The 70,153-nt window shown below is 41.0% G+C and overlaps 2 protein-coding genes and 1 pseudogene across 2 annotated transcripts; 1 reads left to right on the forward strand and 2 right to left on the reverse strand.

Annotated features, from left to right (window-relative positions):
- Positions 1 to 17,238: 17,238 nt before the first annotated feature.
- On the reverse strand, positions 17,239 to 20,420 carry Tchhl1 (trichohyalin like 1). Its single transcript, XM_028784911.1, has 3 exons — positions 20,372 to 20,420; positions 19,566 to 19,745; positions 17,239 to 19,061 (listed from the first exon to the last, which is right to left on the reverse strand). The coding sequence occupies exons 2-3, from the start codon at positions 19,704 to 19,706 to the stop codon at positions 17,313 to 17,315; spliced, it is 1,890 nt and encodes a 629-aa protein (XP_028640744.1). The 5' UTR covers positions 19,707 to 19,745; positions 20,372 to 20,420; the 3' UTR covers positions 17,239 to 17,312.
- Positions 20,421 to 39,730: 19,310 nt separating this feature from the next.
- Positions 39,731 to 45,524, reverse strand: Tchh (trichohyalin). The gene is made up of 2 exons (XM_028784915.1): positions 45,387 to 45,524; positions 39,731 to 44,449 (listed from the first exon to the last, which is right to left on the reverse strand). The coding sequence occupies exons 1-2, from the start codon at positions 45,522 to 45,524 to the stop codon at positions 39,731 to 39,733; spliced, it is 4,857 nt and encodes a 1,618-aa protein (XP_028640748.1).
- A 17,819-nt stretch (positions 45,525 to 63,343) lies between these two features.
- Positions 63,344 to 63,783, forward strand: LOC114636812 (annotated as a pseudogene).
- Positions 63,784 to 70,153: the final 6,370 nt, after the last annotated feature.

Below are 70,153 nucleotides of genomic sequence, written 5' to 3' on the forward strand. Positions count from 1 at the left end.
TATAAATCAAGCTCTATGGGTATATAAGAACTTTTATTTGTAGGGTATTTTTTTACACACTAAGTACCTGTTACCACTTCTCAGACTTTTAGTTAAAAATGAAGTGTGAAAACTCCATATTACTAAACTTTTGATACTCTTTTAGACAGTCCTTCAGTTATCCTAAGAAGCAACATTGTATTTTTGCCTCTCTATTTAATTTGTGTATCTATTTTCTTTGTTTTCCCATTCTTTCTGCCTTAGTGTGAAATCCTGTGGGCCTGAGACATACTCACATGGGCCTCCTTCACCAGACTTTCTCCCACCTGCTTCCAACTGGTGTTTTATCCCCTTTTCTTTCTATTTTATGATGTCCGTTCTCTCTGTTCTCTCTGCACAGATCTTTCTGTCTCTTGATTTCCTTAGTAATCATCACTAGGCTCGAACCTGAGCCATGCCACTGCATGTTGCTTAAAAGGTGCTGTGTAAACACTGGTGTAACACTAGGCTCTAATCTGAGCCAAACATAGCTTGCTCTTGGGAGGTACTCTGTAAACACTGGTGGAAAGCTGTTTTACTGCTAACCATGATGTCATTAATTTTAGGCAGGTTTTCTTTTCTAAAATTTTGAATAAAAAATAATGTATAACATGCATTTTAAAAATCCCCCATCTCCACAGAGTTGGTCCTCCAGGCTTTCTCTTCTATAAAGTTTAGGATGAGCTGGATAAGTGATCTCCTTTACAAAACAGGGGACAAGGTGTCTCATTGGCCTGGATCTCACTGAATAGGCTAGGATGGCTGTCCAGTGAGCCTCAACAATCGCTCTGTCTTCACTTCTCAGTGCCAGGGTTACAAGTATGTGCCATGCCTGGGTCATTATTCTTCTCTTTACGCAGATTCTGGAGTTTGAACTCCGGTCCTCATACTGGAGTGGGACTCACTTTATCTGCTGAGTGACTTCCCAGCCAGTGGAACATTCTGCATGTTCTCTGACTGGCTTAAATAGCAATTAAACTATTCTTCTTTATGTGTGATCATGCTCACCTATGAAGCATACCTGTCTGAAACTTTCTTTCTGCTTTCTTGATTGGAGACAGAGTGTCACTATGTAGCCCAGGCTGGCTTGGAACTTCTGCTTCAGCTCCATGGTGCCTGGCTCTGAGATGGAGTTATTTAGTAACATTTTCAGTTTGATCTAGGAACAGTCATCCTTGGAATTAGTTTTTCTAGAGACATCATCTCTTCTTTTCTTTTGTTTTTTAAATCTCCAGAATTTCTCTTTATTTCTTTTAAAGAATATAGTTACTATACGCTTACTAATCTGTAGCTAAGTATTTCTGATATTTTATCTGTCATCAGTTTACCCATTTTGTTGGTCTTGTTTTAATTATTTATCAAATGTCTTGAACACTTTTGCCTATTATTTGCACTTTATATCTTTTATTTTGCTTATTATGATTATTTTGGTTTTCTAGATTGGCCAGCCTTGAACTTGCCATGGAGCTGGGAATGGTCTTGAACTTCTGATCTTCCCAGTTCTACCTGAGCTTACGGTTCTGCCCTACCCCTTCTTGATTCTGTAGCACCAGGGATTGAATCTAAGGTTTCCTGTGAACTAGACAAGCCTCTACCAAGTGAGTTACATCTTTATCCAAGACTCTCAGCCTAAGAATTATTCTTTTAAACTGACAGCACATAAAACTGCACACATTTAGTGCACACATCTGGGCGAGTGTAGACATCTGTGTTTACTGTGACACCACCACAACAAACAGGTGCTGGACATATCCATCACCCCCAAATTTTCCTTGTGTTATTTTGTGATTTAGTTTTGTCATGAATGCTTCACATTCCATTTATCTCTCAATGTGTTCTAAAGTACCGTATTGCTTTTTGTTTATTCTTGTTTTTGAGACAGGGTTTCTCCATATTATAGCCTTAACTGTCCTGGAACTAGATTTGTAGACCAGGCTGGCCTTGAACTCACAGAGGTACACCCTCCTCTGCCTCCTGAGTGCTGGCATTAAAGGAGTGTGCCACCACTACTGGCCTCAACACTGTATTGTTAACTATTGGCATTATGCTGTCCCTGTGTCACCAGAATGTGTTTATCTTGTGTTACAGTAACTTCAGAGTCATTTGAAAACAGTTCTCTGATCCTTTCTCTTCCCAGCTTTTGTAACTGATTCTATTCTTTGAGTTTGATTTTACCTCACGTGAGTGGGGCTGTTTCGATGTTTGGCCTCCTGTGAAGGGCTCTCACTTTCTTTGGCCTCTGCTTTCCAGCCATGTTGTCTGGCTCAACCTGCCCATGCAGAGTTGCTTTGCTTTGCAGTTGAGTACATTTTAACTTTTCTACCTACCTTAGATTTGTTTCTTTTTTTTTTCTTATTGAATACTTAGTTTATTTCATATTTATGCTTCCCTGATTAGTTTAAAGCTTCACCTAGAGATTTAATATTTTAGTTACTGTCATTGTTACCTAAAAATGTTGCTTCAATTGCATTTTATTTTTGTATGTTTTTAAGAGATATCTATATAAGTTTTCAATATGTTTATCTATTATTAATTGTAGTTTTATTCCATTATCCCTGAAATATATGACCTGTATTATTTATGCTTTTTGTTATTTATCAAAGTTTTCGTTGTGTTCTGGTTAGTTTTCTTTTATAACTCTTTTGTTGCTTAGAGATAAATATCATCTAAAGTACAGAGTTTGTGTATATATCAAAAATATTAGAAAAACTATAATAAATATGTGTGTGTGTGTGTGTGTGTGTGTGTATGCCACACATGTGCAGGTGCCCACAGAAATCAGAACAGGGGATAGGGTTCCCTAGAATGGCGTTATAGGTGGCTATGAGTTGGGTGTTGGGAACTTAACTGTTCTTTTCTGGAAGAACAGCAAGTAGTCTCAACAGCTCAGCCATCTCTCCAGCCTTCTCATTGTTAACTTTTAAAGGAAAAGGTTTGTCTTAGAGTTATTGTTGACAGTATCATACAGCATGAATTGCTTTTTATTTTTTAGGGGAGAGGGTGAATGAACAGAACTCCAGTATAAGAATGTATATGAATATTACTGATTGAACGTGTAGAAGTATATCTATTCTATTAGTAAAAGGCAATCCTGTTTTAGAGGCTTATGACTATGATGCTTCACCTCAATTTTGAGTCTGAGTAGGGAGTACACTTTAAGATACTGGCACAGGTAAGAACTTTCTGAGCAAGATTTCAACTCCTCTAGAAATTGACTGATAATCAATAATTGGGATCTCATGAAATTAAAAAGCTTCTGTACATCAAGGGATGTTCAGCCACAGACCCCAACAACCAGTAATGATAGGAGTCATGGATGACCAAAGAGAGAGCTAAGCACTGAGTTAGAAGACACTGGAAGCTAGTTTGACCTGTTCTGAGTCTTGGTATTAGTCATCAGCCATTGCAAAAAGCAGCTTCTCTGACCAAGGCTGAGAATAGCACTAGCCTATTGGTATAAACACAGACACTCAGAAGGCTGTTTTACTCTATGTATATCCGTTTAGCCAAACACCTGTAGAGTGCTCCCCATGGCAGGATGACTCTTCAGCCACAGTACCAGGTTTACAGTACCAGGCATTGAAGTCCCTACTATAGAGCAAGCCTCAAGTAAAGCAGAGAAGTACTCTATTCCTGTCCCTGGGATTTTCCTTTTAAAAAGCTAGGCATGGTGATGCATTCCTTTAATCTCAGAACTTGAGGGGCAGAAGCCGGAGGATCCCTGAGTTTGAGGTCAGCCTGGTCTACATAGTGAGTTCCAGGACAGCCACGACTACATTGACCATGTTTTTAAAAACAACAACAACAAAATGAAACAAAACAACAACAGTAACAAAAATTCCCAAACCAATGCCAAACCAAAGTCATGGCTTCTGCAAGAATCCGATCATAAAAGGCACCTGTGTTCAAATTCTTCTAAAATTCTACTTTCCAGTTAACTTATAAAGTATTAGGTTTCTATATGGCCTTTTCACTTATCCTTGGCTTTTGTTAACTCTTCTCTTCACTCTCACCTCTCCTTATCCCCACCTCCATCCTCATTTTGAACTCCCTCCACTCTCTCTTCATGTCACACGTTTTTACTATCCTTCCCAGCTTTAGTATTTCCCCTCCTTGACTTGGTGGGTTTTTTGTTTGTTTGCTTGCTTGCTTTTGGGTTTTTTTTTCCTTCCTGGCCTCTGTAAACACTTTCTCCAATGTAAACACAGAAATCTAAAAACTTGAATGGAGGGTCTGCACATGAATGAGAACAGAGTGTTCATGTTTCCAGAAGTGTAGAATACTTTCCATTCCCATCCGTTTTCTTTTTGGAGTCATGATTATATTTTTACTTATTCTTTGACATCTCATACATGTATGCAGAGCCTATCCACTCTCAAGCCTACTCTTCCCCAGACATTCCCCAGCACATCCTCCCTGCTCCTCTCTCTGTAACCCAAAGTCCAGTTAGTGTTCCTGCTGGAAAGTTGACTGGGTTGCTGCAATGGCCTTGTGCAGGTTAGTATATACAGTGAGTCCATGAGTCCAACAGCCATGTCCTGTCCAGAAGAAAACATTTTCCAGCACTTCTCCCCATCTTCCGACTCTCATGTTCTTCCTGTCCCCTCTTGCACCAAAAGCGAGATGAGAAGGCAAGGGTTTATTTGGCTTACACCTCTACACATCACCCCCATCTATCACTAGGTAAGACAGTGCCTTTCAGCCAGATGCTAGGGAGGCGTCTTTCTCAGTGCCTTTCAGCCAGATGCTAAGGAGGCGTCTTTCTCAGTTGAACTTCCCTCCTGTTAGATAACGCTAGCACAGGCCTCTGAGTCTTTTTTTTGGTGGGGGGATTAGTTGGGTTTATGGTTTTTCAAGACAGGGTTTCTCTGTGTAGTCCTGGCTGCTCTGGAAATCACTCGGTAAACCAGGGTGGCCTCGAACTCTGAGACTTGCCTGCCTCTGCCTCCCAAGTGCTGGGATTAAAGTCATGAGACCCACCTCACACACCCCCAACTCATTCTCAGCACTTTAACCCCTTCAGAGAGAAGATTTTTTTTGGTCTTTCATTTACAGTTAGCATTCATTGTGTTCATGGGTCCATCTTTTCCTTGTTGCATATTTGTTATATATGGTGAGTAGAAGATAACAACTCACTTTCAAAAGTACTTTAAGATTGTGCTTAGGTCCTGTGGCAGTGAAACAGAAAACTCTGGGCAGACTGCTGAGCTAGCTAATCCCTCAAGCTCTGGTAGTTCAGTATTCACCAAGAGACCAGTGGAAACAAAACCTAGCTGGCATAAAGCTCGCTCCATTCTTGTTACTCAGCCAGTGGAAGGGAACAGGACCCACACTGAGGTGAGAAAAACCTGACTTCTGTTCTCGGTCAGCTCACCTTAGTGGGCTTTGCAAAACTGCAAAATATACTATGTTCATTCTCTCCAACTCCAGTGCTATTAATAAGTGGGACTCACAAGGCATGATGGTACACGCCTTTAATCCTAGCGCTCAGGAGGCAGAGATAGGTTTTTAGATTTCTGAAGTAAGGCTGACCAGCAGGAATAAGAGTCAAGAATGACAAGGTGTCGAGTGGGAGGACTAGCCAGTCTGGCTCCCCACACAGTGCTGTTGGTTGCCTCAGGTTGAAGATCACTCGATGGGTGAGTTCTGTCCGTGGTGGTTTACACATCAAGTTTCCACATCACTTTCCGAAAGCACGAATATGGAAGCTGAAATCTGGCCCCCATTCATTTTCTTGCAAACCTCCTAACTTCATTGTTACATATTGCTGAGTAAAACTCAGCACATAAGTATCATGGTATAAATTGGTACTGACACTATGAAAGACAGTGTGGAGGGTTCTGAAAGCTAAAACTACAACTACCACCTGAGACAGTTCTATCACTACTTGTCCTATACCCAAAAGACTCCACATTCTACCACAGAGACATTTGCATATCATATCCACTACTGTTTTATTGACAATTACTAGGAAATGGAATCAGCCGAGGTCAGCTTAGGAATTTACAATTTACATTCTCCACACATTCTCAACATCTGTTGTCATTTTTTTTTCCTTTACGATAACCATTCTGACTAGGATGAGATGGAATCCACAGTAGTTTTAATTTGCATTCCTACAATGACTAATGATGTTGAACACTTTTAAAAATGTTTCTTAGCCATTTGAAAACTCCCTGTTCAGTTCCGTAGCCCCCTTTCCCTTCGCGTTTAGATGTTTTAGTTCTTTGCCTAGTAGTTTTGCACATGGATTGTTCTTGTTTTTCTGAGGCCTTACAGTACATCGTTAAGTAATATAGTTGATATCTCTATGAGTTTGTAATATAGGTACATAGAGCTGTAATAAATGTCCTTCTTAGTTAGCTTTGCCTACATTTTTATCACTTATGTTTTTAACATGTAGTCTTTTGATTGTTATTTAATTCTAGGACATCTAAATATTTTTTCTTTCTTAATTTTAGTTCTCAGTTTACTGTCCTAGTCATTATGCTTCCCGATCATGATGCTGATGACAGATTCTTATTCCTCTGGGACTGTAAGCTCAAATAAAACCTTCTTTCTATAAGCTGTCTTGATCATTTTATCACAGGAATAGCAGAGTGGCTAATATAGGAGCCTTTCCTATTTGGTTCTAATGATTTTATCATAAGCCCAGAAGGTAGATTTTTATTTTATTATTAAAAATTGCTACAGAGCTATGGAACAGAAAAGTGCTTACTGACTTAAAATATACAGAACTACACTCAGCATGGTAGTGGAACCTTTAATTCCAGAACTTGAGAGGCAGAGGCAGGCAGATCTCTGTGAGTTTGAAGTAAGTCTGCTTTACACAAAGAGTGATCAGTCTGTCAGATATACACAGTAAAACCCTGTGTTGAAGAAAAAGAATCCCAGAACCCGTGTAAAAACAAAACAAAACAAAACAAAACAAAACAAAATAAAACATGCCCCCTAAGCAGTGTGGTGGTGCAATTTTGTAATTTCAGCTCTGGGGAGGCAGAGACAGTTCCCAGAGTCTTATCAGCCAGCCTAGTCTGATCAGTGAGCCCTATGCCAATGAAAGCCCCTGTCTTAACACAATGTGACTGGATCCTGAGGAATACCATCCAAGGTTGATCTCTGGTCTTCACATGCAGATATACCTACACATCTACACATGTATGAACCCACATGAACACATGTATATACACATACACACAAAATACACTTCTTACATTTCAGTCATTATGTCTCTATAAGTTATTTCTCATTTTCTAATGAAACTATCTATGTACAGATGATGCACTACCATAGAATCATTTATACAATAAGAATTTCCACTCAGTCTTGCTGCAGAAATTTTAGGTGTTTTTAGAGATAGCTACTCCTCCAGTGTTACTTTGGCCATTAGTTAATGACCTTGTTAGATGCAATGGGTTGGTAAAGACTGTAAAATCATTGAAGTGAATACTGCAGATTTATTTCTGAGGAGCTTGATAACTTTTGCTTGACATGCTGATTCTGAGATTTCCCCACAAGTAACCTATTTCATCTCCATTCCTTATGTAGGGACACTGAGACCGGGAGCTTGGCATTCCCAAAGTCACATAGACCTGGACCTTATATCTTTTGGCCACCAATTTTGCTTGCTTGATTGCTTGTTTTGTGGTTTCTTCCACAAGCTCCAATTTTGTGTATAGAAAAGACACCTGCAATTTTCTTCTGGTGTTTGGTATGAAAACATAAACTAGTTTCTCTCCTGAGCAGCTCTATTGCACTGGGCAGGTAATTTTCTCAGAATTCACCAACGAAAACAGCCTCTGTAAGGAGTTACTTCTAGTGTTATATACTCAACAATACTTCATTATTGATAAATTTACTACTGTTGGCAAGAGAAAGCCATAAGGACCAATTCATGGCACCCAAAAGAGTTAGGAAGTGTGGCCTTGTTGGAGAAATGTATCACTGGAGGTAGGCTTTGAGGTTCTAAAAGGTTTGTAATTTCCAGTATGAGCTTCCCCCTTCTGCTTATGGTTGTGGATGATTAAGTTGAGAGCTCTCAGATGTTTCTTGCTCTGTCAACATAGACTTTAAACCACTGAGACCATAAGCCAAATTAAATTCTTTCTTTTGTAAGTTTTCTTGGTCATGGTGTTTGGCCACAACAACAGAAAAGTAACCAACGTGATGCCTCCATTCATCTCATTCCTGTACACTCACTCTCCCTCCCCTAAAGGTCTTTATTACCCCTTATACTGACAATGACAATACTCCAGCACATGAGCTTCTGGGGATGCAGTCAAGCAGTATCCAGTGCAAAACAACGTGTCACTTGGAGGAGTCTTGGTAGTCTGATCTCATCTTCTACTGCCTCTGTCATTGCTCATCCAGTTCTTGGCATGAGACTTGTCTTGAAGATGCTAGTACAATGTCCTTAGAGCCTTAGCATATGCTGTTCCCTTTAATGGAATGTGTTCTTTTTTGGAAACTTCATAAGGTTTCTTTCCTCATCTGCTGCAGGTGTCAACACACACACACACACACACGCACACACGCACACACGCACACACGCACACACGCACATTGAACACTCTGCTGTCTCTGACTGGCTTCCTTTCTTCTCATTCTTTTATTTGCCCTAATGTGTATTTCCATCTGGCACTCTATAGATCTGTTCTTTAAATCTGTACATTTTCTATTTTCTGCATGAGGGCATAGCTCAGGAGAAAAAGGTTCTCTCTATGCTGTTTATTTTTTTAATCTCAACACCCACTGGTAGACTCACAGTAGTTATCAACTGAACAAAGAAATGGGTGACTTTAATCATCTTAATATTCTGAACTGCTTATCAATGCCATGCTCAGCTGGGTCTGAACTGAGGTCCTGATACTTGCTCATTCCTACATCCCTTAAATGCACTTTCTCTAACTAGTTAAAGTACACAGAATAAATGCAAGCACAGAGGCAGGTAAAAATAGTGTAAGTGTGATAAGACACTCCAACAGAAGAACAGTTAAAAAAAAAAAAGAGAGAATTGGAAGTAATACAGAGTTGAACTGACCAACCAAGAGTAAGTGTAATTGCTGTCCTTGCACCCAGTCTTGGGTCAGAGATTTCAGGTATCAGTTTACAGGAGGAAACACGAGCATCCCTTTGGTCACAAGGTAAGAAAGTATTAGAACTTTAATCCTTTTTGTGGAGAAAGAGGAATGTTTAATATTGAAATTTGAAATAGTATATCTCATATAAAACATCATAAAGGTGGGTCTCAATAGTGCTTTGCCATCCAAGGCAGTGGTTATTGTCATGTGTCCTGAATATTGTTGGTTTAATTGAGTTCTATTCAGTGAGCATAAAAACTGAGGATGTAACTTTAATATGTAATACAGGATGGCAATTCTGGAACATGCGGATCAATATAATTCCTCTTATGGCTGCATTAAGATTTAACTCCAAACTAGCTTGGTAATACATGTAATGCCAGCACTCAGGATGATGAGGCAAGAGGATTGAAAGTCTAGAATACTCTGGGCTATTGATGAGTTTAGGGCCAGTCTAGAGTACATAGCAAGACCCTGTCTTACAAAACAAAACAGAATTCCAGCTCTGGATAGAATTTAGGATACTTCACATACAAATGCCTATAAAAATGGTTGTCCCAGCTGGGTCACATTATGGTGTTTGGTGAGAACATAGTGTGCTGGTTTTCTAGGTTTTGTGTTGGGGAGTTGACTTTTATATTCCCAAATTCAGAAGAACAGGTGTCAGGCAAGATGCTATGAAACTGGAGATGCTATAGCAGTCTTCTTTCCTGGACAGACGACAGCCACATTTCTTCAGGGAGATGGGCAAGGTCAAATTTCTGTCTATTAGAATCCCCGACTTCCTGCACTTGTGAGTAAGAGCATCAGGAATGACTCTACTCCAAGTGCCGTAAACTTTTATGAGGATCAGTGGGTAAGCAGAAGAGGTATTAGGTGCAATTATGAGGTGGTGCTGATGACCTCTGGGAAACTGGCCATCACCTGGTCTATTGGAGGCTTTGATCAGGGGGTAGTATTCAGGACATTGGCATCTTCAACAGGCTTGTCAAAATCCCAGGAGTCATTAGTGCTGTTACTGACTGCAAAATCTCTTCTGAGGAAAGCTGGGCTAGAAGGAAAGGCAGAAGTACCCTTTGCCATTAGAGTAATCTTCCATTTAGATGTATGGATTCAGAAACTGAATGTCCCTCAGCAATGAAGCAGTGAAGGAATATGCTGGGTTATCCCCTGCCTAGGGAGGCAAATCTAAGAAACTGAAGGAGATGGACTGGAGGTTAGGCAGCCTATGGACAAGTCTTGGCTCTTCCTGCAAATTTCTAAGTGGCCATGAGAAGTTACCTAACTTCTCTAGAATTCATACCATCTTTCAACAGACGTGATATGAGGTTTAGTCATCCCTAAAACCAGATTTCTTAGGTAATGTTCAGGGCTACTTAGTGAACTTGAGTTTTTATGCAACCTTTTTTACATCTATTTTATTTTATGTGTATGAATGTTTTGCCTGCATGTATGCATGTGCACCCTGTGTATGGCTGGTGTGGTGCCCTTGAAAGTCAGAAGAGGGCTTTGGGTTCTCTGGAACAAAAGTTACAGATGTGAGTCACCACGTGGGCCTCTGAAAGGAACAAGTGTTCTTAACCACTGAGATATCTCTCCATCCCCTTTATGCAACATTTTAAAACAGATGCACAAAATAAAGCACAGAGACGGTAAGGGAGTTGCCCAAGGACATACTGCATCCAGACAGACCTACAGCTAACTGTACCCTGGGCACAGCCTGGATCCAGAGTCTGTGTTCCTTGTCACTACTTTATTCCTCATTTACTCTGTTATTAGATACTTGCATCCAGACATTTTGGAGGAAGGAGCTATGAATTTTTATTCTGCATTAGTATAATAGCTGGTGGGAGTCACATACTTTAAATGCTATAGAAATGCCACATGGTTTGCTGGGCAATCTCACATATATCATTTATTTAAGCAACTATTCTTATTAAAGCATAATATCCAAATCACAAGTGTACGCTTTAATGAATTATTACAAAGTTGACACTCACATGTTATCACCGTCCAGATTAACAAATAGAATGTCATCTATATACCCATTAAGTCCCCATACTGCAAACATTCTTCCCTGTCCCTGCTTCCTAGTGATGGTGTTATCCTTATTTCTAGCACTATAGCTTAGTGTTTCCTCTCACTGTAAATCTTATGCAAATGTAGTCATTCAGCATGAAGGGTTTTGTGTCTGGCTCTATTTCATTCAGCATCATGCTTGTGAAAGTCTGTTAATGTGCACAGGTTTAATTCTTATTGTTTCGTTGTTGTACAACCATTCACTGTATGTATATAACAAACATATTTTTTATTTTTTTCAGTTGGTGGACCTTTGGATTGTTTTCTCTTTTGAGCTGTTGTAAATCATGCTGGCATGATTTTTTTTTTTTTTGAGATAGACTCTTGCTATGTTGCCCAAGCTGAACTCATAATCCCCTTTCTCCATTTCCTGAGTGTTTGGGTTAAAAGCATTTGGGAATGAGTCCATTTCTGCAGTAGAATTGTGTAAGCATATGACTTGCCATATGTAGTTATTGCCACATATGTGTTCAAAGGATTATTGTATGCATATGCTCCTATTTACAGGATGAGAATTCTAGTTGCTTTACATCTGTGCTCCCACATATTACCATGGCTACTTTCAGACATGTGTCAGGTTGACTAGGTCTGTGTGGTTTGATTTGCATTCACCTGACCTCTATCTAATAGGACTGAATAAATTTTCACTAGTTTTTTGATTTTTCATGTGTTTTAAATACATTTTTTCATTTTCTGTTTTTTTTAATTTTTTTCAAAAGTTTTAAATCCCATTTCTGAATTCTATAAGCTTTTTTGTCTATTCTAGATACTATTTCTGTTTCTTCCAGATTTTCAGGATCACCATGTGGATTAGTGCCAGTTTGTGTACTGGATGCTATCCGTAGAAATCCAGAGCAGCCAAAGAGTTACGCTCTTCGAAGGCAAGGATGTGTCAGATTAAGGCAAGCTGCAGGATCTCTTCCCCAGCCACTGCTGGTCCCCATTTGGTAAGGTGCAATGGAACTCTAGCAGTGGGTGAAGCTCAGGAGGTGGCTAGGAGTTCCAAGGTCAGGGCCACAGATTGGGAAGTGACTGCAGTGGGCTTGAGCAGGTTCCAGCTTCAAAAGCTTTGGGAGAGAACTCTCTTCCCAAAGTGTTACAGCTCTATAAGACAGATGGTCCTTGATGAAATAACTCATGTGTGTTTTATTCCTTGTGGACAGGGTCTTATATAGATTTTAGGGTGGGTTAGTGTCTAAAAGCAGTTGCTTTCTATTGGCTTGGTCTGAGATGTTAGGGACGCCTCATCTACATGTGGAGGGGCTTTGGGCACTGTCCCTACATGACTGATTGTCATAGACCTCTCCATGGGGTGTTGTGGTTACATGTTCCAGGACAGGAACCTGGTTGGGAGTAGGTGAAACTCCTACCATCCTCAGGTATGAGAGTACTGGGGTTTCTGAATCCACTAGACCTTACCAAGTTTTTGTTTGTTGGCATGGTTCCACTGCCCCACAGATTAGATGACACTTATACAGGTGGTAGTATTGTAAGAGAAGTTAAGGAAGCACCTGGGGACACTTGAGGTGTTAAAGTAGTACAATGATTCATTTTTCTAAAGTGCTTATAGTCTGTGTATCTGTGGAAATAATATTTAGAGAACAATGAATAAGAAATATTACACAGTAAGTATTAAGCTGAGTGATATAAGCTGCGAGAGGATCAGTGTGAGATTATTAAAGGAAATGTGACTTAGTCCAGGGCTTTAATGACAAACTACAGTTGCAAGTAGAGAGGAAGTAGCATTATTGCTAACTTCTGGTTGGCTCTCTGCAGGACTTTCCAATTGTGTCATGCAGGGCTTGCATCCTTTATGAGAGTGAGGACCAATACCTTTTTATTCATTTGAGCATGCCCATATCTACTACAGTGCCTGCCATAGAACCAGTGTTTGATAAATATACTTAAATGCATTCAATCCCATTAATGTCCCTATAAACTTAGTAGGATAGAATCAAAGTAGTGGTTAGAGATAATTAGATGAGCAAGCTGATGTTCTCAGAAAGCTTTCTGCAGGAAGTCATGGTCAGTTGTAATTAGAGGGATATAATAGAGGGAGTCTGGTCAATTTAGGCTTGATGTGGCACATGGGAAAGTATAAGTTGTTGCTGAGAGTTCCTACATAGAGGAAGATAAAGAGACAAAGACAGTCTCTTGCAAAATTCAAGAGTGATTGAATGGAAATGGATGCAGTGGGAACCTAGCAAAGACGATGTTGAAATTATGCAGCCACTCATTTGCTTGCTCAACAAACACCTACTGCAACCATAATAGATATCTGAGGTCAAACTCTAGGGTCAGGAAGGAGAGTAAGATGCTCACATTGTGAATCTTGCCACCAAAGACTCTATACACTGAGAGGGATGCTACAGCAAGCACACCCATAATTAAAACTCAGGAGAAAGTTAAAAGTAGAAGCATAAGTGAGAACTATGGACTGCAGGAAGATTAGATCTGATGGGTAGGAGGAACCTCAAAGGGTCAAAGGGTTAAAGTAGTGCTTCTGACATCTCCCTCCTCACCGCCCCCACGCCCATCCTCTTTATCACTATGCTATCTGGAGATCTCTTGCTTATTTCTCTTTCTACTATTGTTTGACCCTACCTTCCCTCACCACACTGTAAGCTCCAAGGTGAAGAGTTCTTATTTGCCCTAGTTTCAGTTATAACCTTAACAATACACCTAGTATCTCTCACTACCACCTTTTTAAAAAAAAGATTTCTTTTTAGTCATGTGTAGATGTCTGTATCTGCATGTGGATATACACCTGTGTTACCAGATCTGAGGGGGCCAGTGTCATTGGACCTTCTGGAGCTGGAGTTACAGACAGTTGTAAGCTACATAATGAGTGCTGGGAATTGAACTTGGGTCTTCTAAAAGAGAAGCAAGTGCTCTTAACCACTGAGTCATCTTTCTAACCCTGTACTCTGCATTTTAAAGAAATAAAACATTTTAGAACGAATAAAGCGTCATTGGGTTAGATCCCATAGGATAGGCAGCATTTAGACATTTGGTAAAATGGGAGGGAGACGCACTAATTTAGACATGTGAAGTCTTATATGTAATGAAGAAGATCTATCAATAAAACAGATGTACAAAAAAACTTTTCAAAAGATACTGTGGTGGATTAGAAAGAAGGAATTAAAAAGAAGGAAAGTGATGATTTCAGTATTTGTGTCTTTGAAATCTGACAGAATGAGGATTGAGGGAATGGCAGAGGAAAGGAAATGGAGAGGACAACGGTAGAGTATGGGGCAATGGCTAGCAAATCTCAGATGTGACAACTGTGAGCATCTGTAAGGTGGCTTCATCATGGAGAGTCAGATCTGAACAAGGCAGACTGAAAGTATTGGTGCAGAAAAGGTGCTAGCAACATACAAGGAGAGGGGTATAAAGGGGCAAGCTGAGAGAGAGAAGGGTCCACAGTGTTAGAAACCGGAGGTGATAGAGTCACAAGGGACATGGAGGAAGAGCATAAAGAGAACATTTGTGGATAGGTGGTTGTCATTTCCTGGTGCTGCAATCTCCAAAGCTATGGAGGTTACAGGTATTTAGCTGTGTCAGGTGGAGGGCGATAGATTACACGTATATAAATAAACATAATACATACATATATGATATATTCCTTGACATGGTACCCAAAAAAATAGAGAGGAATACGTGTGTGTGTGTGTGTGTGTGTGTGTGTGTGTGTGTATTGCATTTAGGAATATGTATAGTCCTTCCTTAGTATCAAAATAAAATCTCCTCATAATGTCTGAGTTTCCATCATTTCACAGTATCTAGAAAACACAAATTAGCCATTTCCACAATGATAAGCATTTAGGCTACATCTACTCATTGCTATTTTTAAATATATGACAGAATAGAGTATCTTGTCCTGTCCAGCAGGACATTAAACAGGGGTCCGAGGAGGTCACCTGAAAGAGAGCAGAGGGAGCAGGCAAAGACGCAAGGAAGTCACAACCTGTCTATAATCTGATCAGATCGTAATTTTTACTTTTGCACACACAGGTTATATACACAAAAAGGCAGGATGTGGGGAAGGGAATGACCCTGGAGTGTGGGTGTTCAGAGGGAGTACAGATATCCTCCAGAACAGAGTGTCAGCTGGGTGAAGGTTCAGGGGACAGACCACTATGACTCTGCCTATGATTCACTTGTCTTTATCTAAGTTGGCGGATAATATCCACAAAGGTTACCTATCTACAAGGCCTTATGACTAGCCAGGCTTGGCAGCCTTCCACCAAAGCTGTCTGTTTACAATAACTCCCAGCTATCTGTTTCAGTGTTTTTCCACAGAGACCCAAGACTTGGTGCTAGCAGGCATGTATGTCAGGCCTATTGCTGATTTTAGGCCTTCAGTGTATACACAGGGCTGCTCCCGACAGTATCTTTGTAGAAAATTCTCAATCTATAACCCCAGTTATTTCTTTGTGCTGCTACCTGAAAATGTTTAAATACATGGTACATGCCATTGCAATTGCTTTCCTAGAAGATAGCACTAACTTATACTCCTACTAACTCAATTTGACAGTTTCTGTTTTCCCACACTTTCAACCTTACTGCTAGGGTATTAAAAACAAGTAAGAAAATTATTTTTACTAAATCAATAAATTAAAAGAAAAAGCAGGAGATTTGTTCGCTAATTAAAAGTACTGGCTGTTTTGTTCCCAGCACCTATAGTGTGTGGCCTACAACCACTTGTAACTTCAGTTCCAGGCCCTCAACCTCCTCTTCTGGTCTTCAAGGGTACCCTCACACATGTAACAGACACAGTCACACACAGATGCATATACATAAAAAATTTTTAAATAATAAAATTATTTAATGTGCTTTTCCATGAAGATTTCATATGTGTGAGTCTACTTATAATTATTGTAACAAATGACTTATGGAAAAGGTTTCTTTTGGCTTATAATTTTCAAAGTATCAGTACATGACCAGATGGTGTTTTGCCTCTGGGCCTGAGCACTGCAATACATCACAGCGAGCACCTACATCAGGGCAAAGTGCTCTCAGAATAGGATCTGAAAGGCAAAGAGAGGGGAGACCCGAGTCCCATATCTCCTTGAAGAGCGATCTTTCAGGCACATATGACCTCCCATCAGGTCCTATCTCCTGAAGCTTCCATTACTTCCAAATAATATCACAGGCCAGGTACCAAGCTTTTACAATGTAGCACTTGGAGGAACATTCCAGATCTAAACTGTAGCAAATGGATATTAGCCATCAGTATAGTCTCTCTCATGAATTTATTTTGATAAAGTTGCTGATAAGCTTATGCTCTTGTGTGTGTGTGTGACTGTGTGTTTTGGGGGAGCGTGTTATCTCTTGTCATTTAAGATTATTTTTATCAGGAAGGGGTAATCTTTATGTGTAAAGGTAGAATGTGAAGAACTGAGAGCCTGCTCAGTTGTTCCAGTGCTTGCCATACAAGCATGAGGACTAGAGCTCAGATCCCCAGTACCCATGTGCAAAGCCAGAGCTGGTGGCTTACCTGTAATTCCAGTAACTAAAGAATAAAGATAGGAGGATCCCTGGGGACTGATGGCCAGACAGTCTAGCTGAACTGATGAATTTCAAGTTCAGTCAGAGCCCTTGACCTCCCAAAATAAGGAGAACAATTAAAGAACACATCCTATCTCTATCTGATCTCCATATATTTCTATATACATCCTTACCTCCCTCCTCTCCAAAAAAAAAAAAAAAAACAAAGCAAAAACAAAACAAACAAGCAAAACAAAAACCCAGAAAGAGCCAAAAATGGAAAGAGGTAGAGAAGGCATATTCTTGAATTTTAAGTTTTCTAAAATATAGTCTAAGAGGTATAAATTAAATTGAAAAAAATATTAGGGCAGAATGTCTAGAGAAGGGGGCTTCAGAAAACATCATAACTCTTCCTGGGCCATTGCTAAGATCAAGTGCATCTTTCTCTAATTATAGTATTCAGAAGAAAACAAAAAACAAAACCCACAATTAACTGATTGTGTTTGTTTCTGTTCAGTGTTTCCAAGGTAATATGGAGAATGAAGGAAGAAATGAGCCAACAAAAGAAATTGATCATCAAGTTATTTAATTATCAACTTGAATCCAAAGTCTCCATCAAGCCAAATAGATCAACATTTGGCAGACTCACTGGGCCTCTGAACCCTCTGCCTCTGGGGATTTTCTATTTTCATTCCCTGCTGTGGCTTCCTGTACCTCCCCTCCTTCACTGGACTCCACACCTGCCCCTGGGCCTCTTTTGGTCCTTGAACTCAGGTCAAGCTGCTCTCTGGCAGACTGATCCTGTTCCTCTGGGAGCTGTCCATCATCTTGGATTGACAGCACTACCGCCTCCTGCTCTTGGCTGCTCTCACCTGGTGCTCCCTGCTTCAGGGGATCTGGGTTGTTATTGTAACTTTCTTGCTTAGCATCTCCATGGTGGTCTGCCCGACTCTGTGAATCCCCTGCTACATGTGGCTCAGCTGTCTCTGAGCTGCTCTTACCTACCTCCGGAGCCAGGCTGTTGGGAGTTTCATAAAAGCCCTCATCACTCTGTGTAACTGATACCTCAGGATCTTCTCCCTCACTGTGATCCTCCTTCCTGACTGGCTTGTCATGAGTCCTGACAGCTTTATACTCTTTTCCTTGAGATTGCTTCTCAAGTGGTGCCAGCTCTTGAGACTTTTCTCTTGTTCCCAGTGTTTCTTCAGCTGTAGGGCTGTTTTTGTTGTTTGCAAATGCATCTACTGTGTCTTCCTCACTGTGTCTTGTCTCCTTTCCTGAGATAGATTCTTCCTTAATTTCAGGGAGATTCTGATTTCCTTCTTCAGAACTTGAATCTAGCGTGACAGAGTCCTTTTCAGCATGGTTTTCCCTCAACGATGCTGGGAATTCTTGACACTTCTCATCCTGTGTTTCAGCTTCTGGTCCTGGGGATCTGGTTTCTTTCTGCTCCTCCTCCCATTCACTGCTACTAAATGTTTTTGAAACATTTCCGCTCTGGCTTTGGACAGACTGGTCGCCTGTTTCGTGCTCTCTTTCTTGTGCTGGCAACCCACAGCTCTCAGATGCTCTAGCGTCAGCCTTGGGCTCCTCTAAATTTGTGGTTTCAGATGGTATTCTGCCAGCATCCTTTCCAGTTTCTTGAGTCTCAGATAGTCTAGAATCATCCGTAGGCTCAAAAAATTCCTGTGTCTGAGATGATTTCCCGGTAGCAGCTACTACTGGCAAATCAGTGGGCGCTGACTCAGCGGCTTTGTCTTCTTTCTGAAGGAATGGCTCTGGTGTTGTAGAAGCCTGTTCCTCATCTTCAGTTGGACTCTGTGTCAAATGGTCACTTATCATGGTGTCACTTTGCCTCCTGGATGGTTTACTTCTTTCTCTTGGGATCTCCTGTGTTGGACTGGTGGTCTGTTTGGATACTTCTACTGCTGTATTTCTCTTAAATTGGACTCTATCGTATTCCGTTGCTGGTACATTTTGCTCGACTTCCTGAACATCTTTTGGCTGTTGTTTGTCAAGGTCATTTGGCTCAGACACATTTCTTGGCAGGCTGTGGGTCTTAATGTCTTCCCAAGGGCTCACTATAGGCTCATCACCTGCCTCACGTTCTTCATTGCTGATCTGATCTGATGATGCCATTTCTGATGGAAGTATGAGCCTTTCTTGAGTTGACCTAACCCCTTCTACCCACTGAGTGCCTTTAGTGATTGCTCCAAAATCTACAGCATCCATCTTCTCTGATTTAGACATCAGTCTTGGTTCTGAATTTATGTCAAAATGAGAAGGATTCAGTAAGCTGAAGATTGCAAGAAGAAATTCCTCAAAACTGATGGTACAATCTCTGTCAAAATCCAGAAGATTCAACTTTCTTTCCACAGCATGAAAGATATGTGGCTGCATGCAAACACAAAGAAAACTAAGTTTATTCACAGGGAGTCATGTGTTCTGAATATCTTCATGTCTCCTGAGAATATTTTTAAAAAAGGGTTTTTTTAACCTTACTCCTTTTAACAGTGAAATACCCTTAAACAGTGAGAACCCATCAATTCTGGATCCATTTTCTCATCTCAGCACTAAGCCCAGCACTAGCAATTACATCACATGTACGCTGAGTTAGAAGCATAATAGGGTTGTGACTCTGCAGAGGTATGCCTCAACAAAGCAACAGTTGCACAATGGAAACCTCCCTTTCTTTATATGACTGACTAAGCACTTGCATAGAAGAGGCAGCTGAGACTAAAAAGGAAAAAAAACAAAACAACAACAACAAAAAAAAAACATGTTCAAAGGTCAGTGAAAGCAGAGAGCTGGTCAGCCAAGTGTAAACAGCCAGAGAGCTCTGGCACTCATTCTGCTTGGGTTACAAAGTGGCAAATGGAGGAAGAGTGAGCTCCTCACCTGAAGGAAGTTCCCAATTTCTCCCTCAAGGAGCTGGTTCAGCTCTCTGCGGGTGAGTGTTGCCTGGTTGTTGCCATCCTCACCGGCATATTTGTGGAATATCTCAATGACACAGAAGATACCTCGCAGAAGCCTCGACATCTTTACAAACTCAGAAGAGGCTGCAAGAAAGAACAGGGGCTGGTAGGTATTAGAACAGACACCTTATTCTGTGCTGTGATAAACAGCAACACTCATGTGCGGTAGGAAAGCTTTATGCCAAGAACAGAGGAAAAGAAAAGAATTCAAACCTAAGTATTGACACACACAGATGAAGCTAGCAGAGGGGGGTTAAACCTCTGAAACCCTCTGAGAGTGTCCATCTTTTTTCTTCTCACCTTGGCCCAGTCTAGCCTCATCTGCTAAGAAAGAGAATATAGCTATCAAGTTAATAAAGCTTTTGGAACAAAGAGAGGTCATGTTCAGAAAAACCAACCCTTGTGTAACACATTTTGACCAAATGACATTGTTCCAGAGAACTCAGTGATAATAAAAGTCCTGACCCTACCTCATTAGTCAGCATTTAAATTAATCTATCTTTCCATCTTAATATAAATCTGAGTTCTATGCGTTATTAAGTAGAATTTATTGTATAGACTTTATATTCTTTGGAAGACTGCATCTTGGATGGCAGGACTCCCAGCATAACATTCTGAAAAGGGATTGGCTTTTCTCTGAGCCACCAACACAGTCTCCACAAGTTGCATGTATAAGCAAGGCAAGCAGCAGCAGCAGAGCCCAGGCATGCTCAAGTGTATGAGACTTACCTTGTTCAGGAGTGAGAGCAAGCGGAATGTGGGGCAGTGTGGGACAGAGGGCTGTGAGCCACTCAGGCACTGGGACCTTTTTATTGAGTCTCTAATTGCTTAGTTAGAAGGAGACACCCTCTGGGTGTAATGATCTGATTCATCATCACCAAACCCAGTTCCCCTCCTTCTCTTCCTTCAGTTCTCCCTGTGGTGATTCCTTCTTTAGGTTGCTTCAGTTCAGCCTTATCAGGTTCATTAAAAAGAAGAGGAAAGATCTCTGTTCCATGTACTGATTTTTGTAGCTTATAATTTTGAAGTATTTCCAGGGCTTCAGGGTGGCAAAAGAGACTTGTTTTTCTTCTAGTCTTTCTGTTCTTAACCCCAGGACATAATTATATTTCTGGTTGACAAATCACAAGGCTGGCAGGGACCTCTGAAGTCATCTGATTCCTCCCTCTGCCTGGAGTCTGGCCTCTGTTTGACCTGACCTTGAGGAAGGGGTATCAATCATGTATTTAAAATGAAGCCCTGCTTAATCATGGGACAAGTTTGAAGAAACTGTTTGATTCAGCTGTTTTCATGTTCTGCTCTCCTTGCCCAAAGGCCAAGTTAGAAAAAAAGCAATCTATTGTTAGATATACAAAACCTTGCTTCCACAAGACGATGCTATTTTTAGAATATGACTGACATCTGCTTTTTTTTTTTTTTTTTTTTGGTTTTTCGAGACAGGGTTTCTCTGTGTAGCCCTGGCTGTCCTGGAACTCACTCTGTAGACCAGACTGGCCTCGAACTCAGAAATCCGCCTGCCTCTGCCTCCCAAGTGCTGGGATTAAAGGCGTGTGCCACCACCACTCGGCGACATCTGCTTTTAAAAGGCATTTTTTTATCATAGGAGATCAGACATGGGCATCTACATTGCTGCCTTTTTTCTGTAATGGGGACAGAGAGTTACAGAAGCTGAGGTAGGACAAAAATGAGTCTAAGATGCTCATTGGGTAGAATGTTTTTATTACCATACAGCTTTTGACCCTTTTTAGAAATACACAATTCTTTCATCTTCTTGGGTGCTTTAAAAGAGAATGGTGTGTGTTTTGAGACATCCTTGCCTCTTTTTCAAAGGACATAGAAGCAGATAGATCCATAGAAAGAAGAGTAAAGGGCAAACAAAGATGAAGTCAATGAAAAGATGAAGATGAGAAGTTAGGCGAGGCAGCAGAGGCTAAAGGAGGAGTTGTTATTTAACAAGACCATTGTTCGGAGTTTCCTGGCAAGGTAAGTACAAGTTAACTAAGGGTTGGGGAAAGTCCCCTCTGGTAGTTCGTATCATCAAGCAGTTTCTCAGCACCCTTCTCCTCACAGTGAAACACTGCTAACATCTGCATGAGATCAGTTTGGTCTTGATTAGTTAACATTCTATCTATACAAACTATTTTTCAAACAGGTTGTCAGATGCTGGTTTATTTAGCATAGACTGTGTTGTGTGTTCTTTCTTGCCTTGGAATGTGAAGGCCAGTCTCGTGAGAAGTGGTTGAAGGAACCTGTGTATGTGTCTCAGTTGGAAAAAAAAAAAAAGACTGGGTGGGGGTTACAAATAACTGTCTTCTAATAGCAGCCAAGTCCATGGGTGTGGAAGAGAAAGGAATGTTCATGACATATCAGGTGCTTTGCACAGGCTATTTTAAGCCTGAGAGTACTTGTGCATAGTTATTATCCTCTTAATAGACGGAGAAGTTAAGCTCTTAATTGTTGAGCAACTTGTGTTTAGATGGGTGACCAGTAAATAGAAGTGTCAAGATTCAGAATCTAAATGTCTCCAGAACAGGTTTCCAAGACCATAGACTTCCTATTAACTCAAAGCTCCATGATCTGTGTAATACAGGGACTAATTTCAGCTAAAAGATTACAGCTTCCACAGCTGGAACTTTCTAGAAGCCAGACTTGAGTTTTTCTTAAGAACCTTCTAATAAATAGAGTTCCCTGACACTAGTAGTACCTCTCCTAAAGGATGAGTTCATGTTCCTGGGTCTCTTCACATAGAGGCTGAATCGTTAGGTTTTAGAGGGAGTCCTGCCATGTTAAGTAGTTCATGAGAAACACAAAACACCCACAGTCAGCATTCAGCAAATTTAGTTAGCTCTGGGACAATACCAACAGCAGCCTCCTGTTAATGAGGTGTCAGATTCCAAAGACTAAATTGTTTACTGTTGCATGACATTGTGCCTTGCTTGGCCAAATATCTTTTATTTATTTACTTTAACACTTATATGTTTGTATGCACAAATATGCATGGTCCTTGGTTCCCTTAGAGCTGCAGTTCTGAACTGCCTAATATGGGTGGTGGGTGTTGGAACTGAGCTTTGCTCCTCTGCCAGAGCCGCAAGCTCTCTTAACCCCTCTAGCTTTCCAGCTCTTCAGCATTAAATATGTATGGTTTTATATTCTAGTTCCTACTCAGAAAGGCAAGGTTTCCTTTTGCCTTATTTCAGAACACTGTAAGAGAAGGCCCTTTATTTATACAGACCCTTTATTGTTCCAGTATTTACTGAAAACCATGCTATTAATACTCATACTATGAATGAGAAGTGACTTAGAGAGTGAGGTCAAAGCAGTAAGGTGATTGCTCTGTCTTGAGTTTAAAAGTCTTTAGACTGTAGCACAATAGTCCAAAGGTACCTCTACCACGACCAAAAAGAAGATCCTGGTTTCCCTTTTTTTTTTTTTTTTGTCTTAAATAGATCTTTGGAATCATTCCTGGATAACGTTCTCACCCCTCTAATTTTGTTTAAGTATGGCATAGAAATGAGAAGGGGTGAGGGAGAGGAGAGGGAGATTAAAGGGGGGAAGAGCAGGCAGAGGAAGAGAGGATAAAGCCCAAGAACTATTTCTCCTGAAAGATCACAGCCAGAGCTTGGATAAAAGCACCAAGTAAAACGTATATATGATAGCTACTTTGGAGAGAACAGCCAATAAATGATTATAATAATGAAAAGTTTGGCAATAAGTGAAGGTTTCAGTTTCTTTTCCCAATCTTATTTTAGCTATTCAAAATGTAATGAAGGTTTATTTCAGATTATGGTAGACACAGAATTGGGAGACAAGGTAGACGCAAATGAAATGCATGGCTGTAAACAGGTTTGTGCAAGGGACGTGTCTAAGTGGTCGTTCTCCATCTTCTTCCTCCATTACATTTTATTTTATTTTATTATTTTGTGGAAGAGTGTAAAATATATTAAATGCATATTTGTAAGTTTTACCAAGAAGTGATATTTTGGGTTTTTGTTTGTTTGTTTTTCAGATTTCATATATGGCACCTTTCCCCTTCTCCTCCATTTTTAACCACATACCACAGACATGTGGGTGTTTACTATCTAACCTCCTTAGTAAAGATTTTTTCCTAGTAAAGTATTAACTGAATCCTCCCACAAGGAATTTAAAATCTTTTATAAATTTTAGATATGAGATTCATGAGACTAGAGATGAGAGACGGACTCTGCCTAGGTAGATGAGAACCGGAAATACGGTGCTCTGTCAGTTTGTGTTGACCAACTTCTAGACTGACTGAGAGCCAGAATACCTAGTATAGACATGAGATTTCTGGGAAAACATGCTCCACTGTGACATTTGTGTGTGTGGAGGGACTCTGCAGTCAGCCACTTAACACCTGTATATTGCAAACTTTTATTCAACCCTGTCACAAATTTTGTGAAAACTAGACTATGAATGCACACTAAGAGAAATCTATCATCATTTTATTGATGTAAATGGGAAAATAACAATATTTGCATATAGGAATGCCAGTAGCATGAAAGATGAAGACCATGATAGAAAGACCAATCCTAGAGAAAAACAGATATAATTCAGAAAACGGAAAAGAAGTTTAAAAACTTCCAGTTAAGGATTGACTGCTCAATCATTGGCAAGATGGCTCAGTAGATAAATGTCCATCTGCTACTTTAGATATAATTCAAAATAGTTAATTTTTACTCTGAGAGGCTACTGTGTGAAAAATAAGAACAAAAAGAGACGTTTGGGCTGGGAAGATCGTGAAGCATCTTGCTATACAAGTATAAAACATGGCTTTTAACCACCAGAACCCACAAAAAGCTGAGTGGAGTGGCGTGTGTCTATAATGGTAGTGCTTCTGTGGTTATTTGAGAGGTGGAGACAGGGGGAGTCTCAGAAGCTCAAGAGCCAATTAGCCTGCCGTCTGCTGTGACAAACAACAAAGAGGCTGTGTCTCAAACAAGGTGGAAGTTGAGAACTGATAGCTGAAGTTCTATGAACTTCATGCACAGAATGGTACATGTATACACACACACACACACACACACAGAGAGAGAGAGAGACAGAGACAGAGACAGAGAGAGGGTTAGACAGACAGACAGGGACAGAGAGAGAAACAGAAAGAAACAGAGACAAGAGACAGACAGAGACAGAGACTCAGCATTTTACCAAAGAATAGGCCTAGTGTGGAGCAGAACATTTATTTCATTCACTGTTTAATAAGATTTTTACTACTGTGTTATATGTTGTCATCTACATTCCGAACTGATTTGATGAAGTGACTTGCAATGTTAGGAATGTTTAATTACAGAACATACAGGTAAACTAAGATTTATCAGCTCTCCTCCTAAGTGTTTTGTGTGCATCAAGTGGCTCTTCCCAGCTGCATTTGAATCGACTGGAAGAGGAGCTTAGTTACATATACTTATGGTGATGAGTCCTTCTTGATTGTTGGGAAGGAAAGCCCATTTCGGTTAGAACGAGACAGACTGGATTAAACAGCAGCCTCTAGAACTTCCCGTTCACTCATCATTAGTGTTTACATTTTATTCTATGTGTTTCTTCTTCTTTTCCAGTTTATCAAACATTTTTAAAAATGTTCAGGTATGTATGCAGTACTCTGCCATATGAATGGATGTATGATAGCATATATAATTACCTACTTGTAGATACTTTGTTTCTAGGCTTTTATTATTATTAGCTATGACATAATGCCTATCTTGTGGGTCAATATTTGTGCACATCATGCTCACACTTTTAAAGTCTTTGGCTCCTCCAAATTACCACTTAACAAGCCATTCTTATCAAGAACAATTTTGTAAATGAAATGGTTGATGTTTGTTAGAGCTAACACATTCAAATAGAAAAATGTTTGTGTGGGTTATGCAAGCTCTTAATAGTATATATGCTAGTATACATGTATATATACATATATGTGTATAATCAGTGTGTATAGTATAGTTAATTTTAAGCTCACACTCCATGAGTTTATCAGATGACTAAGGAATGACTTTGAATAAACAAATGAGAACTCTGTGGGTTCCAACTTTGAAATTAATTTGTTATCTCACCTTCAGTAAATTTCTACAGTGTATGAGTTTGATTACCTTAGCCAGAAATGAGGAAAGTAGGGTAAATTATCTGGAATCACAGGACTTTAGTGGAAAAGACCCATGTTTTACAAAACAATTGTCTTCTAGTGTTTTCTGTTGAACTAACACCTCAGTCATGGTTGGCTTGATCACTGTTGTGTGCCAGGCCAGCTCACTGTCTGGAGCACAGTTGTGTTTAGCAAGTGTTTACTAAGGAAGAATATGGAAGAGGACTGAGCTGATTCCTAACGAGGCTTATTTTCTTGTAGATTTCTCATATGGTCATGACTACTGAACTAGACAGTGGAATTCCCCTTATTCAAGGATTATCCATCCTATGCTTTGAACAGGTTGTTTTTAATTTTCATGATTCCAAAGGCTAGGGTTATTATAAGGATACTGAAATGGAAGAGATTATATAAATTGTTTCATGTTACATGGACAAATTTGGATTTTTTTTAAATAAATAACATTTTAATTTATTTAGTTAGTCTCTCTCATGTGTGTGTGTGTGTGTGTGTGCGTGTATGAACATGAATGCATAACCATGCCACAACGTTCATGTGTAAGTCAGAGAACCACTTGTAGAGTCCATTCTTTGCTTTTACCATGCAAGTCCCAAGGACGAAACTCAGGTCATCAGACATGGTGGAAGTGCCTATACCACTTAGCCATCTTGCCTACCCATAAATCTGGATCTCCATTCATCTAAAACCTAAGTTTGTCTGTTCAACTTTGCCACCACCTCTTTCTAGGATTTGTGAGATGAAGCTACTACCATAACAAAGTACTGTACTGTAGACTTATAAATTTATAAAGTACCGTGGCTTATAAACAACAGAAATCTATCTCTCATAGGTTGAGACTTTGAAGCCCTGAAATCAGGTTTTCATATGATCAGATTCTGGCAGAGCCCCCCTTTCTGGTTCATCAATGGCATCTTTCTCTATCTTTACATTATATTGGTACTAGTTCCACTCATAAGTACTGTATCTGTGCTGGCTAGTTTTATATGAACTTGATACAAGCAAAAGTCATTTGAAGAGGGAATCTCAATTAAGAAAATTACTCCAAAAGACCAGGGCTATAGCCAAGCCTGTAGGGTATTTTCTTAACTAGTGATTTATGGGGGAGGGTCCAGTTCATTGCAAGTGGTACCATCCATGGCCTAGTGAACCTGGGCACTACAAGAACACAAGCTGAGCAAGCCATGAAGAGAAAGCCAGTAAGCAGCATTTCTCAATGGGTTTTGCATTGGCTCCTGCTTCCCAGTTCCTGCCATGCTTGAGTTCCTGTTCTGACTTCCTTCAGGATGAGCAGCGATGTGAAGTGTAATTCTTTCCTCCCCAAGTTGCCTTTGGTCACGGTGTTTTATTATAGCAATAGTAATTCTAATTAGGGCAGTGCCTTTGGGCTTTAATCACTTTCTAAGGGCCTTTCTATTACCATTGATTGGAGAGTTAAGAATGAATTTTGAGGGAACACATCCTCTCAAAACTGTGAAGTTACTTAAGTCTATTCTACTTTGCATCAACTACAAAGGTATTTTGAGAACCAATTGGTGTTTTAAACTTTAAAGAAGTACCTGAGGGTAGTAGTTCATACTTGTAATCTCAGCATGTGGGAAGTTGAGGCAGGAGGATTTCAAATTTTAGGATAATCTGGACTGCATAGTAAGACTGATTCAAAAAATAATAAATACAATAAAACTATAAAAATCTCAACAGAATGTGCAAAAAAAAAAGCCAGCAGGGAAAAATTAGTCTAGTAATTGTATAGAGAATAATTATTTTGGAATGTGTTACCCTGGTAATCTTTACTAGAAGTACCCCAATCTTGCCTGTAGTTGGGGGAGAGAGCTTAGCTTAACAAAGTGCTAGCCTTGCACACAGGAGGACTTAGGTACAAGTCCCAGAAGCCACATAAAATAAAAGCTAGGCAAGGTGGTTGGCAATTGTAATCCCAGTGCTACGGTGGTTGAGATGCGCAGATCTTTGGATTTGTTGGCCAGCTTGGCATATTAGGCAAGCTATAGGTCAATGAGAGGCCCTGACTTTTAAAAAGACCACAGCACCAAAGGAACGACACATGAGGTTGTTCTTTGGCCTTCATGCACACACACACACACACACACACACACACACACACATTTTCAGAGTAAAATTCATTAGACAAGAATCCATTAACTTTCTTCCATCAGATTACAAACGTACTGCCATCCATTTATATTTATATTTATATTATTTATTTATATTTATGTTCCACCCAAAAAGGTACTGATCTAAGCCTAGTTTTCCCTTTCTCTGTGGATGCTGTTCTGCCTTCTGACAAAACTTGCTGTATAGAGATTAGTGTGGTAGCACATTTCTATAATCTCAGCACTTGGAGACAGACCAGTTTGAGGTCAGACAAATGTCCTGTAGCAACAGAAAAGGATACAGAATAAGCAGAACAAAGCAAAGAAAAAAAGGAGGGAAAGAAGGAAGAAAGGTATTTCAGTTTGTTTTCTAGATTATTTCTTCTTCTTCCCACTTCATCCTCTTTTTGTTAGTTATTTCTCATCAAAGCATTAAAGCAAACTCAAGTATCTCATTTTGCAAAGTCCCATCATGGATCTCAAACCCACCTAACCTCCTTGCTGCCTGTGATAGTTCACATTCTTTTGAGACTTGTCTTCCCACTTCCCACGCTTCTGTATATTTTCCTTGGACCCCACCCTGCTCCATTGTCTACTAAAATAAGCACTTCTTAGCTTTATCTCACTTGGTTTCTCAGAAGTGTTTAGTAACTATCTTGTTTGTTTGTTTGTTTTAATTATTTACATTCCAGCTGTTGCTTCCTGTTCCCAGTCTCCCCTCCCACAGTTCTTTATCACATTCCTTTCCTGAGCTTGCCTCCAAGAGAGTGCTCCCCACATCCCACCCCAGCAGGCTTCCCTCTTCCCTGGGGCCTCAAGTCTCTCCAGGATTAAGTACATTGTCTCCCAGTGAGGCCAGACCAGGCAGTCCTTTCTATATATGTGCTAGGGAGGGTGACGGTGGTTGAACCAGCCTGTGAATGCTGCCTGGATGGTGGCTCAGTCTCTGGGAGCTCCCTGGGGTCCAGATTAGTTGAGACTGCTGGTCTGCCTATGAAGTTGACCTCCCCTTCAACGTCTTCAATCCTTCCCCTAATTCAACCATAGGGGACCCCAACTTCAGTCCAATGGTTAGATGTCTGTCTGTCTGTCTCAGTCAGCTGCTGATAGGGCCTCTTAGAGGACAGCCATGCCAGGCTCCTGTCTGTAAGCACATCATGGCATTAGTAATAGTGTCAGTAATAGTGTCCTCCACCTCCATGAGATGGATCCTAAGTTGGGCCTTCTCCATTTTTGTCCCTGCAGTTTTTTTAGACGGGAACAATTCTGTGTCAGAATTGTTTTGACTGTGGGTTAGTAACCCTGTCCCTCCGCTTGAGGCCCTGTTTATCTACTGGAGGTGGACTTTTCAAGTTCCCCGTCTCCATTGTTGGGTGTTTTTGCTAAGGTCACCTCCATTGAGTCCTCAGAGTCTCTCACCTCCCGGGTCTCTGGTACTTTCTAGAGCTCCCCCCCCCCACTCCTTGCCCCTAAGGCTGCTTATTTCCATTCATTCCCCTGGCCCTCTGGGCTTCTCTCCTGTCTTCTCCTTCTGAATACAGCAGATCCTGTTCTCCTTTTCTCCTCTTCCTCCCCTCTCCCACCTAGGTCCCTCCCTCCCTCTGCCTCCCTTGATTATTTTCTTCCCCCTTTTAAGTGGGATTGAAGCATCTTCACTTGGATCTTTCTGTTTGTTACACTTCTTACAGTCTGCGTGTTGTATCCTAGGTTTTCTGTACTTTTTAGTTAATAGCCATTTATCAGTGAGTACATATCATACATGTCCTTTGGGTCTAGGTTATCTCATTCAGGACTATATTTTCTAGTTCCATCCATTTGCCTTCAAAATTCATGATGTCCTCATTTTTAATAGATGAATAGTATTCCATTGTGTAAATGAATCACATTTTCTGTATCCATTCTTCAGTTCAGGAACATCTAGGTTGTTTCCAGCTTCTGGCTATTACAAATAAGGCAGCTATGAACATAGTGGAGCACATGTCCTTATGGTGTGGTGAGGCATCCTTTGGGTATATGCCAAAGAGTGATATATCTGGGTCCTCGGGTAGAACTATTTCCAGTTCGCTGAGGAACCTCCAGATTGATTTCTAGAGTGGTTGTACCAGTTTGCAATGGAGGAGTGTTCCTCTTATTCCACATCCTTAACAGCATCTGCTGTCACTTTAGGTTTTGATATTAGCCATTCTGACTGGTATGAGGTGAAATCTCAGGGTCGTTTTTATTTTCATTTCTCTGATGACTGAGGACTTCGAACATTTTTTAAAGTACTTCTCAGTCATTTGAGATTCCTCTGTTATGAATTCTCTGTTTAGGTCTGTACCCCATTTTTAATTTTTTTTTTGAGGTTAACTTCTTTGAGTTCTTTATACATTTTGGATATTAGCCCTCTATTGCATGTGGGGTTAGTGAAGATTTGTTTTCCCAATCTATAAGTTGCCAATTTGTCCTATTTTTGTTCTATTATTTGTCTTACAGAAGCTTTTCAGTTTCATGAGGTCTCATTTATCAATTGTTGATCTTAGAGCCTGGGCCATTGGTGTTCTGTTCAGGAAATTTCTCCCTGTCCCAATGAGTTTGAGGCTCTTTCACACTTTCTCTTCTATAAGATTTAGTACACTTGGTTTTATGTTGAGGTCCTTGATCCACTTGGACTTTAGCTTTGTGCAAGGTGATAAATACAGATCTCTTTTCATTCTTTTACATATAAACCTCCAGGTAGACCAGCACCATTTTTTTGAAGATTCTTTTTTTCTACTGTATGTTTTTGGCTTCTTTGTCAAAGATCAAGTATTCATAAGTGTGTGGGTTTATTTATGTGTCTTCAATTCTATTCCATTGAGCAACCTGTCTATCTCTGTACCAATACTATGTGGTTTCTATCACTGTTGCTCTGTAATACAACTTGAGGTCAGAGGTGGTGATTCCCTCAGAAGATCTTTTATTGTTGAGAATTGTTTTGGCTATCCCGGAGTTTTTGTTTTTCCATATGAAATTGAGAATTGTTTTTTCTATGTCTGTGAAGAATTGTGCTGGAATTGTGATGGAGATTTCATAGAATCTATAGATTGCTTTTGCTAAGATGGCCATTTTCACTATGTTAATCCTACCAATCAGTGAGCATGGGAGATCTTCCCATCTTCTGAGGTCTTTAATTTCTTTCTCCAGGGTAAGTTCTTGCCATACAGACCTTTTACTTGCCTGGTAAGAGTTACACCAAGATATTTTATACTATTTGTGGCTATTCTGATGAGTATTGTTTCCCTAGTTTCTTTTTTCAGCCTGTTTATCACTTGTATAAAGGAAAGCTATTGATTTGTTTGACAAAATATAACACCCCTTCATGTTAAAAGTCTTGGAGAGATCAGGAATTCATGGCACATACCTAAACATAGAAGCAATATGGAGTAAACCAACAGCCAACATCAAATTAAATGGAGAGAAACTAGAAGCAATGCCATTAAAATCAGGGACATGACAAGGTTGCCCATTCTCTCCCTACTTATTTGGTATAATACTAAAAGCTCTAGCTAGACAAGTAGACAACAAAAGGTGATCAAGAGGATACAAATTGGAAAGGAAGAAATCAAAGTATCACTATTTACAGATGATATGATAGCATACATAAGCAACTGCCAAAATTCTACCAGAGAACTCCTACAACTGATAAACAACTTCAGCAAAGCGGTGGGATATAGAGTTAAAAATTTTTTTTTTTTACAGCCTGTTCTATTCTAGTTTTTGTGACACCAGGATGGCGTGAAACTCACCTCTTCTTCTACTCTTCCACTTTTGCCAGGTGTATAAAGTTAAGAAATGGTTTATCATAATTAGAGACTTTTCAAACCCCAGCCTAAAGTTTTAAATATGCTATTTTTTTTTCTAGTGAGAGAGTTCATATATTTTCTCAGAACTTCAAAGAGTTATGTAGCTTATTGTTCTTAATAGAAAAAACAAACAGAAATTTAAAAGGCCAAAATGATTGAAGTCTTATAACAATCTAGTTAGGAATATGAAACAAGTATAAAGCCAACTAAGACAGAATATTGTGATCAATTAATGGATGGTAAAAATAATATATCTTTTTTGTTTGCTTTGTTTTGTTTTGTTTTTTTAAAACAGGGTCTCACTATGTAGCTCTAACTGTCCTGGAACTCACTATGTAGACTAGGCTGGTTTTGAATTCACAGAAATCCACCTGCCTCTGCCTCTCCAGTCCTGAAAATAAAGATGTGTGCCACCATACCCAACTGAAAATAACATATCTTAGACTGTCAATGAAGAGAAATATTAAATGTCAAAGTGATTAACACAGATTTTAAGGAGGAAGTAGAATTCAATCTGGGTCTTTCAAGTTATGTATAAATTTTCCTTGGATATAGGAGAGAAGGAGGAATTCCATGCAGATACAATTAGGAATTCCATGCAGATTCACCACAAGTCCATGAAGCAAGGACAATCAATGTTGTCCTAATGATTAGGTTTGAGCACATAGTTGGTGCTAAGGAGATCCATATTGATAAGGTGATGGACATTAGATTGTGTCTATCACAGACAGGCATTAAATTAAAAATTCAAGATCTACATTTTATCTTGCTAAAAATGTGACACATTTCTTCAAAGGAAGTAATTAAAATCAAATTCTAAAAGGTTTTGTAATTGATGTGCTTGTCGTTAGCAGCCTGAGGGTTCAAAAACTGATAAGTGATTAGGATCTTTTGGACTAGCTTGAGATTATCACATGTGACTCTCAGCTCTTTACTAACAAGGGAATGTGCTTATTATATGTTACATAGTATATAGATTATAATCTCCAGAAAATTACAGGTTCAAGACACTTGCTCAAAAAACAATTATCAAGACTGAGTGGATATATTAGCCATGTGTAATTAGTATAGAAGATGAAGCAGAAATGGGCCTCATGTTGAATACTAATGGCTATTGAAGTTTTGTTTGAATGGAATTAAATTCTAAGATTAAAGTTGTCCCTTAAGGAATAAATGAGAATCAAATGCACGTATGAAGATGGTAAAACAAAAGGGTCATTATCTTTGGTAGTAAGTGGATTAAAACAATGAAGTCAGTTTAAAATATTCTCTCTCCTCTCTCTCTCTCTCTCTCTCTCTCTCTCTCTCTCTCTCTCTCTCTCTCTCTCTCTCTCTCTCTCTCTGTGTGTGTGTGTGTGTGTGTGTGTGTGTGTGTGTGTGTGAGAGAGAGAGAGAGAGAGAGAGAGAGAGAGAGAGAGAGGAGAGAGAGAGAGAGAGAGGACTTGCTTTATAGACCAGGCTGGACTCAAGCTCACAAAGATCCGTCTACCTCTGTCTCCTGAGCGCTGGGATTAAAGCTGGGTACCACCGTGCCTGGCCAAAATGTTCTCTCTTAACTAATACACATGGATGATAAGAAGGAGCTCTGGGCAGGATTTTCAGAGACAGATAGAGGGAAATTCAGGGATGTTTGGCTAAGAAAACAAAATATTTAAAGCTAAAATAGGTTCTTATAAACACTGTAGTCAATTAAGTTTTTCTCCTGTTTTCTGTTAGCTAAATGTAAGAGTTAGGGTGGGATTCATTAGAGTCACTTTGAAATACACATTGGAAAAAGTTGAGTGTTCCAGTCAGAACTCTCTTTTGAGTCAGGGGCTCTTTTTGTAGACTAGGTTGGCCTGGGTACCATTATATGCCTCAGTTGACCTCAAGCTCATGATCCATCTGCCCCTACCTCTCAGTAGAATGTAAACATTTTCAGCCCTGAAGATAATGTTGTTGATAGATATTTTAACCTATTGGTCGAATATAATTCAATGGAAACCTAAGAAGCTCAAGAAGCTTATATAAGATCTCAAGAGAGTTGGCTGTGATCATCCGCATCTGTACTGGTCAGGCTCTGGCAGAGTCTCTGAAGACAGCTATACCAGGCATCAGCAATAGTATCTGGATTTGGTGTCTGCAGATGGGATGGATCCATAGGTGGGACAGTCTCTGGATGGCCTTTCCTTCAGTCTCTAGTCTACTCTTTATCCCTAAATTTCCTTTAGAACAGGAACCATTCTGAGCTAATGTTTTTTGAGATGGGTGAGTGGCCCCATCTCTCAACTGGGGGCCGTGCCTATCCACTGGATATGGTCTCTACAGGTTCTATCTCACCTTTGTTGGGTATTTGGCTAATGTCATCCCCGTTGGGTCCTGGGAACCTCTTGCTTCCCTGGCAACTGGGACTTTCTAGTGGCTACTCCCAGTTCCCCACCCCCCACTACTACATATTTCTATTCAATTTCCTCACTCTGTACTTCTCCCTGTCTCCTCCCACACCTGATCCTGCCTCCTTCTCCCCTCCCCTTCCTCTCTCACTTTCAGGTTCCTCCTTCCCTCTACCTCTCATGATTATTTTCCCCTTTCTAAGTAGGACTAAAGCATCCACACTTTGGTCTTCCTTCTTCTTGAGCTTCATATGGTCTGTGAGTTGTATCATGAGTATTCTGAGCTTTTTTCATATATATATATACATTATACAATATATGTATATTGTTTGTTTGTTTTTGTTTTTCGGTGTAGTGGTGTAGCCCTGGCTGTCCTGGAACTCACTCTGTAGACCAGACTGGCCTCGAACTCAGAAATCCACCTGCCTCTGCCTCCCAAGTGCTGGGATTAAAGGCATGTGCCACCACTTCCCGGCCTGAGCTTTTTTCTTAATATCCACTTATCAGGAAGTACATACCATGTGTGTTCTTTTGTGACTGGGTTACCTCACTCGGGATGATATTTTCTAATTCCATCCATTTGCCTGCGAATTTCTTAAAGTCATTGTTTTTAATAGCTGAGTAGTACTCCATTGTGTAAATAAATGTACCACATTTTCTGTATCCATTCCATTGTTGAGGGACATCTGGGTTGTTTCCAGCTTCTAAGCATGGGGACCTCAATGGAAGAGTTAGGGGAAAGACTGAAGGAGCTGAAAGGGTTTGCAACCCCACAGGAAGAACAATATCAACTAACCGGAACCCACAGAGCTCCCAGGGACTAAACCACCAACCAAAGAGTACACATGAAGGGACCCATGGGTCCAGCTGCATATGTAGCAGAGGAAGAAGGTCTTATCTGGCATCAACGGGAGGGGAGGCCCTTGGTCCTGTGAAGGCTCGGTGCCCCAGTGTAGGGGAATGCTAGGGTGGTGAAGGGGGAATGGGTGGGTGGGTAGGGGAGTACCCTCATATAAGTAGGGTGAGGGGGGATGGGAAAGGGTGTTTGCAGAGGAGAAACCGGAAAGGGGGACAGCATTTGAAATGTAAATAAATAAAATAACCAATAAAAATTTTTTAAAAATCTCAAGAGAATAAAGTTAAGGAAGAGCTCAGAATTACTACTTCACCCCTGCATATGAATTGCCTGGAACAAAGTTTTGCAAAGATCCTGAGCTCAGTAAATATTTATTGACTGAATAGTGAATGAAGAAACCTTAGATTCTTGTTTCCTTATAGGATTATTTTCATTATACCACAAAACTCCTCTGAATTCTAAAGTTTGAGAAATATTTTATTTTGCTTCATTATATTTTATAAGTATAAAAATATAATGCCAAATTCTAATTTTCCAACTAAATCTTACTCTTAACAGATATTTCTTCCAATTCTAGACTTATGTCATACAGATTTTTTTTTCTGTAGAAGTTTCTCCCCTGCATTATTTGAAGGCTGTAAATATCAGCCTGATGGAGAAAACTGTGATAATTATGCAACAAAAAGTGAAAATCAAAGCAACCAAGCAAGACCTGTTTGCACAATGCTAAGGATAAGATGATAATACATTTGTTTACCTACCAACAGATCACAGTTCTATTTTATGTACTGTATTAGTTGTTCAGGCCTGTCATAACAAAGTGCCACAGACTACTGGCTTGAATAAATTTACTTCTCACATTCTATAATGCTTGAAGTCAAAGACCAAAGTGTTAGCTTGACTGGCTACTAAGGGTTATAAGGAAAGATATGTTCCATACTTTTATCCTTGGCTTATAGGTAATGATCTTCTTTTTGCATTTTCATATCTCCCTACTTCTGTTTGTGTCTGTGCTCAATTTTCTTATTATAAGGATAACAGCTATAGCAGATTAGGACCCAAACTAACAACTTAATGTTAAATACTTCTTTAAATATTACATCTCCAAGTAAGAATACATTCAAAGTTACTCAAGGCTACAACATATAAACCAGTTTATGTATCTGTCTTCTCTGTCTCTGTCTCTCTCTCTCGCTCTGCTTGTGTCTGTGTCTGTCTGCCTGGCTGCCTGCCTGCCTGCCTGTCTGTCTGTCTGTCTGTGTCTGTCTGTGTCTCTGTATGTATTCAATGCTCAACACTTGGAAGACTTTTGAGGGCAATAGTATAAAAGGGAATGTATTCTTCCAGTAGTATAAAAAGGAGTAAAGACTTGTTGAAGGACAGAGATTCTGACCAACAGAACTTCAGAGAAGGGATTATTGGACTGTGAAGCCACAGACAAGCTGTGTTGAGAGTTTCAGAGTTGTAGCTTTTGTGAGTCTTTACCCATGTTGGGAAGGTGAGTTTTCAATGATGTAGCTGCTTTTGAGTCATCTCTCTACTCCTACTAAGTTAACCCTCACCCGTACTCCTGTTAGTAACCTAAAAACTCACTGGTTCACCAAGTTGGATGTTGATGCAACTGTTTCTTTGGTCTGTCATGAGCTCTAGTTCTGGGGTTGTGCCTTACCAGGAAAGTTTGTCACAAAACAATTCTCCATCCTATTTCTTAGTAACAGTTGAAGTAATGCTACTAGAACTTCTAGTTTGAAGTTAAAGATGCAATTGCGCAATAACATCAAGATCCTCCCCTGATACGTACATCATATAGCTGTAAAAAAAAGATGGTTGGCCTCCAAGTTTTCCTGCCACTGTGCTATGAGCAGCTAGGGCTTTACTGATACACTTGTCAAAAAAGGGTATTATTAAAATTGATAAAACAATCTGTAGAAACTGATGTTTTCCTCATTTGTAAGGTGCTATAAGAAGTCTGAATGGCTTTCATCACTACTGTTGAACTGTAGCATAACTGGTAAGTATAACGTCCTGGAGCTGGGGATTTTTTTTTGATGTTTTATTTACATTTCATATGTTGTCCCCTTACCCCATCCCTCACCCACCCAGGAACCCCCTATCCCCTCACCCCTCCTCCTTCTTCTCTGTGGATGTAACCCCTACCTACCCCCCCACTCCCACCTTCCCACTCTCAAAATTCCCACCCCCTGGGGTGTCCAGCCAAGCTGGGGATTTATAAGGAGAATCTTTTATGAGGATCCCGGGGAAAATATTGAATTTCTTTCAGGGCTTCTGTGGAGAAGTTAAAAGAAGAAAATATATATATGGAGGAAAAATGGTTTTATAGTTTGGAAAAGCAAAAGGGTTTCTTAGCTTTGCTTTTTTTCTTTCTTTCTTTCTTTCTTTTTTTTTTCTCTTCTTTTTTTAATTTAAATTTTTTTGCTAGTAACTTTTTTTAAAAAAAATGTTAATCAAAGGCTTTATAAGTTTGGTAATGCTCAATAACAAGATACCCATAAAATCAAAAGTGTAACCCAATACCCAACCTAGATATACCAACTTTTAGCTTTGCTTTTGATGAACGTCTCACATTTGTGTTAAAGTGTGAGAAGGCCTACACCCTTTGCAATTAAGTGTCTCCTTATTCAACCAAAATGATACTCAGGAGCTGTATTGTTATCCTTTGACTGAAATGTCAACTACAATTTTAGGGCATTTTCCATGATTTTTCACAAATAAAAATACTAATTTTCTTTTCTCTTCTCTTCCCTCTCTCTGTGTCTCTTTTCTAAGGTAGGCTTTTTTTTTGTATGTATTTCTGGGTTTCTTGGAACTTGCTCCATAGATCAGGCTGGACTTTAACTCAAAGACACATCTGTCTTTGCTTTTGAGTGCTGAGATTAAAGGAATGTGCCACTACACATGGCCTAAAATAGTGATAATCTTAATAAGGTCTTTTTGAGAATCTTCCCTAGTTACTCAATTAAATAATAGAATTCAGTACAATGATAATAGAGTGGCATGGAGGTGTCTGCATTGTGGGATAGTAATGTAACATTTGGACTAATTACTATTTAGCATTTTTTCTGATTCAGGCACCTCATGGACTATGTTGTTTAAATCACTGGGTCATTAATTATGTCTATAGGGCTGCTCCTAAATTTTAGGTCATGTTCTATCACTGGCTTAAGCACAAAGTAGCTACTCCATTTAAGAAGGAAATAGCAACATTGGGAGTGCAGTATGTCGTGACCAGTGTGAATCACTGCAAGAAAGGATACAGAAAGCAGTAGCATTGAGAACAAAACACTTAGAGAGTCTATGTGGTACTGGAAATAATATAAGGGACTCCTTAACTTCATCCAACACTCATTGAAAACCTTTTGGCCCCCTAACAAGACAGATATTTACAGAGTCTTGAGTAGGTTCCCACTAAAGTGAAATATATAAAAGTAGTAATAGTCTCAAACCCAACAAAACTTGGGGAAATGAAATAGCAGTTTTAAATTTGAATTATTTGAGCAATACCTTGCTTTTGCTTTTTTGAATTTTAAGTGGTGCTAAGTATAGAAATATAATGTCAAATTCTAATTTGTTATCTAAGTCTTACTCTTAAATAATATAGGAGTCACCTTAATTGGGAAAATTTGTAGGAAAAAACTCAAAGATTCTTTTCTTCCTTTCATATTTGGACAGAGCTAATAGCAAAAATACTGTAAGATATTAGAAATATATGATTTTCCAAATTCAATATGAGAAGTGATAGGCACATAATTAAAACAGACAAGAAAAATTATTTGCCAAACATTTATTGATTTTTTAAACAGTCCAATTATTTGAACAAGAATGTCTTCCAGGTAGTATAAGGCCTCAAAGGATTGTAAGCTGCTAAGTATAATCAAGAGACCTCTAGAAATTTATCCTCTGTTCATACATTTTCCCCTTTCCTTCTTCCATCACTTTATGAACTCTTATTGGACCCAAACAAGACAAATGTTTACAGAATCTTGAGTAGGTTCCCTCTAAACCAAAATGTACAAAAGTAGAAAAGTTCTCGAACCCGACAAAACTTGGGGAAATGGAACAGAGTGCTACAATTACAGTTTTAAATTTGAGTTGTTTGAGAAACACCTTGCTTTTGCTTCATAGGATTTTTAAGTGGTATTAAATATAAAAATATAATGCCAAATTATAATTGTCTGTCAAGCATTTCTTTTAACAGAGATTTGTTCCAGTTATGAACTGATTTCATATGGTATTTTCTGCATAAATTCTCCTCCTGCTGCATTATTTGAGGGCTGTAAAATTTCAGGCTGCTGATAGAATCTGTCACAATTATGCAACAAAACCTGAGAAAACCATTTGGAGGTAAAGACAAATAAAATTTAGGCCAAAGAAAATGTCAACTTGAACTCGTAAAATGAAGGCTCTAGACAAAATGATCCACCACTAAAATAGTGACCCAATTACTTTGAATATCAGATTGCCACATTATTCTTGTTATTTACGAAGACAATAAATCAATGTGTTCCTCAAACAAAATTCGTTCGAAATATTAAATGACTTATTTTTAAGTGCACATCATATCTGCACTAAAGAACAATGACATTTTGAAAAAAAACTACCTGAGGAAGAATGAAAGACAGGAATTGAAAGAAATTAAATGAGTATAGTAAAAGATTCTGTAAGAAAAGACACATTCTAAGATCAGAGAGTTTTCCCACAACCAGAAACACGTGAGTTATCTCTGGATAACCCAGTGTTTGTCATTTTCTTTTGCTTGAAGCTTTGGTTGGTGCCAGGATGTTGGCAGCATCTTTTAAGCGCGGTATTGAGACCTCTGCTCTTGGATGTACTCATAGAGAGGGCTGGATCGCACTGGTACATTGGCAAACTGGCGTGTGCCAGGCTCCAGGATTTGGCGGCGCCTCTGCTCCTCTTGCCTACGACGGATCTGCTCTTCTTGTAATTTTCTCTCCCGCTCTTGGCGACGTCTTTCTTCCTCTTCTTGACGTACTTCTTGCTCCTGGCGACGAATCTTATCCCTGGCAAACTGCTCCTCAGCTGGGTACTGACCATCTCGCTTCTCCCTCCGCAACTGCTGTTCCTCGCGCAGGTGTTTCTCTTCCCGGAATTCCCTGTCACGCTCCTGGCGGCGTCGCTGCTCTTCTTCCTGGCGAAGCTCTTCTACCTCTCGGAATTTTCTGTCACGCTCTTGGCGCTCTTGGCGAAGCTGTTGCTCCCGTTCCTGGAAACGCAGCTGCTGCTCTTCCCTTTCTTGCCTGAGCTCTACTTCCCTGCGGAATCTTCTGTTGTCCCTTTCCTGGAGACGACGCTGCTGTTCCTCTCTTTCCTGGCGGAGTCGCTCCTCTTCTTGGAACTTCCTGTCACCCAACTCGCGGCGCAGCAGCTCCTCCCTTTCCTGAAGAAGCTCTTCTTCCTCACGGACTCTCCTGTCCCGCTCCTGTCTTAACTGTTGCTCGCGTTCCTGGCGGCGCCGCTGTTGCTCCTCAAAGCGAAGTTGTTCCTCCTCGCGCTCCCTGCGGAGCTGCTGCTCTTCCTCGCGCTCCCGGCGGAACTTTCTGTCTCGGAGCTCCTCTTCCTCCAGTTCCTGGCGGAGTTCTTGGTCCCGACGGATCTTTCTGTCCCTCAGCCGCTCTTCCTCGCGCTCCTTGCGGAGCTCTTGTTCCCGGCGGAGCTCTTGCTCCCGGCGGAACTTTCTGTCCCTCAGCTGCTCTTCCTCCAGTTCTTGGCGGAGCTCTTGTTCCTCACGGGATTTTCTGTCACGTTCCTGGCGCCTTAGCTCCTCTTCCTGGAGTTCCTGGCGGATCTTTCTGTCCCTCAGCCGCTCTTCCTCCAGGTCCTGACGGAGCTCTTGTTCTCGGCGGGATCTTCTGTCACGTTCCTGGCGCCTTAGTTGCTGTCCCTCCAGTTCCTGGCGGTGCTCTTCTTCCTCACGGAATTTTCTGTCGCGTCTGAGCTCTTGTTCCCTGCGGATCTTTCTGTCCCTCAGCTGCTCTTCCTCGAGTTCCTGGCGGAGCTCTTGTTCTTCACGGAGTGTTTTGTCACGTTCCTGGCGCCTCCTCTGCTCTTCTTCGCGTTCCTGGCGGAGCTCTTGTTCCCGGCGGAATCTTCTGTCGGGTTCCTGGCGTCTTAGCTGCTCTTCCTCCAGTTCCTGGCGGAGCTCCTCTTCCCGGCGGAACTTTCTGTCACGCTGCTGGCGGCGCTCCTCTTCCTCGCGCTCCTGGCGGAGCTCTTGTTCCCGGCGGAATCTTCTGTCGGGTTCCTGGTGGCTCAACTGCCTTTCCTCCAGTTCCTGGCGCCGCTCTTCTTCTTCACGGAATTTTCTGTCGCGTCTGAGCTCTTGTTCCCGACGGAATTTTCTGTCCCTCAGCTGCTCTTCCTCAAGTTCCTGGCGGAGCTCTTGTTCCTCATGGGATTTTCTCTCACGTTCCTGGCGCCGCCTCTGCTCTTCCTCAAGTTCCTGGCGGAGCTCTTGTTCCCGGCGTGATTTTCTGTCACATTCCTGGCGGCGGCGCTGCGCTTCCTCCACCCTCAAACGGTCTCGCTCTTGGCCACGCAGCTGCCTTTCCTCCAGTTCCTGGCGGCGCTCTTCTTCTTCACGTAATTTTCTGTCGCGTCTGAGCTCTTGTTCCCGACGGAATTTTCTGTCCCTCAGCTGCTCTTCCTCGAGTTCCTGGCGGAGCTCTTGTTCCTCACGGGATTTTCTCTCACGTTCCTGGCGCCTCCTCTGCTCTTCCTCAAGTTCCTGGTGGAGCTCTTGTTCCCGGCGTGATTTTCTGTCACATTCCTGGCGGCGGCGCTGCGCTTCCTCCACCCTCAAACTGTCTCGCTCTTGGCCACGCAGCTGCTCTTCCTCCAGTTCCTGGCGGCGCTCTTCTTCCACACGGAATTTTCTGTCGCGTCTGAGCTCTTGTTCCCGGCGGAACTTTCTGTCCCTCAGCTGCTCTTCCTCGAGTTCCTGGCGGAGCTCTTGTTCCTCACGGGATTTTCTCTCACGTTCCTGGCGCCTCCTCTGCTCTTCTTCGCGTTCCTGACGGAGCTCTTGTTCCCGGCGGAAACTTCTGTCGCGCTCCTGGCGGGGTTCTTGCTCCCGGCGGAATCTTCTGTCCCTCAGCTGCTCTTCCTCACGTTCCTGGCGGGGTTCTTGTTCCCGGCGGAATCTTCTGTCCCTCAGCTGCTCTTCCTCACGCTCCTGGCGGGGTTCTTGTTCCCGGCGGAATCTTCTGTCTCGTTCCTGGTGCCTTAGCTGCTCTTCCTCACGCTGCTGGCGGCGCTCTTGTTCCTCACAGGATTTTCTGTCGCGCTCCTGCCGAAGTTCTTTCTCACGATCTTGGAGGCGCCGTTCCTCCTCTTGGAATTCTCTCTCTTGTTCTTGACGCCGCCTCTGTTCTTCCCGTTCCTTCCGCAGCTGCCGTTCCTCCTCAAGGAACTTGCCATCTCTCTCCTGTTGCCGTCTTCTCGATTCTCCCTGAAGCTGTTCTTCCTCCTGGAACCCCTCATCTAGTCTTTTGGCTTCCCGGTGGTGCTCTCGCTGACGCTGCTCTTCCTCTAGGATCTGACGGTCGCGCTGCTGTCGGCGCCTCCTCTCCTGCTCCAGCTCTCTCTTCTCTTCCTCTTCGTCTTGCAGAGGCCGCCGATCCTGACGTCTCTCTCGCTCCCGAGAATCTTCCAGCTGCTGGATCGTTTCCTCATCCTCTCTGCGTTTGGCGAAGAGCCTGTTACTACGAACTTCATTTTCTTTCCTTGGTTGCCACTGCCATTTCAGATCCCTACGCTGATCTTCATCCTGAAGCTGCAGGTCCTCCTCTTGATACTGCCTCTCCTGCTGCAGGCGCCTCCTTTCTCTCTGCAGCCGCTCTTCCTCCTGCTGCAGCCGCTCTTCTTCCTGCTGCAGGTCCTCCTCCTGATACTGCCTCTCCCGCTGCAGGCGCCTCTTTTCCCGCTGCAGTTGCTCTTCGTCTTGCTGCAGCCGCTCTTCCTCCTGCTGCAGATCCTCCTCTCTGCGGTGTTGCCTCTCCCGCTGCTGGCGCTGCTCTTCTCGCAGCAGTCGCTCCTCGCGTAGCTCTTCCTCCCTACGTTGCCTCTGGCTAGGTTTGCCGTACAGTGTGTGGCGCCTCTGGCTTTCTTCGCGCAGTTGCCTGCTCCTGTTTGGCTCCCGACGTTCCTCATGGCGCCGCCTCTGTTCTTCCTCTAGGAGGCTGTCCTGGAGCTCTGCTCGTTGCAGCTCCTCCTCCCGGAACCTCTGCTCCTGCTCCAGGCGCTCCTCCGCCCGCTGCCGCCTCTCACGCTGGTTGCGCTCGCGCGCCTCCTCAGCGGTACGCTGCCGTTGGAGGTCGCGGCGCTGCTCCTCCTGCTCCCGGAGCTGACGCTCCTCCAGCTCCTGACGAAGCCTCTGCTCCTGCCTGCGAGGCCTAGAGTAGACCTTGTTCTGACGGGCTTCTGCCTCGCTTTCGAGCTGCCACTGCCACCTCTGGGTGATGCTCTCGTCGGGTTCCTGGACCCGTGTCTGCTCATCCTCCTCAGCCAGCTCCTGCTCGCGCCTCCGCTCCTGCCTCAGCTCTTGCTCGCGCCACAGTTCCTGCCTCAGCTCCTGGTCGCGCCTTAGCTCCTGCTCGCGTCTCAGCTCCTGCCTCAACTCCTGCTCGCGCCTTAGCTCCTGCTCGCGTCTCAGTTCCTGCCTCAGCTCCTGCTCGCGTCTCATTTCCTGCCTCAGCTCCTGCTCGCGCCTTAGCTCTTGTTCGCGCCTCTGTTCCTGCCTCAGCTGCTGCTCGCGTCTCAGTTCCTGCCTCAGCTCCTGCTCGCGCCTTAGCTCTTGTTCGCGTCTCAGTTCCTGCCTCAGCTCCTGCTCGCGCCTTAGCTCTTGTTCGCGCCTCAGCTCCTGCCTGCGATTCAGCTCCTGTTCGCGTCTCAGTTCCTGCCTCAGCTCCTGATCGCGCCTCAGCTCCTGATCGCGCCTCAGCTGGGGTTCGCGCAGCTCTTCTTGCCGGCGCCTCTGCAGCCTTCTCTCTTCTGTTTGGCCCTTGCCCTTGAGTTCCTGTCTCTCTCGCCTTTGCTGTTCCTCTACCTCAGAAAACTCCTCAGCGTCACGACCCTTACTCGAGCTTAGCGGCTCTTTCTCTGCAAGGCGCTCCTCCAGTTCTTGCAGTTCTCGCCTTTGCAGTCGCTGCTCTTCGTCGCGGTGCTGCCTGTCGAGCTGCTCCAACCTCTGCTCCTCAGCGCGCTCCTCCTGCTCAAGTCTCTTCTGCCGGCTTCGGCGCCCAGGTTCTTCGTCCAGTTGTCTGTCCCGGAGCTCGAATCTCCTTTGGTCTTCTTGCCTGCGATCTTGTGACAGGTTCCTTTTTTCCCTGGGCAGGGCTCTCTTCTCGCCTAGCTGTGTGGCCTGGTCGAGAGCATAATAGCAAGCTTGAGCAATCTTGAAAACTATCAGGAGGAATTCGTTGAAATCAACACGTCCGTTGCAGTCGCGATCGAGAAGCTCTAGGGTCAGGTCTACCGTCTCAGGGTCATGTGGTGTCTATGAAAAGATTTTTAAAAAGTTTTATAATTAATTATTTATAAATAGTAAGCTTTTCCTCTCACACCTGTTTTAGTGGGGGATATTCGGAGCGATTAGAAAATGCACAGTAGGGTGGGGGAGATGCCTCAGCTGTTAAGAGCACTTGACTGCTCTTCCAGAGGTCTTGAGTTCAATTCCCAGCAATCACATGGCGGCTCACGACCATCTATAATGGGATCTGATGCCCTCTTCTGGTGTGTCTGAAAGAAGCGACAGTGTACTCACATAAAAGAAATAAATCTTAAAAAAGAAAAAAGGAAAAGAAAAGAAAATGTGCACTGTATGTCGTCTTATTTTCCCAGATAATTGAACAGCTCATTTCAAAACATACCCTTGTTGGAAATTTTTGTAATCGTGTGCTGATCAAAACAACAAATTTTTTTCTAGATGAGTGAATAAGAATGCTTTCATCCTTGTGATCAATAAAATGAAATCTTATGAAGACTTCTAACAGACATTTCTACTTGAAATAGCCAGTGCTCCTGATTTAATTAGGGCTTCTGATTTAATTTTTATTCCATGTTTGAAGAAGAACTGAAATATTTACAGCAATGCCGTTTTAACTGAGAAACAGACAGATTTCTGTTGCTGAAAGTTGGAAGGTGGGGGGAGTCTCTTCAGTTCTACTAACTTGATCAGGCATCATTAGTGGTAATGCCCTATTAACTTACACTTCATTCCTATTAACTATGCCGTCAAAACCATTAAATATACACTATTAACTTCTTTAGTACTCAGATTACAATACAGATTTAAATACCTCAGGCTCAAAAATGAATGTAGACCTGTCATATTTTAAAACAATATTAATCAATGTTCATTGTTCTGGTCTTTCTTGGGAGGAAAATTGATAGCCCCATACCTATAGATTTCTTTTTTGTGTGTGAGGTCTTACCTGAAGGACATCTCCAAGTTCTCTCTCAAGGAGGTTTTTCAGGTCTTTCTTGCTAAGTGATGCTCCATCACAACTTTGTGATGCATATTGATTGAAAACTTCGGTGATATCAACAATGCTTCTTATAAGTGGAGACATTTTTTTTCTTAAAATTCAAGTAAACCTAGAACAATAAAATAGGATTCAGAGTCAAATCTCTGCTTCTGACTTCGGGGAAACTTCATTCACACTGATTTAAACAGATCTTTGGACATGTCACTCATAGTTCTTTTAACTTGCATTTTCAGAGCATTTTATCTTTGAATACTGTATTCAGGGAGAGGGAGAACAATATTGAAAAGTTCTAAGCCAATAAATCATCTTTAAACTATATTAAGTCAACTTTTCACTGTTCATCAGTATAGATTATCCATAAGCTCCCTCCTCCTGTTTTTCATCATATTTCAGAGCAGAGAGTGGAGAGATGAGGGCAAGAATTTAAATTCTACATATTACTACTCATAGCAACTCTCAAAGTTGAGCAAAGAGGATAGGCAAAAGCAAAGATGTGGAGAGAGACTTGAGCATCTTCAGACGTGAATATGTGACCATGCATGCCAACTGTGTCTCCAAGAACATTGCAGCACACAGAACAAAGGAAATGTGAATTATTCCTTAAATGTATAGCCCATAAGACACTAATTCATGTTATCCAAATAAAACATTGTAACATCTAGATAGAACAAGGCAGAAAAACAGAATACATGCTGTATACCTTAACTCAGTTATACTATGGCTATCCAATCTTCTATTATTGAAAATTATTTGAGAGATCCTTTCTATTTGGCTAGGCAGGGTCAGTGAGTCAAACAAACCTGGAGAACTTTGAATGATATTGTTCTTAGGGCTGACTTTGTTAAACTCAAGTAAATAATTTGAATGTTGGATTATTAAAAAGGGAGGACTCTGGGAACGTAGTTCACTGGTAAAATGACTGCTAGTATGTTCGAGATAATATGTTCAATTCCCATAATGCCAGAACAAAGCAAAATATACAGCAACAACAAAGCCTTATCCAGCAACAGACTGGTGTTAAAAGAATATTTGGGGGCTAGAGAGATGGCTCAGTGGTTAAGAGCACTGGCTGCTCTTCCAGAGGTCCTGAGTTCAAATCCCAGCCACCACATGGTGGTTCACAACCATCTGCAATGGAATCTAACGCCCTCTTCTGGTGTATCTGAAGACAGCTACAGTGTACTCATATTCATAAAAAATAAATATATCTTTTAAAAAAGAATATTTGGATGGCTTTGCTGGCTGCCTGCACAGCACTGCACTTAGGTGAGTTCTTTATATCATTTCAACTTCAATATCTCATACACCAATTCAGATGTATAAAAATGCCTATGCATACAAAAAAGATCAAAAGGGTTTGCCCACTTTTGAGATCATAGTTTTTCAGAAAGATGAGCTTCATAAGAGGCACATACAATATTTCTTGATGTGTGTAGTATTGAGTTCAGAGCCTTGGCAGAGTTGCTGCTTTTCATTCAACTAATGGCTCCAACCATGAGGAGATGGAGTAAGCCAAGCATGCTGGTTCATCCCTTTATTCCTCGTTTCCAAGAGGCAGAGGCAGGTGAATTCCTGTGAGTTTGCAACCAGCCTGGTCTGTATAGTAAGTTCTAGGCCAGACAAAAAAGAAAAAACCCAGTAGGCAGCAGATGAAATGAGATTTAGCCAACACCAGAAGGTAGAGGTCCCTTCTGGAAGATAGGACCTACCTCTCTTCTCCTAATAGGTACCGTGGCTAGAAAACGAGGAATTATAGAATACCATCCCATAGAATGGAACTTACCCACTTCACCAGAGGAAGAAGACAAGTGCTCGCTGACACTGCTGGCAAGTGTGCTAGGTAACTGGGAGCCTGGCCTTTTATAGGGGTTTTAATTGTGCCCCAGGGAGCAACTTAGGAAGGAGCCACCCACTCTGTGGGATGACCTGATTCATTGAAATCCCGGCTCCACCTCTGTCTCCAGGAATGGCTTGTTTATCTCACTATTTGCTCACGTAGCTATTTGGCACAGGGTTCACAAGACTTGCCTCCTGACTGGGTACTGGCCCCACCTAATACATAAAGGAGGATATTCTCCAGATTTTCTAATTTTCTTTAATTGTTAAAATAAAAAAAAACATTAATAATTGTGTATGCGTGTGCTCCTATGAGTATAGGTGCCTAAGGATGCCAGAGATGTTGGATTCCTCTGGGACTGGCCACCCAACAAGGATACTGGAAACCAAACTCAGGTCCTTTACAAGAGCAGTAAGTGCTCTTAACTCCTCGGCCATATTTCTCACTCCTTAAACCATTTGTTTTATGGAAGGTACAAATTCTAGGTTGACAACAAACAGGATTTCTTTTTTTTACATAAACTGATGAGAAGCAATTAACTTCTCTATGGTATGTAACACACCATGAAGAAATTCCCATAAGCCCTGACTGGCAGACTGTGCAGATGAAAAGGGAGGTGAGCAAATATCTTTTTTAAAAATTCAGATGGAAATTTATTTTACATTCTATTCCTCTAATTTTTTTCCTACAGGTTAGGGGTTGCTTCTTGACTAACTAATTTTGGAGAATATCTTAAAATATGTGTTTATCAAACTGTTGATGAGAAAGCATATTGTGAAATTTCATTCTTAGAGATATTAAATCTAAATGAATTTTGTTCATTTGTTTTTCTTGTTAGCATATTGCAGCCCCTGGAGAAAAAGAGTTAGTGTAATGCATCATTGTAGATATAATCATGTCATTTGGCCTAAGTTACTAATGGCTATGACATCTAAGCACTTGAGTTGGCTTCTTCTGGAAGCACATTAAGGTCATTCTAGCCTATTAGAGCTGTCAGGGCTTTCTCAACCCTGGTGATCATTTGTGAATCTCGGTGTTATTTTATTGTAAGGAACTGGATTCATTCTGGGTTGTCAGTGACTCCCACCCTTCCATTTCATACTACATGAAACTTTGGTTCATAATAGGTTTATGGAGACTATTAAATGATTCAGCAGCTTCTTTGAAATTCTGTCTCCACCAAAGGCAAGTGTTGGTTTTGGGGATTTTGAGAAGAATTTAGATTCCTTCTTGATGTCCATTTCTCACTCTGCTTACTGGCATCCCTGACATGGATTAACTAGAAAGTTGAGATGATAAGAGATGAAAAGACTATTGTAAATCTAGTTCATTTCTGTCTCTTCATGGCTTTCAGTACCAAGGTCTGTGATTTCCAAGTTTTGTCAGAACTGTCATTATCTATTGGGGATAGTGAATTGATTAATATGGCAAACCCTTAAAGAGTAAGGCTTCTCTGACTCAGTTCTAACTAATGTTTTATACAGATTTCTTAGTCTTTGGACCAACTTCAGCAATGGACACACATAACTAACTATGGGTCATCAAAAGTGCTTTTGTCTTTTCCCGAGATTTTTGTTATTTTGCCTAGATAGTCTTCAAGGGATTCTCCATAACCACATTATATCTCTTTGTTATCTGTTCTCTCTCTCTCTCTCTCTCTCTCTCTCTCTCTCTCTCTCTCTCTCTCCCTCCCTCTCTTTCTCTCTCTCCCCCCTGCACCATGTGTGTGTCTGTGTGTGTGTCTGTGTGTGTATGTGTGTGTGTGTGTGTGTGTGTGTGTGTGTGTCTGGCAGGATTTTGCTAGATAATCCAAAATGGTCTCCGACTTCTGACCTTCCTATTGTCACCTCAGGAGTCTGCTTGTTTTATTCATCCATGTTCTGTTAGAAAATTTCAGTCTAGGTTTTTCATCTTGGAAAAAGTTAAATCTTAAGTTTAGTAATGTCTTTCTTTTTCATTCCTGTCTAAAGTGATTACAACAGAAAGGAAAATATTTTAAAAACACCGAAAGTCTCAGAGAATTGACTCCTCCTCCTCTTTCTTGTATATTCATCCATTTTTAAATAAGTCCATTCTTATAACAGTGTTATAAGAACAGCTGCATATGTTCTTTTATTTCAGACTAAGTGTAAAATAAAACAAGAATATCATTTCAGGGAGCTAGACCAATGGCTCAGAAATTAAGAGCAGTTGTTGCTCTTGCAGAGGACTATTTACAACCTGTTGTTTTAGTTGCAGGGACTTTGATACCCTAATTTAGCCCCTACAACTACAGGTATACATATTACACATGTACAAATATTCAGGCAAGTATATATTTTTAAAAGAATATAGAAATAAACAGAAACAGTTATGTGTGGTGTTACATGCCTTTAACATCAGCACTAGGGAGACAGAGGCCAACAGATGTCTGTGAGTTCAAGGCCAGCCTTGTTTACACAGTGAATTCTATGCCTTCATGAGTTACCTAGTAAGACTCTTTCTAACAACAGCAGCAATAATGAAAAAACAAATCTCAGTACCAGTCTCTAATGTAAATTTTGGACAAAAAAAGTTTTAATTGTCTTAAAGTTTCAATAAAAAGTTTGGAAAGGCCAGCAAATGTAGAAAATTAACTTCTAACAAATTGGTCCAGTATCTTTTCATTTAAAGCTAACTAAAAATACTTGAGACTGATAGTGTGCATTCATGATTCATCAAAGAGAATGTTGTTTTTATAATCTGGAAATCTTTATATTTAAAATTACATTTATTTGCTTGTGTATGGGGCATGAGTGTGAAGTCAGTTTTCTTCTTCCCCCATATACATCCTGAGGATTCAACTCAGGTGTTTGGGCTTGGTAGCAAGTACCTTTCCCTACTGAGCTACCTTACTGGCCCTTGTTGTCTTTGTATTTTCAGACTGAAAACTGAGGCACTTAAGAGATCAAAGAACATTACCAACTAGCATAGAAACTACCTTACTCCATTTCTGCATGAGTACTGTTTATTCTCTCAACATATCTGTAGTTCTATACTGACATTGGGATTTGGACCTTTTATTACATAAGAATTAAAAGGAAGAAATTAAATGTATTTATAAAGAATTTTTATCACATTTACATATTTATTTCTGTGTGTGTGTGTGTGTGTGTGTGTGTGTGTGTGTGCATTTGTGTGAACTCATGTCATGACACAGGTATGAAAGTTAGAGGACAACTTGTGGCAATTGGTTCTCTTCTTCAACCATATGGCTCCTGAAGATATAAGTAATGTCTTTATGCTCAGTGACATCTTTACCAGCTGGGTCATCTTATTGTACTAGTCCAGAAATAAAATTTATGTCATTCACTTATTTTAGCATCATTCATCTATGAAACCCTTCTCAGTGCTGAATCCCTGGGGGTGAAGCACTAATGTGGTAACAACAAGAAGGAAAGTATTCTGCTTTCCTGGTTTTTAATCTTACTCAAGGGCTCATTCCTAAACTTTTTTTTCCTTGCTAGAATCCAGGAACTTCATAGACTTGACATTTTGTGGCATTTAACCAGGTTTAGACTCTGCTTGAGATCAACTAGATAATTTCCAATTTAAAAAGTTAGATAAAATGCAGAAGGTTCCAGTGTCCTTATCAGCCAAAAGACTTGTCGAGATCTTAATATGAACCATGATGTTGATAATCTGGGAAAACATCCAAAGTAGGATGATTTTACATGACTTTGAAAGGAGTGAGATTCTTGGTAAGCTTGAACACTTCTTTTCTGGAGACTTTTTCTTTATGAATTAAGTCTTTCAAATTTCCCTATTATTTCCTATTATTCAGTGACTAGCACTCCCGTCTTCCATGCGAAAACCTAATATAGTTTACTTGATGTTCCACTAAAGTTCTACCTCCTCCCCCAAACCATCCTTACCCTTCACGTGCAATGACCTTCTGTGTGGAGGCAACACTTCTCTATAGGAAGCATCGTCAATATCATGTAACCTCGGATACTGGTTAGTATTTTCGTATTCATGTCTAATTTAATGGATGCTTGTTTTGTCTCCTCAATTAGGTTTTAAGTTCCTTGAAAGCAGTTCTGTACCTTATTTCTACTGTGTGCTTAATCCTCACTGATACAGTTTTATTTGCATCTTGGCACTTTAAGCGGCCAGCAGGTCAGAATGAGATGAGCTGCTTATGCTAAGATGGGTCATGTCTTTGAGTGACGGTATGGATGAGGCCTCTCACCATAATGGGAATCAGCCCTTCTGGGGCCTCATTTGAGGTTTGCTGCTTACAGGGCAGTCGAGGGAGGAAGCCGTGCTCCACCCTCTCTTCCTTCTTCCATGTCCATCACTTCACCCCTCTGTCAAATGAGGAGCTATAAGATATGAATCCCTTCCTCAGAGGGGAGCTGTGATAATTACAGCTTGTAAAGTATTTTGTGATTCTTAGATATAAAAGAGCTAATTATTATGATCATTAATATTCTTAATTTTTATCTTCTTCAAGGTAAATTATCCTTACTTTAATTACACCCCCACCCTTTAGGTAATTATACCTCCAAGAGTCAGCAGACGCTTTCATCTCCATGGAGGGTGACTGGCACGGGTGCCCAAGGGTAACACTACTGCCTTCCTGTCACAGTGGCAGAGTGAGCCTGGCTTGCTTAGTAAGGTGAAAATAGATTTTTAGGTCATTTTGTTTTCCCTGTTCTATAATCATGGCTCTAGCCCATTGACTGACTCCTCCAATTTACAGAGCATTGGGATTTATCAAAAACAAAACAAAATAGAAATCTCACCCCTAATGGGACAGCTAGATTTAATTTCTACAATTTAATGAATACCTTGAACGAAGGAAGCAGGTATATGGGTAGGCCATAGAAACTGTATGATATCTATTTTATCGAGAGTCCCAGATGCTGTCTGAGAAAGAGTTGCAAGCCCTTGGGGTGCTGTGTGAAGCTCTATGTTTTTTTTAGGTTTAGCTATGTTTCTAATAGAACAATGACTCTTCTGGGGGTGTGAGACAGGGAACAGATATCTTTTTGAAGAAGTTTGTGAATGATAAAAAGGCATACCATAAAGGAAGTAAATGCTAAAGTTTAGCACTAAATAAATGTTTGGGGCTGTGGCCTTTCTAATGTGGAAGAGCATGGCAGGCATGTGCCAGTTTGGCTTGGCAGGCTTTGTTCGGGACCAAGATATTTGTAATTTGATGTCCTTGGTTACTGACTTATCATCTTCTGCTTTGGTTCTGGGAATCCCACCCAGGACTCAAGTAAGATTGGAGTTGGAAGAAAGCAGGGGGCTAGGTTCAGAGTGAATTTTCAGAATTTGTTGGCTCATCCTGATTCTCTGGAGTTCCATACCAGACTCAGTATCCTGCTTCCACATTCTTTCTTACTGATTTCTCCTTGTTGCACCCTTTTAAATCCCCTTTGCCTGCTTCCTCCTTAAGACCATTCTAAAATTAAGTTAGAAAATAGGATAAGGATAAAGGGGCTTTTGGAGGGCCAGTCCATTTGCTTCAAATGAGAAGATGACTAAACTTTATTCAAGATCAAAGACAGGCTACATTTTTTCTTGATTCTTCCCACAGTAAGACTCTTTTGGTCCATACACATTTATTGAACCCCTGTTTCATTTCAGGCATAGCTGAAGCCTAGAGCACTTGATGATTTAGAGTGGGTAGATTGCCTTAAGAAAATCTTAATTTCAAAAAGAAGGCCATGCTTTACTGATGAGCCTGTTCAGTTGTATCTCAGTATCTGTGGAAGTTTGTTCTAGAATCTCAATGATACCCAAATCATTTAGTCTTTTACAGAAAATGGCATAGTAGAATTTGCATATACACTGTGCATATCTTCCCATGTGCTTTTTTCTCTGGATTACTGTCAATGCCCAACTCAATACAAATGCTGTGCAACAGATCTTATACTGTGTGATGCACAATATAGTCCAGTGCCTTGTGCCTTACTTAGAATAAAATAAAGGGCCCAGTAAATACTTGGAAACTGAAAGAGACTTAGTGAGCAAAAACCCAGGACTTTTCCCCATCATTAGTCCCGAAGCAATTTGGAGCAGTACTTTTTTAAATTAAAATATTAAATTAAAACTCACTAGAGTGGTTGCACAATTCACATTAGCCACTCAGCTAGTCTGTTGGGTGTGTGGTTGGAGGTTTATCTCCAGGTGAAGAATGGTCTGGATGCTGATTGCTGAGTATCTGGCCAAGCCCAACCTTGCTCTGGCTCCCTGCTGGCTCATCATCAGTTCTGGACAGAGGGTGAATCATTAAAGTTTCATCTATAAGGACATCTTATGAGTGTACCTTACAAATTGCAAACATAAAATCATGCTTTTGGCAGCACAACTGGGATCTTTGAAGTGAGTTACAACATGTATGTGTTAAAAAGGAGGAATAGTTACAATGGCTTCACACAGGAGAGCAAATTGATTTTTCTGATGTTAGTATAACCTTTTCTTCCAGGGTCACCATTTTTCAAAATTAGCTTATAGAGTTTGGCTGTTAGACTTTTCAAGATGCAAAGCTTGCTGAAGTCTTTGAATACAAGATCTAGAAGACTGATTTCTGTATCTCCATCTATTCCATGAATTACACAATTGTTTGCTACCCAGCTTACCAAAAATCAGAAGGAGAGAATAAGTCCTGGAAAAAACATGATCCTATGCCTTCAGGGATTAGGAGCGTCATGAAGACCAGCTACAGTCTACAAGCACTCTACAGGTAGAGAAAGGAAGGACTGCTACTGAGTAACTCTGGGAAGGTTTCAGTGAAGAGATGAGGCTTATATTAGATTTTAGGCAGAGCAAGAGGTCTGGAGACATTCCAGGTAGCATGAAGAAAGGGTATGGGATCAAGCAAAGTGCATTTTGAAATAAAGACAGCTGTCTACAGTGGAGACTTGATTTTCCTTTAACACAGGGCTATGTCTCTCTGGTCCTTTTAAACACGTGACCTTACAGAAGAGAACAATGGTTTCAACCATCTATTTATTAACTTGTGAAGGACCTGAGTTCAATAAAATGCAGGCTCTATGAAATTAGATTCTGTGTCTTTTTCATGCTTTGTTCCCAGTGCCTGCCAACCATCACTGAGGTACTAATTATTGATACAAGTGAATTGAATTTATGTATAACATATAAGATCATGCCCAAAAGCATGCCCAGAAAGTATCCTGTTAAAGTTCAGAATCACTCTTTGATGAGAAAACAAGAAGAAAACATAGGAAATGAATATTTGAAAAAGCAAAAAACCAAAAAAACAAAACAATCAGAGTGACTAGTAAGGGAGTGAGGAGTTTTATCTTTCTAAATCTTGCTAGGAGGACAGAATAGATGACTGGATCCTGGTATAGCAGATAGAATGAAGATGGGGTGGATAAAGGCAAGTGAGAAGCCAATAGCCTAGTCAGCACTTCCTTCTGGAGATAAGCAAAAGTTGGGAAAAAGAAATTCTTTTTTGCCATGGGGTTGGCTTTGTATCCATATCTCAAAAACAATTCAGAGAGTATCACCTAGCTAGTCTTGGTTTCCTCTGCTGTTATTATTTAAATGAGGACTTGAATCAGCAGATTTTGTCTCAGTGAGGAAACCCGCCTGAGGCACCAGCCTAGGTGAAGTAAAGTGGATGGGTTTTGCCCACATTAGAAGGTAGCTCTGAAGGAGCCTCTGGTTCCGGTGTGGCCATCGGCCATCGGCCATCGGCCCCATTCTGCCTGGTCCTGTACACCCAGTGTCATTTGAGCAACTCAATCTAAGCAATAGTGAATGTTGTCAGGACTGGAGACGTAGCTCAAAGGCAGAGTGCTTGCCTAGTATGTAAGAGGACTTGGATTTCTTCAGCACCGGGAGGAAAAGTAGGTCTCTCATTTAGGCCTCACATCAGTTCTGGCTGGTAGACATGACTTTTCTCATGAAATGAGAACCAGAGACTTGGCGATGCTAGATGGTGAACCTGAGACAGAAGAAATTGGCAAGTGTCAAACTGGAATTTGAATGCAAACCTGTAAAAGCCCATATTCTTGACTGTCATTTCTTATTCCTCCCTTTGATAGCCTTTACCAAGATACTCCTTGAGTTTGGAAGGAGTAAGTAGGGTGTCAGCTTCATGAACATGATTCCTTCAGCCTGGGTCACAGAAGTTCAAGGTTCTGTTTGGAAGCTAGGATAATCTTATAGCCAACAAAACATGGTGGTGATTAGTCCTAACAGTTTGAAATTGGAACATTTCCTCTCCCCTGAAAACTTGGTGTGAAGAAACCCCGTCTAGGTCAGGACCAGTTTGTGCAGTATGTGGTATCTAGCATAGCCTAGAGAGTATCTCTGTTATCAGATACCAGCAGTGACTGATGAGTGTCATGAGGGGAGCTTGCAGACTTGTAGCAACAGCTTGATTATAATCATTAAGCTTTTATAGGACACTGAATGCATTGCAAACGGTTTTTACAACCTCATTTTTATTGGTCATTCTTCATCCAGCCCAGCCTGGCGGAAACGCTGCCGCCTCTGCTCCTCAGGTGTGGAAACAGGGCCACCGAGAGGTCAAGTTGCCTGCCCTAGGTCATTCAGCGGCTGAGCTGGGGTTGCAGCTTTTTGGATGGTTTAGGAAGGGCTTTCTTCTTTGAGCCAGTCTGCTGATGTAGGAACCACAGGGATTTAAAACAATGAAGAGGATGATAGGGATCTGGACCTGGAGCAGATGTTTGGAATTTGTTTTCTCCCTCACTATGAATTTCATACCTGGTATCAAGAATTTAGTGTATCAAAACCATAAGAGATGTTATTCCCCCACCCCGTTCTCCTTTTTTAAAAGTGTCATTTTCCCCCTCTGTTCTCCAAAAGTTGAAATTAATCTGAAGAAATGATTCCAACTTGCCTTAGAGGGGGCACAGCTGGTGAGCAGTTCTGAGCTTGCTGATTAGAAGGCAAGGGAGAAGCTTCCTGGGGATGGCATTACCTGATCTGTACAGAGAGCTATAGCTCTAGGTTCATGGACTCTTTCCGCGATTCAGGCACTTGTGCTCCAGTGTTAGTGAATCTGGGAACTCAAGGCTAAGTGGAAACAAATCACTTACTTATTCGGTTAGTGTTACTCTGTGGAGGAGGCATTTCAGAACCTTCGGTATGCTTTGTGAGTCTCCAATATTGGGTTTGGTCCTCAGCTCTGAAAAAAAAAAAAAAAAAAAAAAGACAAACTAACAAAAAGAATTCTACCAGAAAGCATTTCTGAAATTTGTGGGTTGCTAACTGTTTTTCTTTTTCTTTTTTTCTTCTGATGGTTGATATTTTACAGAATGTTTGGGCATGAATGTCCCATTCAGATGGGCAGCATATAGCTCTCTTCATTACTGATACGACTACTCACTGAGTTTCATTTTGTTCCCTAAACTTACCAGAGAAGGAACAAATCACTTACTTCCCTTCAAAATTCTCATAGGAAACAGAAGTGAAATATCTTTCATACATTATGGACCATTTAGGCATGAGCCTGTAACTAACACTGGAAAATGAGCCAGACAGCTTCTGAACTAAACTTTAATTTTGTCATTGGTTCGTTATGGTATTTATAACATGCTTCGTTATGGTATTTATAACACGCTAAGCTGGTCTGGATTATAAAGTACATGTAAGGGATGTAGGTTACTGTAGAGAACTTTTTTAGTGTAAGGTAGTGTGAGGATATAAGAGTGTGTTTTCTTTGGGGACAGTTAATTTTTTAATATATTCTGCCTGGCCTGGGGTTAGAACCTGGAGTTCTGTTTTATAGGCCCATCTCAGAATTGGTATTCTCTGTGAACTTAGGTGAGTCAACTAAACTCTCTGAGCATGAGGGATCTAGTCATAAAATTACAATAATGACTCCTCCTTTATTTTTCAGATTGTGTATGTGTACACACATACTCTATAAGAAGTAAGATCATAAATGGTGGAGTGTGTTCAGAGAATCTAAGGTTCTATGTGTCATTTTCTTCTCCCAACAGCTAAGTTGAAATCCTGGGTATAGATTCACAGAGAAAGAGGTGAGGTTAGGAAGAGATTCCTGTGTGGGTAACTCAGCAAGCAAGCCTCAGGTGGAACATTAGACATTCCGTGAGCACTGAGTTCTGTCCTCTCTTTACTTTATCCATCTGTCACAGTTTCTGCTGTTGTAGGGTATTTACTGTGATTATTTCCAACTTCCACAAGGAGTCAGGATTTGGGAGACAGATTCTTCAGACTCATTTGATGGGTGCTTGTTCTTCCAGTGGTCATTTCTAACTAGGTGTACAAGAAATCCAGACCTTGGTTCTCCAGCTACTTTTTATATCAGACCATTGGGATCTAACTTCACACCAGTTTTGTGCTGTGGGAATCCAAAGGGCTTAGGTGTGCTGCTGAATATGGTACCCATTTTTGGAGGGTGAGGTGGAGACAGTCTTTAGAAGGTTTGCTTAAGGCACGGGATGACTCATGAACACAAGGGAGGAGAGATGTGAGGGAGAGATTCTTTGCCCCTGATCTCACTACCTGACCATTACACCACCCCATCTCTTTTCTGCCATGGACCCACCTGCGTAAGATTCAGGTTCCAGAGCTATTTTGTTGTCTTCTTGAATCATTGTTAATCTTTGATGTAATGCATTTATCCTAATCACTGTTGAGTGCATTGCCTACTTGTGGTTCTCAGATGGCTGTGAAGAGTTTCTCACCCCCCACCCCTTCTCCCATTCAGAAGAAACCTGAGTAAGTGTATCTCTCTACTTACTCTAGATTCTGATTCTGGTACCTTGGTCAGACGATGGGATAGTATCTCACAGGCTAAATGCAGAGTGCCAGCTCAGGAAGGATGGGAAGCTATAATTTATTGACTGACTTCTGATTGTCATGCTTGGTATGAGGTATAAAACTAAACCTATGTATATTTAGCTTATGAGGTCTAGCTCTGGCATAAGAAAGGCCAGGTGATCTCCTGAGGGCCACATGACAGGGAAATAGAGAACTGATATTTGGCAAGCTCTTTTTCACAAAGCTGTACTACCTAGGCTTTTACTAAAGCTCTTTATGACCCCACCATTAAAATTCCATGTATGTATGTATGTATGTATGTATGTATGTATGTATATTTGTGTGTGTATGTGTGGGTGAGTGCTTGTGCTGTGGTGTATGTGTGTGTGTGTGTGTGTGTGTGTGTGTGTTAGAGGACAACTTTTTTTTTTTTTTTTTTTTTTTAAAATATTTATTTATTTATTTTATTGGTGAGTACACTGTAGCTGTCTTCAGACACACCAGAAGAGGGCATCCAATCTCATTACGGATGGTTGTGAGCCACCATGTGGTTGCTGGGATTTGAACTCAGGACCTCTGGAAGAGCAGTCAGTGCTCTTAACCGCTGAGCCATCTCTCCAGCCCTAGAGGACAACTTTTGGAATTGGTTCTGTCATTTTACCAGTTGGATCTTAGAAATTGAACTTGGGTCCTCAGATTTGAAGGACATTTCTACTTTATTGATCTACAGTGGCACCTTGCTGGCCTCACACCTCTGGCTATTTATATAATTTTAATTTATTACATTTATATAAAAATTTATAGTTTTAGAAAGTTTCCAAGTTTTTAGTTTAGTTAAATTAGCTTGCAATAGTCTAATAAAAAAGGTCAGCTATCAAAAAAAAAGCAAAAATAAAAAAAACCCAAAATGTGAAATAGAGTATAATTTTATATTTAACAGTAGATAATCACTGTAAGCTTCATCAGAAAAGGGACATAAAAAAGAATATTTTTATAACAAATTATGTGGAACAGGTCAGAGAGCAGATGAAGGATGCAAAAAGTCACACTCATGGCCTCCATGATCTGAAGCAAACCCTAGAACATCATTATATGCAGTGTCTACTTTGTAAAGTTCATCTGTATCAGATAACTTATTACCAAAAAGTTCTTTCTTCTGTCTTATTTGTATTTATGTCCCTCTTCTGGTTAAGAAAGCTACAATGAACACCTATTGCTAAATATAAAACTGTCAACCATTTCAATTTTTTTGATCACTGACCTTCTCCAGACGTCATTCAGCCTTTCTTTTTAGTCACTAACCTTAATTAAGTACTTGTGATGTGCAAGGAACCAGAGGTATAAAGAGAACTAATACATGACCTGGCCTTTGAGGAGATTAAAGTGTGGTCACAGAGTCATCTAAATCAACACATTATTTTAATCCAGGATAAGAAACGCAATGTTGGAAGGTATTATGGGAACATATTGAAGGGATAGTTCATCCATAAAGTGACTTAAGGAGAGCAGCTCGTGGTAAAGCTTATGTCACATCCTGTGGGACAAGTTGGATGTAAGGAATGATGAAAGGTGAGGTTGGGAGACCCAAGCATTGGAGATGATGAAGGACTCTGTGAGCAAAAATAAGGTCTAAAGGTCTTATCCTATAGACTACAGAGAAGCATGACGATATTTTTTTTGACAGGACATGATAACATCACCAAATTTATATTTTTAGAAATGTCATTGTCAGTCATACTGAGAATGACTTGGAAGTAAAAAAGATCGAAGACATTGAAGTCATTTAGTAAAATAGATGAGAAATGATGGGCTGGACTACAGCATTTTGCAGTTGGACTAGAGAAAGATCATTTAGTTCAAAGACTTTAAGAAACAAGAACACATAGGTTTTGATGACACATTGGGTGCAGAAGGTGAGGAAGAAGAAGGAATCAGGCAGGCGTGGGTCATCAGCTTGTGTAGCTGGGAAGGAAGTAGGAATTTAACAAGGTGAATTAGTCCATTTTCTGTTACTATAATCCTATAGCCAAGGCTGGGTAATCTATAGAGAAGGAAGGTTTATTTTGATTCAGTTCTGGAGGTTGAAGTGTGGCTGCTACTGATAAGACTTTGTAATTCCAGCTCATAGCGGTCAGCGGAGAGGATGAGGGCACGTGATTGAGAGAGGCCAGGACAAAAGGAGTCAAATGCTTCCTAACAAAACTTGTTCTCTCGGGAACTGTATTATACCTTCAGGAAGATGGGGCTTTCATGACCCAAATACTTTTTCTTTCTTTCTTTTCTTTTTTCTTTTTTCTTTTGGTTTTTCGAGACAGGGTTTCTCTGTGTAGCCCTAGCTGTCCTGGAACTCACTCTGTAGTCCAGGCTGGCCTTGAACTCAGAAATCCGCCTGCCTCTGCCTCCCAAGTGCTGGGATTAAAGGCGTGCACCGGCCCCAAATACCTTTTCAAGAGGCAAAACTTTAAGATGTTTCTATATGTTAAAGGCTTTACAATTTAAATGATTTTTCTCTAGCTCAGATGCAAATACCTTAGCTTAGCTTTCCATTTCTCATTTAAGTCCACCACCATTATGCTGCTAATTAAACTTCAATCTGAGTTTTGGTGGAGGCAAAAATGGTGGAGAGAAACATGAGAGGACTTCCCCTTTAAGCCTGGTGCTGGGCGGTGGTGGCGGTGCACGCCTTTAATCCCAGCACTTGGGAGGCAGAGGCAGGCGGATTTCTGAGTTCGAGGCCAGCCTGGTCTACAGAGTGAGTTCCAGGATAGCCAGAACTACACAAAGAAACCTTGTCTCGAAAAACAAAAAACAAACAAACAAACAAAAAAAAGCCTGGTGAGTTTAAGATACCCGTGGAAAGTCTAAACAAAAAAGTACACGAGCTAGTAGGGCATACACATCTGGACCTCAGGAGTGAAATCCATGCTGCTAACGTGGATTTGGAAGCTACCAGGAGGGGTGTGATGTTTAAAAATCTCAAGCAAAGGCACTGGAGAGGTGGCTCAGGGATTAAGAACACTCTTTATTCGAGACAGGGTTTCTCTGTATAGCCCTGGCTGTCCTGGAACTCACTCCGTAGACCAGGCTGGCCTCGAACTCAGAAATCCGCCTGCCTCTGCCTCCCAAGTGCTGGGATTAAAGGCGTGCACCACCAACGCCCGGCCAGAACTCTTTACGCTTGAAGAGACCTGGGTTAAGTTTTTAGCTCCAACATGGCAACTAACAGTTGTTTGTAATCCTAATTCCAGAGAATCTGATGCCTTTTCTGGCCTCTGCAGGCATTTGGTACACATATGTATATGCAGGCAAACCACAAATAGATAAAAGATAAATAAATCTAAAAACAATTTAAAATCTCAAATAAAGATTAGATTGACTGGGAAAGATGTAGTACTTTTCCCACATTGGAACCACCTATGAGAATGTCTGAGCACTCCTACAGACAAAGCCATATCACCGACAGAAAATTAGAATTCCAGCAATGTGATCCCAGAAACAGTGTTTTAAAACTCTCCAGATTATAAAATGCCATCCAGAATTGAGAAGCATCTGACTGAAAAGTGGGAAAAGCCTCATATTTCCAGGAATAGAAGTCTCTGCAGAAAAAGAGGGAACTATAGACAAAAATGTGAGAACTCAGAAAAGAAGAAGTGTGCTTCGTACAACACAATCTTCAGTTACTCCCAAGCATAACCCTTTGCCTGTGTAGTCTCCTTGCTTCTGTCCTTAGCCGGGTAGATGTGCGTCTGTGCCTTTGCTGGTCCTATCTCCAGGACATTTCCTACAGTGCCAACCACAGCCATTATGTTTTAAAGCTAATCTCAGAGTTCTTCTTGAGAGGAGTATCTCATTAATGTTTACCTGATTTTGACAATTCCTCCTTAGATGCTTTCTTATGTATTAGTTCTGTGCCAAAGGTGGCCTAGATAAATTACAAGAGGCCTGAGCTAGACTCTGAAGAACTAAGCTCAATTCTAGCCATTTTATGATGTGCTGAATGCCCTGGGGGAGGGGGAAATCACTAAATTCCATGTGTCTACCTGTGATGTATTCATAGAAATGATGTCTTTGAAGGGCTGATTTTGATGTGAGATTATAAAAGGCTATATACTTATGGGAGGGTGACATCAACAAGATGGTAGAACAGATTTCTTTATCACCAGTCCCAGTGTTGATTAATTCTGGGTATTAGTTCTACGTGATGAAGGGATACCAAGAGAACTTATAAAGTATGATGTCTGGATATTGTTGGGATAATGTCTTGCACACTGTGTAAAGATTGTCTTTGTATATTATTCAAATTCTGATATCTGTACTGGCAGAAATTTGAATACAGGCCAGACTTTGGTATTGTTATTTTTTTAAGATTTATTTATTTTATTTATATGAGTATACTGTAGCTGTCTGCAGACACACCAGAAGAGGACATTGGATCCTATTATAGATGGTTGTGAACCGCCATGTGGTTGCTGGGAATTGAACTCAGGACTCTAGAAGAGCAGTCAGTGCTTTTATCCGCTGAGCCATCTCTCCAGCCCTGGTATTGTTATTTGTATGAATCATCACCAGTCTTGATGTTTGTAAACGACTTCTCCATCACCTTCTGATTGGTTTAATAAAGAGTTAAACAGCCTATAGCAAAGTAGGAAAGGATAGGCAGAACTTCTGGGCATAGTTAGGAACTCTGGGAAAGAGTCAGAGGAGTATGCATGCAAAACAGGGTGGGGATAGGGGGAAGGGTGGCCCTGGGTGGGGGTGATTCTCTAGTCAGACACAGGAAGAAACAGGTGCTGGGACTGAAGATAAGGTAACAAGTCACATGGTGGGTTGGGGCTAGACGGTCAGATTTACTTAGATGAACTAGTTGAGTGTCTGTCAAGCTAAGGGCAAGCTTTTATAATTATTAAAAAGTCTCCATGTCATTACTTATGTGGCTGGCAAGTCTGGTCATAGGATATGTTTGCGAAGGAAGCTTTACAAGGGAGACACAAGAGGAAGAAAGTTAGATGGTGTGAGGTACACCCAGCAGACAGAGATGCTAGTCAGTAAAAAGGGGATAACTACCCTCAGTTTGGCTAGGTACTATTGAGTCAGGGAGAAGCAGGAGGTGGAATGCTCTCTCCAAAAGCTCCCTAGAGTAGGACATGTTTTCTACACATCTTAGAAAAAGAACTCCAGTTTCTTCAGTCTTTGGACTCTAGAATTTCTGCCTAGTACAAAGTTGGACGAGGGGCTGAAATACCTTCCTGGTTCTGGGGCTTCTGGTTTGACCTGAGCCACACTATAAGATACACTGGATTGGTTCAGGAGCTGTGGGCCATCGAGGTTAAACCTGACCTAGTCTTCCCTGGAAACAGGTTCCTTGTCAGGATTTAAGATGAAAACTCAGGTGACTCGTAAAGATATCCCCCCATGGGTGAAAATTCCTACCGACCTGGAAAGGCCAGAAGTATTGCAAGTCAACAAGCTGGTGCTAAACGCTCTGTTCGGCCCACAGGGATCTCGAATGCCTCACTTCGAGCAGGTGGGCCGGGTCATGTTTGAGCTCAAGACTCTGGAATCTTCTGATCTTACCGAGATCTTAATTTATGGCTCTGGACAAAAGAAGTTTCGGACTAAATGGATGCTTCAGTCCATGGCTGAGAGGTACCGCCTGCGCCAGGAAAGAGGCATGCTCAAGCTGGAGGAAGGCATGAAGGTCCTCGAACTAGACCAGGGTTCGAAGAAGTAAAGCCAGTTTCCAGTCATTGTGAGTCCCACCTGGACACAAGCTGTGGCTGGCCAGTGTTTGGTTCTCACATGAGGTTTTTTTTTTTTTTTTTTTTTTTGGCCTGACATGAGTTAACTTTGTTAGGTCCTTCAAGATATTCTTGGATTCCTACTGTGTATTCTGATGTGAATATCTGCATGTCATCATTAAAACATTTAAAGAGCCAGAAAAAAAAAAAAAAAGATACACTGGATTTTCAGCCTTGTCCACATTACAAAGGCAACAGGGCTGAGTGAACATGGCTTGAAACCTGGGAAACAACATTTTCCTCCTTTTAAGCCCATTTTCTTATATATTTTGTTACAGCAATGGAAAGCTGACTAATATACCATGGTACATTTCCTCCAAAGACATAAAGCACATAACAGAGAGATATGTCTTTTTCCCAGGAAAATGTGAATGAAGGAAATGATGTCTGATTTTTGTCAAGAACCCCAGCAGGCCAGACTCTTTGGACCCTATCTCCAGGGTGGCATCTACAGACCTAACTATTGAGCTGAGCTCTAAAAACCTAAGTTCTCTATCTGTGCCAGTGCTAGGTCATCTCTTAGAGTCCCAGGCCCCATGTTTCTTTCCATGATACCAAGCTCCAGACTTCCTTCTGAAGACCCAAGTTCCAGGGCTACTACAAAGGCAGATGAGACCCACGACCCGACAACTGGCTTCTGTAGATCCCAATTGCATGCCAGTCCTTATGGTTCTCAGTTTGTCCATGTATACCCAAATTCCATGTCTGTCCCAGTGTATACAGGCTCCCCTCACACATCAGTTCAAGTATCACATCAGTGCACTTGAGGACTTCAGCAGCAGGTTTTACCCTTAAGTGAGTGCACCTAGATTCTATAGGTATGATGACTGGTCTTGAAATTTTTCTGTACAAGCTCACCTCGGAAGAGATGTCTATTTCTTGAGATGTTTAGACACTAGCATATGGTCACATGGATCATGTATCATGGCCTAGACAAATGAACAAAGCAAAACACCAGAAAGGATACTAAAGAAATAGAGATCTACAAAGCTAGACAAAAATCTCAAAAGCAATCTTCTTCCTCTCTGTTTTGAGTTTGTGGTTCAAGATGTGAGCTCTCAGCATCCTGGTCCAGCTGCTGTGCCTGCTGCTAGCTACTGTGTATTTCTGCTATGATGGGCTCTTATTCATCTAGAACCTGTAAGAAAAAGGACACAGTACTGTGCCCTGACTATCCTCTGGGATGTTGTCCCATCTTGCCCAGTTCCAGCTTTTCCATAGCAACCAGAAATGACAGCTGGCAGCCAACTGCATCTCCAACCGGAAGGCCCAGTAATGAAGCCCTGAGAAGCAGGACCTCAGCTGGTCATGAACTTGGGAAACCATGGGCTCCCAGCACACTGCCAGACAGATGCCCATCAGCTGGCCTCCAAAACTGGGGCACCTGCTTCCCCTCCCCACTCCTCATGGGTATTATCTCCAACTCTACCCTATCATCAAAGGTTTCTTCACTCTCTCCTCTGCTGGCTGTCCCATCTCCTCCTTAGATCAGGAGGAAGCTGTCCTTGGAATAGGTGGGATGTGTTCAGTGACAGGCTCCAGAAGCCTCTGTGAACTGTGGTCCATCATCACCCCGAATTCTTTCCCAAGATCAGGAGGCTATGCTTGCCTCTAGGATTACAGGAACCCAGCACCAAGGACTCAGGAAAGCTGCAACACATTCATATCCAACCATGCCTGTGAGGCTCCCCAATGGCTAGCTTGCACCTATCTCAGGCCCTCAATCCTGGAGTAGATGGAGGCTTTATCCCCCAACTGCTCTTGAGAAGGGGCATCCTGCCATATAACTGTTACCATTTGACTCATGGCCTAAGGAGATCTGTATGTCCAGGATCTTGTACTCCTCGTTCACGTCTGTGGGGAACACAGGAAGCCTTGAATGAACATGTGTTGTTCATATTAGCACAGCCGTGTCACGGGCCAGATGAAAAACCTTCTCTATACAGGTTAGACTCAGAACTGGCAAAACAAAACAAAGAAACCAACAACCTTTTCATGTCTGAATGGGAATATTGGCAGTATATGAAAAACTAACAACCACAGCTTCCTCCTGCAACCTGAGACTGCTTCCTTATGGTGACTTCCTACAGAGACTAGCTAAGCCCTCCTCTGTGCTTTACAGTGCTGAGGTTCTGGATTGTTGTGGTCGTTCATGCTCCATCAGAGCAAGCATGGCCCACCACATCCAGTTTTTCTCTGTTTTGCCTGTCTTTTCTTCATTCCCTCCTTGCCCCAGGTTTACAGGACCAAACTGCACTGACACCATGGAACCTTGGTCCCTGTTTATCCTCCTGCCCTCCCGGGTACTCAGCCTCACACAAGGACTTGTCTCCTCACACAGTTACCTGGTTCTCTATATCTGTCTCCTTTGGCAAGAGTAGGAGTAGCTATGTAGCCCCAGACTACATTTCTGCCAAGAGAAGGGGCCACTGGTCAGGTTGGCAGTTAATGCTTAGCAATAAAGGTTTTGTCTTGAGGGTTGGGGTGGGAGATTCAGTCTAAAGAAGTGCAGTGAATACAAAACCATCAGGAAAATGATGTGTTTAAAATGAAGTGTTCCACAAGAGAAGGAAACTGTAAAAGAAAATCTGTTCCTAAGCTAAAGCACAGAGTGGTTGAGCTGAGAAGTTAAGAGCCGGTTTCTCAGCAAGAAATTAAAAACACATTTACACTTATTTACTTTATACTTAATAGTTGGAATACAGCAGAGTGCTCGAAGATATGAATACTGCAGAAGCTCTGAGAATCTCAGAAACTCAACCAGGAGCATAAACAGAGATGAGAGCCACAGGAAAGAGGACACTAGTCTCTATAACAGAAAAATGACGAGGGAGAAGCAAAGACATAAAGGGGAGGCAAATACCCAGGAGTGGAAATGGCAGTTCTGCGTGGAAATATCTCCATTTCAGAAGAAAAAGACTAATTATCTCTGGGGTTGAGAGTGAGAGAACATTTAGCAATAAGAGTTGAAGTTTAAGTTGAGATTCCTGAATAACTAAAACTATAGCTTGTTGGTGACTAAGACTTAATTACAAGGGAAAAACAGCTTTTATCTTCCTGCCAAGAATGTGGGTTCTGAGAGGATTATGCAAATTACAAAACATAGCCAGGAAGCAGGCATTACAAGAATATCGTATTAATGGAGTAGTTGCAGCAATGAAAGAAGGTGTCAGTGTGCTGTGGAGTTAACTACTTTACCAATTACAGAGACCACAGTATGCAGACATTCTTTCAGATCACCTGGAAACACTCATGTATGTGGGCCATCACATCACCCATGATTATTTGTACAGATGGAAGCAATGCCAGTTATATATTTCTTCATGAGAAGATTCTTGTTTTGTTGTTGAATCATCTGCATGATTTCCTGAAGTACCAGACAATGAATTCTGCAACTTTGTTTAGTGCTAAGAACTAGGAAGTGGCTACTCCTGGACACCATCAAAAAGCAGAGGGAAGCACCTCAACTACTTACGTTTGGATTTTTATCAGCACGATTTGTACTAATTTTTTTCTTGTACAAAAATGATGTACTTTGAAGGTGTTAGTGTCTAATGTAATTGATATTTGTTTGATTTTTTAAAAAACTATTTATTTTTATGTATGTTGTGTTAGAAGTCCAGTTCTCGTCTGGACAGATCACACCAGGCCAAAACAGTTCCACGTGTCAGAGGTTTATTGCAGGAAAAAAGAGCAAAGGTGGCAGTGAAAAAGAAGGGGGGAAAGAGAGAGAGAGGTCAGAGGGGTCTGCCTATTTATTTGGATGGTGAAGTAGCAGCTCTCAGGTAAAGGTGGGAGGTGAGCCAAGTGGATTCTGGGAATGTGTGGCAGTTGCCTTGGCAACGGATGTGCAGGTTGCTGTCACCTAGGTGTAATGTCACTGGGTTCGGAGCCTATCCTGATACCAGCAATATATGTAGATGTTTGGGCTATGTGGGTATGTACGTTCATGCACATGAGCATGCAGTGCTCTTAAAAGTTAAAAGAGGGTGGTGGATCCCTTGGAACTAGAATTACAGATGGTTGTGAGCCACATATGTGTGCTAGAAATAAACCTTCTGTAAGATTAACTGCTGAACTGTCTCTTCAGTCCCTAGAAAAATGTTTTAAATAAACCTCATTAAATAAAAAGAATCTATAGTCGATTTAAAAAGATGAAAGGAATCAAAACTTAGAACTACAGAAATCAAGCATTTATCGAGTCACAAAAGCAGATAGCAAGAGAAGCTAGAAGAGAACTACCATGCAGAAGACTAGAAACACCAAGTAGCAGGTATAAATTCTGGTTGGTAAATATATTGCTTTAAATACAAAGGTGTTAAATTCTATAATCAGCAGAGTACCTCAATGGATAAAACTGTAAGATATCCATAAGAGAGGGACTCTCTTTAGTTTTGAGGATGCACACAGGCTAAAGCAAAGGTATGTAAAGATAATTAATGTGAATAGTAGCTAAAATAGAAAGACTCATATCATCTTAAAAATAGAATAAGTCAAAAAGTTCCACCAAAGACAAGGTGTGTCATTATTATAAGAATAAGCAGATCAATAAGCTAAGAGGAAATAACAATTGTGTATATATGTACATATTCAATGTGAAAGCATCTACATACATGTAAAATAATATGCAATTTTTAATAACAAACATTGATCAGATAAAAAGTAAAGAAGGACAAGGACAATGTGAACTTAAACACCATTGACCTAACACACACACAGAACATTCCACCAAACGGCAGTGGACTATACCCATTTTTCTTAAGTACTTATGAAGCATTCTCCAACATAGATCACATGCTAGGTCACAAGACAACCTTAGATTTAAAAATGTTGAAATGATATTAAGTATCTTCTCCTCTTTGCCACATGCTGTGAAACTGGAAATCAATAACAGAAGCAAAACTGGAAATTCACAAATATGGGATACTGAGTAACAATCCCACACAATAAATCAAAAAGGAACCAAAAGAAAAATAAAAAATGCTTGTGAAAAATGAAAATGGAAGCAACATAGCGAAGTTTTAGCAGTACAGCAGAGACCATTCTTGGGAAGAGGTATAGCATGATAGTCTCTTACATGAACAGAAGGGAGATTTCTGTAAACACATCAATCCACACCTCGAGGAAATTAGAGCAAATGAGTCCACAATTAGTAAAAAGAAGAATAAGGATCAGAGCAGAAATGAAAGAGAAACAAAAACCAGAACAAAACCAAAAACAAATAGAAACCAAAACCAAAACCAGAAACAGGAAAAGTAAGCAAAATTAAGATTTGAGCTCTTCAGAAAAGACAAAAGAAACTGAAAATCTAAAGATTTAGCAAAGGTAAGTTAAAAAGAGCACAAAAAATCGAACAAATAAAGTTGGAATCAGAAGAAAACATATTAAAGCTCATGCTACAGACACACAGAAGAACATGAGATGGCTACAAAGACTCGTAAGTGGACAGATGCCTGTTTGCAGAAGAAATGGATAAATTCCCAAAAGTAGAACTCACTAACTCTCAATCATGAAGAAGTAAAAAACCTGAACAAATAAATAACAAGTAAATTGAATAAAAACCTACCCCCTACACACACACACATACACACACACACACACACACACACACGCTGATATTTTCATGTTGATTCTATAAAACAAAAAATTTTAAATAGCATGATTTATATATTTATCTAGTATGTGGGGTGGGCATTGCCACACACATGTAGAGGTCTGAGGACAACTTAGCAGAGTTGCTTCTCTCTTTCCAAATCTTCCAAGAATTGGAGACAGGGGGACAGTTGCAAATTCATTTTTATGAGGCCAGCAGTAGGAAGAGAAATTATAATTCAATATCTCTGATGAAAAGAGATGTAAAAATTTTCAACATAACAATATTTTATCAAATTTGACAGACCACTAAAAAGATCAAGGTTCATAATTGAATAAGATCTCTGGGTTGCCAGAAATAAGTTAATAAATGTAATCAGTATCACAGTAACAGAATAAAAGAAAAAGCACAAACACATACCGAAACAAACAAACAAACAAACAAACAAAACCTAACGAAATCCAACATTCATTCTTGATTTAAACTGTCAATAAAACAGGTAACAATGGCACACACCTATAATCCCAGCATAGGCACGCAAAGAGGCAGGAGAAGAGAACCTCTGTGAGTTTGAGTCCAGCCTGGTCTACAGAGAAAGTTCCAGGACAGCCAAAACTACACAGAGAAACCCTGTCTTGGAAAACAAAACAAAATAAAACAAAACAAAACAAAACAAAACAAAACAAAGCAAAGCAAAGCAAAGCAAAGCAAAGCAAAGCAAAGCAAAGCA

Source organism: Grammomys surdaster, unplaced genomic scaffold (assembly GCF_004785775.1).
Source record: "Grammomys surdaster isolate TR1022 unplaced genomic scaffold, NIH_TR_1.0 124938, whole genome shotgun sequence".
Taxonomy (NCBI): domain Eukaryota; kingdom Metazoa; phylum Chordata; class Mammalia; order Rodentia; family Muridae; genus Grammomys; species Grammomys surdaster.

Coding starts and splice junctions, on each gene's coding strand:
- Tchh (XM_028784915.1), bottom strand. CDS start 45,524: ATGTCTCCACTTATAAGAAGCATTGTTGATATCACCGAAGTTTTCAAT. Junction 44,450..45,386: donor AACTTGGAGATGTCCTTCAG/GTAAGACCTCAC, acceptor ATCTTTTCATAG/ACACCACATGACCCTGAGAC.
- Tchhl1 (XM_028784911.1), bottom strand. CDS start 19,706: ATGTCGAGGCTTCTGCGAGGTATCTTCTGTGTCATTGAGATATTCCAC. Junction 19,062..19,565: donor AAATTGGGAACTTCCTTCAG/GTGAGGAGCTCA, acceptor GTTTGCATGCAG/CCACATATCTTTCATGCTGT.